At 37.7% G+C, this 72,089-nt stretch overlaps 2 protein-coding genes and 1 pseudogene across 2 annotated transcripts; all 3 read left to right on the top strand.

The window, feature by feature from the left end:
* The first annotated feature begins 6,557 nt into the window (after positions 1-6,557).
* LOC122124072 (vomeronasal type-2 receptor 116-like) lies at positions 6,558-26,665 on the top strand. Its single transcript, XM_042698723.1, has 7 exons — positions 6,558-7,255; positions 16,762-16,908; positions 19,999-20,287; positions 20,645-21,454; positions 22,708-22,935; positions 23,773-23,896; positions 25,743-26,665. Exons 1-7 carry the CDS (start codon positions 6,558-6,560, stop codon positions 26,663-26,665), a joined length of 3,219 nt encoding a protein of 1,072 aa, XP_042554657.1.
* On the top strand, positions 24,221-24,319 carry LOC122124323 (annotated as a pseudogene).
* A 12,648-nt stretch (positions 26,666-39,313) lies between the features above and the next one.
* LOC122124065 (vomeronasal type-2 receptor 116-like) lies at positions 39,314-68,443 on the top strand. Its single transcript, XM_042698712.1, has 6 exons — positions 39,314-40,245; positions 62,266-62,554; positions 62,912-63,721; positions 64,935-65,162; positions 66,206-66,329; positions 67,521-68,443. Exons 1-6 carry the CDS (start codon positions 39,314-39,316, stop codon positions 68,441-68,443), a joined length of 3,306 nt encoding a protein of 1,101 aa, XP_042554646.1.
* Positions 68,444-72,089: the final 3,646 nt, after the last annotated feature.

Below are 72,089 nucleotides of genomic sequence, written 5' to 3'. Positions count from 1 at the left end.
GTCTCTTATTGCTGTTTCTATTTCAGTGCTTGATATGGGCCTGTTATGATGGTTTAACTCATCTTGGTTTAGTTTCGGCATGTCAATATTTGCTAGGAAGAGGTCCATTTCTGCCAAGTTCTCAAACTTATTAGCATAAAGTTTTGAGAAGTATTCCCTTATAATGTTCTGAATCTTGGTTGATTCTGTGTTGATGTTCCATTCTCATCTCTGAGTTTATTTATTTGGGCATGTTGTCTTTTTTCTGATAAGATTTGCTAAGTGTCTGTCAATTTTGTTAATTTTTTCGAAGAACCAACTCTTTGTTTTGTTGATTCTTTCTATTTTTTTTGGATTCTAATTTGTTTAAATCTGATTTAATTTTAATTCTTTCTTTCAGTCTACTGGATTAGGGTTTATCTTGCTGCTCTTTTTCAAGGAAGCTCAGATATTTGATTAAATTGTTGATTGCAGATCTCACCAATTTATTGATTTAGGAACTCAGAGCTATAAACTTGTCCCTGAGTACTGCCTTTACTGTGTCCCAGAGGAGCTGGTAATTTGTGTGTGCATTTTTGTTGAATATCATGAACATTTGAATTTCCTTTCAAATCTCTTCCATGACCCACTCATGATTCAGCAGTGTGTTGTTCAGCCTCCATGTGTTACATGTGTTTCTTTGATGGCTTTTGGTGTTGAGTTCTAATTTTATTTCCTTGTCGTCTGAGAGAATGCAAGATATAACTTCAATGTTTCTGAATTTGGACAAGTTTGCTTTGTGGCCTAAAATGTGGTCTATTTTGGAAAATGTTCCATGTGCTGCTGAGAAAAACGTGTATTCTGATGCCATTGAGTGAAATATTCTGTAGATGTCTGTTAAATCCAGTTGATCTATGCAGTTGTTTAGATCTGCTGTTTCTCTGTTGAGTGTTTGCCAAGTTGTCTATCTAGTGGGGAAAGTGGTGTGTTAAAATCCCCAACAATTAATGTCTTTGGATCTATGTGGGATTTGAGGGAAAGAAGTGTTTCTTGGATAAATCTGGGTGCTCTGTTGTTTGGCACATAGATATTTAGAATTGTAATATCCTCCTGAAAGAGAGATCCCTTAATTAGTATGTAGCAACCTTCTTTATCTCTTCTCACTCATTTTAATTTGAAGTCTATTTTATCTCATATTAAGATTGCAACTCCTGCCTGTTTATGGGGGCCATTTGCTTGGTAGATTTTGTTCCAGCCTTTAACATTGAAAATGTGTTTGTTTTTATGGGCAAGATGTGACTGCTGAAGGCAGCAGATAGAAGGATCTTGCTTTTTAATCCAACTAGACAGTCTAGGTTGCTTAATTGGAGAGTTCAGTCCATTCATGTTGAGAGAGAGGACTGAGAGGTATTTGGGAGTTTCTGTCATTTTATCCACCTTCTTGGGGGCTGCGGCAACTGGGTTCTTCCTATGGTTCTTGGATTCTCAGTTTGGGTGCAGTTCCTTGGCCTTTATACTGGTCTTGTTGGTTTTCTCTGTATAGGACTTCTTTAAGACTCTTTTGTAGGGCTGGTTTGGTGGAGATATATTGTTTAAATTTTTCTTTGCTATGGAAGGTTTTTATTTGACCTTCAGTTATGAATGAGTGTTTAGCTGGGTACAGTATTCTTGGTTGATAGTTGTATGTCTCTAGCGTATGGCATACATCATTCTAGGTTAATCTTGCTTTGATTGCTTCTGCTGAGAAATCTGAGGTGATTCCAATTGATTTCCCTTTATAAGTGATTGATCTTTTCTCCTTGACAGCTTTAAGGATCTTTTCCTTGGTCTGAATTGATCCTGTTTGGATTATAATGTGATGGTGTGATGTCCTGTTCTGGTCTTGTCTATTTGGAGTTCTAAAAGCTTCTTGTATCTGAATAGGCCTATTTTTTGCATGTTTGGGAAGTTCTCTGCTAGGATCCTGTTAAACAAATTTCCTAGACCATTAACTTCTGTCTCTAGATGCTCCTCTATACCTATTATCCTCAGATTAGGCCTTCTGATGGTGTCTTCCAAGTGTTGAATGGATCTATCATATTTCTTGGATTTGTCTTGGATGGTTGTATGTTCTTTCTCTATAACATCTAGGCTGTCTTCAATCCCCGAGATTTGATCTTCTGCATTGTCTAACCTATTATCAAGACTTTCTACTTTGTTTTTTATTTCTTTTCCTTCTAGTTGGTTGGCTTTGATGGTTTCAAATTCTTTGTTGGAGCTTTGTTTTAGCTCTTGTATGAAGTTCTTTACTTCCTTAATTTGGTGTGCAGTGTTCATTCTCAAATCACTTAGTTGATTGGTTATGGTTTCCTTGGACTCCCATTCCTTCTGTTGGGTTCCATTCAGCATTCCCTTTGTGGTCTCCCTGACTCCTTTTAGCTCTCTGTTTGTGGGTTCCATGAATGCCTCTAGTGATCTTTGTCTATTCTCATCCTGCTCTCTCAATTCTTGTGTTACTCTTTGATTAGATTCCTCATGTTCACACAATTCCTGTAGTTCTCTTTGAGTGTTCTCAGCCTGCTCACGCCATGCCAGACTTTGTCTTTTTTTGTTTTTGGCCAGGTTACGCAATTCCTGTCTATCTCTTTGACTGATCTCAACCTGCTCATGCCATTCCTTTTTTTCTCTTTGAGTGTTCTCAATCTGCTCACACAGATTGAGAGTTGAGAAATCCAGACTTGCCATTTTTCTTGTGTTTTTCTGGCTTGTTCTGCCCATTTAGGATGAAAGTAACACCAGTTTTGTGCTAGAACACTATCTTAAGGCAAGCATCAACCAAAGTCTGTAGTTGCACAGTCAAAAGTCTTCAAATACAATCTAGTTTACCAGATATATCTATTCAATATCAAACAATTATGTATTAATGGGCTATGAACAGCAAAGAAGAATTTGGCAAACCAGAAATTATTAAGGTTTGGGGAGAGATGTGGGTAAAAATAAGAATAGAGGGATGTGGAAAGGTAAAGGGAGAGTTAAATTAACTAAGTCCTAATCTCAAAGAGGGAAATAGATAGTAGAGAGAGAAAAAAAAGAAGAATAGAAAAAAAGAGAAAAGAAAAAAATAGAAAAACAAAAATTAAAAAGTAAAAAAATAGAACACTTAAAAATTATGCAAATTTAAAAATGTAATATTCAGAGAAGAAGGAGGATAGGATGAGAGAAGGGGAGGGATAGAAAGGAGATGTGAAAAATTCAAAAATAAAAATGCTTAAAATATTATATAGGTATAAAGAAGTAGTACTGCTATTAAGGAATTTAAGTCTAAGAGGTTTTGAATTGAGTAATAAATTTCTGGATTAAATATGTGCAAAATGGGGAATAAAGGCTAATAATCAACTACGGGTATATCTGAGGATGAGCAGAAGAGCAATTAAGTTACACAAAGAAGAGCAAAGGAGGAGAAAAAGTAAAAAGAATGAGAAAGAAAGAAAAAGAATGAAAAGGTCAGTAGAGCTAAAAAGAAAAAAGAAAGAAAAAAAGAAAAAGTACACATACATATACCCCTAAAATAAAAATTATAAGAGAAAGAAAAAAGTTAATAGAAAATAATTTTTTTAATTAAAACTTAAAAAAGTTTAAAAAATATTTTTGGTTTAAGTCAATTTGAGCAGGCAGAAAAATGCTCTGCTTTACCCAGGATTTTGTGATCCTCCTCCCAGCCTAGTTCAATGGGAGGGAGATCTGCTTTGAGTAACATAAAAGAGAGAGATGGCTGTTTCCTCTAGTTTGGAGATGCTGTACTGAGGCTGGGTTTTGGGTAGAGTTGAGGCCTTTCAGCAAACAGTAGCTTTTCCCTGAGGGGCTAGCTTCTGAGACATTCACAGAACCCAGCCTGGAGCCATTCTCAGGGTTTATGTTTACTGAATTTCCATTGATTGTCAAGGCTTCTGTAGGGAGGGGCAGCCTCTGGCTCTGTTTACCCAGTGTAGAAAGCCACTCCTGGGGCTGGCACAGCTTGCTCAGCCCGGGCTGGGTGACATTTCCCTGGGTGGAGCTGAGCCTGGCAGGTCAGGTTAGGTTCCTGTGACCTGCTAAATGACTTGTTTGTTTTCTTCCAAGGCCTGAGTTGGAGCTAGCTGCTCAGCCAGGCTTTTGTCAGTATCAAAGATGGAGATCTGCGGTAGTGGGGAGGGAGGGTGGCCTTCCCTCCTCTGTTCCCTGAGAAGGAGTGAGGATGTCAGGCTTCTACTCATGCTGGAGTCTTGGTTCCTGGGTCATCTCTGGTCTGCGATCTGCAGGATGAAGATGTCTGCTCCTTGTCAGTTTTTGTTGCTGTTGAGTAGAATCTGCTCGCCCACTGCATCTGGCACCTTTGACCTAGATGTGTTAGGGTTGGAGGCTATCGCCGCCACTGGCGCTGTGGCTGCTGGCAAGTGCTCAGATCTGTCTCCTTGCCTGGATTTTCCCTCTCTGGCCTAACTCTCTGTACTGTGATGGCACACTTGGTGTGAATCTCTGGCTTAGGACTGTTCACTGGAGCACTGAAACTGCTTTCTATGTGAGAGCTTGTTTTGCCTCCAGCTTCTCCTCTGCCACCTTCCCGAAACTCCTCATTATTTTATGGTTCAAACATCAATTGGCCAGTTGTAAGATTTTTTAGATGATTTCCCATGTTAATAAGAGTGGCTACTTAACAGTTCCTACGTTTCCCATTAAGAAGGTCAGAAGAAGGATTTAATGCACTCTTCTTTGAGTATGATATAATACCTGAAATAATATCATCCAATTAAATATGTACATATATATTACTTGTAACTATACAGAAATTTTTATTCTGAATTATCAAATTGCCTACAATACTAGAATTTGAGTGCATTAACAATAACTGACCTGTCTGTCATCAGCACTACTCTGCTTTTTTCAGACTCCACAGTCTGTCTGCAATGAGATTTGTGGTCCTGGATTCAGAAAATCCCTTCAGAAGGGAAAGTCTGTCTGTTGCTTTGATTGTATCCCTTGCTCTGAGAATGAAATTTCTAACAGGAAAGGTAAGTGAGTATTGGAGACATTCTCCACATCTCTTTAGTGTTTCTTAATCAATGGTAGACAATAGAAATGATCCATCATAGGTAGATAGCATACAGACACTAAAGCCTTCCTTTTATTAGGTAGGAATTTACATGTTAGAAAAAGATAAAATTACTGCCAGAAAATCACAACACCTGCAGATGTATAAAAGATTTGGTTAAGTTTTGTAGACCAGTTTCCACGTATATGATATCCATTCCACCGAATAACATGTTAAACCATTATCTGCAATATAGAAAACTATATTTTGTAGCAAAAAATTAAACTAAAGAGGACCGCTTTAGCTAAACTCTATGCTACAATCTGGGAAAATGCAGCATTGGGGATATCGGATATTGAAAGAGCACATTGATTTGAATGGAAGGTATATCCTAATTATTTTTATTGTTATAGGAACTTTCTAGACTTTTTTTGTCAGTTGTGGGGCTTGAACTCTGGGCTTGGGCACTGTCCCTCAGCTCTTTAGCTCAAGGCGAGTGCTCTACCACTTAAGCCACAGTGCCAATTCTGGTTTTCTAGTGGTTTATTGGAGCTAAAGAGTCTCACAGACTTTCCTGCCAGGGCTGGCTCTGAACCATGATCCTCAGATCTCAGCCTCCTGAGTAGATAGGATTACAGGCGTGAGCCAACGTGCCCACCTCAGACACTTTTGAATATATATTTCAATTTCTAAAGAATGTGAAGAGTGTATGGTTCAGAAATGATTTATTTGTACCATGAAATCATAAATCATTAGTGTATTTTTAGAAACATTATTTAGTACCTGATAAGCTATGAAATATTAAGAGAAAATTATTGTTGTGATAGACTTTAGATATTGAAGAAACTGAAGTAAAAAATTAAAAAAGATAGAAATGAGTAAATATGAAGCCTATATTGGATGAGAAGACTCATAATTTAAAATGAGACTGTTACCAAAATTGGGGTAATGAATTAATGAAATATCCATCAAACTCAACCATGTTTACTTTGAAAAGTTCAATGGGTGATTGAGGTTGGGATACCGAGGGAAGATAATGAGGATTATTGATTATTTTTGTTTCTCTAGAATTTACATAGTCATGCACAAAATCAAATGTGTACATTTCTTATGAAGGATGTGGTTTCTGAAGGCATTGCACAGATTATTACATGTCATGTGTTAATTAGGTAAAGTAGATTTATCTTACCACATTTTTTTTCATCGGTTGTGGAGGCTGAACTCTGGGCTTGGGTGCTGTCCTTCAGCTTTTCAGCTCAAGTCTAGCGCCCTACCACTTAAGCCACAGCACCACTTCTGGCTTTTTTCTGCTTCTGCAGTACTGAGGAATCGAACCCAGGACCTCATGCATGCAAGACAGGCACTCTGCCACTGAACCAACTTCCCAGGCCCTTTTCCACATTTTGTAATGGAAAAATGCTTTCAAGAAAATACTAAAAAGTAAGAAAACATATGAGGATAAAATGATCAGGACTCACATTGAATTGTATGCTTCATAGGATTTGTACTTTGGTTTCGAAATCAACACCAAACAGTGGGTTAAGCTTAACAAATGAACCTCTTTGGGGGAAGGGCAGAGAAGCAAGGTAACTATTGCACAAGTGACAGTAATTCCCACTCCTTGCCAGATTGGGAGCAGTGTGTGAGGTGCCCAGATCATCAGTATGCCAACACAGAGAAAAACCTCTGCCTGCTGAAATCTGAGAGGTTCCTAGACTCTAAGGACCCTCTGGGGATGACTCTAGTCTGCTTAGCTCTCTGCCTCTCTGCACTTACCACTGCTGTTATAGGGATTTTTGCAAAGCACAACAACACTCCCATTGTCAAGGCCAACAACAGGGCTCTCAGCTACATCTTGCTCATCTCCCTCAACTGCTGCTTTCTTTGCTCCTTGCTCTTCATTGGACATCCCAACACAGCCACGTGTGTCCTCCAGCAGACCACATTTGGAGTTGTGTTCACTGTGGCTGTTTCCACTGTCTTGGCCAAAACTGTTACTGTGGTTCTGGCCTTCTCTGTCACTTCTTCAGGGAGAAGGATGCGGTGGTTGCTGGTGTCAGGAATGCCTAACTTCATCATTCCCATCTACACGCTAATTCAGCTCATTCTGTCTGGAATCTGGTTGGGCACTTCTCCTCCATTTGTTGACACCGATGCACACTCAGAACATGGCCACATTATCATCCTGTGCAACAAGGCTCAGCCACTGCCTTCTGTTGTGTCCTGGGATACCTGGGCTCCCTGGTCCTGGCAAGCTTCATTATGGCTTTCTTGGCCAGGAACCTGCCTGACACCTTTAATGAGGTCAAGTTCCTGACCTTCAGTACATTGGTGTTCTGTAGTGTGTGGGTCACCTTCCTGCCTGTCTACCACAGCACCAAGAGAAAAACCATGGTGGCTGTGGAGGTCTTCTCTATCTTGGCTTCCAGTGCTGGCCTGTTAGGCTGCATCTTTGTCCCTAAGTGCTACATCATCTTGTTGAGGCCAGATAAAAATTATCTGCATGGTATATGGGGCAAAACACATTCTTGGAGAAAAAATCCATCCTAATGTTAAATATAAGTCCTTCTAAAATCATAGAGCCTCTGTAGCACGTCTCTACTAATTTTATCCCTCAGAACCTAGTTTAGGTTTGGGAAACTACTTTAAATGATGATAGTATTTTTTTACTCATTCTCCCAGTTCTATGATGTTCATTGTAAGTTAACTATTTTTTATGAATATTGAATCATTCTTGTTATTCCAATTACCCTGAATATATTCCAAAATATTCTGGACTTATTTTTTCCTATCTTCTCTATTTTAACTGTTTTATTATCTTGAAGTAATTGTACAAAGGAGTTGCCAGATTCAAAGCAGTTCTGAATGCAATGCATTTTGATTAATATGACCCCTTTCCACCCTTCTTGTTTACTTTTGAGTGTATTATTTAGTCTTCTTTTACTTGTTTCTTTTTTCCTTCACTGTGTCAAATCATTTTTGAGAATTTTATGTATCACCAATCCTTAATAGTCTAATCATTATGTATTTCAGTTTCCTGTAATAGATATATTTCACTATTTGAAAATCTTGTTGGCTTTAAATGTTTTATTTTTAATTTATATATATATATATATATATATATATATATATATCTTATTTACTTGTGTTTTTTCTATTTTCCCCTAGCTCTTACAAGCTTCCTCCATTTAGTTTTCACCCTTTCTCTATCATAAGTCATTGGAAATTAGATATAGTTATGCTCCAGGCACACAGCTCAACTTCATGTGGAAGTTGTTGACTTCATGAGATAATATTTAATGGAAGTTGGTCAGTGGACAAAGGATTCACATCCTTCTAGACATAATTGTTTAATCCCCACTTGCTAACATGAATGAGGAGAAGGAATTTCACCTATTATTGCTTAGTCAGGTAGACAAGTTACATTTGTAGCTATTGTGAAGGCCCTCTAGTCAACACAGGTGCACTGTTCTATTTTCAGTGTGCTGATTTCATTTATATTGAATACAGGGCAATGTGGATAAAAGAATAAATCTCTTTATATTCCATGCTATTATCCACAAGTGAGGTTCTAATTTACATTCTCACGTACCTACAGTCTATAACATAAACTATCTTATGAGTGGTTTGCCTTACAAATGATTTCAACATTCCTATAGATAAACTCGCAGTATTATTACTTCATTCTTTCTATGTGAATTACATATCTCATAGGCTAAACATATGATCTGAAGACTGTTTATATACTTAAAATAAATGATATTATTAATTCCAATATAGTTATAAGTTATTAATCCTTTTGCATACCTATGTGAAAGATGCATGCAAAAAAATTCCTCTGTGGTTAGCTGTGTCTACAAAATTGAAATATGTTTGATTTGTGTTTATTTGAGTTGAAGACACCAGTGTTTTCATTTCAAGGGGACTGTAGATATCTGTATTAAGCAGCAAACATTGTATGCTACTTACCTGTTATGTTCCACTTATTGTAATTCATTAGGCTTTTGTGTTATATCTGGATCCTGAAGCAGGGATGAAATGCCATGAGGAATACTGATAATGCAGATTTTTGTGTCTCAACATTGAGACTCACTTCACTCATTTTACCTGCATCCCTTTCCGAAGAAAGTTTATTTTAATACCACTGTTGGAGATAAGCTAATTTTTGATGAGAAAAGGAAATTGGAGGCAGATTATGACAATGTGACACTGAATAGATGTACAATATTCAGAAATAATTTCTTCTATATTGAAACCATAAGTCATCAGAGAGTGTATTTCTTAAATTATTACATCTGAAATAACAAAATGCTTAGAAGAAAAATGCTTAGAAGTAGAATGATTGTTACAAAAGATGGTATTGGGAGACAACAAAAATTGTATAACAGGAAAGACAGGAATATGTACATTTAAAGTATGTTTTCAGGCCAGGTGCTGGTGGCTCACGCCTGTAATCCTAGGTACTCAGGAGGCTGAGCTCTGACAAATGCAGTTCAAAAGTCAGCCTGAGCAGGAAAGCCCTTGAGACTCTTATCTCCAATAAACCACTAGAAAACCAGAAGTGGAGTTGTGGCTCAAACACTAGAGCGTTCGCCTTGAGCTGAAGAGTGCAGAGACAGCGACCAGGCCCACAGTTCAAGCCCCACGACCAACTTTAAAAAATAGTATGTTTTCATCTGTAAACAGCTGCATTAAGATATTAGTTATTCATATAGTTATTAACTGTACTTATCAGTGTAGATCATTCAATCCCAGAATTTTTCTTTCTTTCTTCAGTCATGGGGCTTGAACTCTGGGCCTGGGCGCTGTCCCTGAGCTCTTCAGTTCAAGACAAGCACTCTACCAATTGAGCCATAGCGCTACTTCTGATTTTCTACTGGATTATTGGATATAAGAGTCTAACAGACTTTCCTGGCCAGGCTGGCTTTGAACCAAATCTCAGCCACCTGATAGCTAGGATTCCAAGTGTGAGCCATTGGCACCTGCAGTTATTTGTATTTCTTTTTTTAGTTTTTTGTGCCCTTTTTCTTGTATATAAGTTTTTTATGATTCATAGAGGAGAAAGGGAATCACAAAATAACATGACAAAATATGAAATACAAAAATGATACTCCCTTGACACTGTGGTGGAAATGAACTATACAACTTGTGGGGGAGTTGGGAGGGATGAGTAACTGGGAGAGAATGAAAGAGGAGGTAACAGTGTTTAAAACGAAATGAAATGTACTCATTACCTTATTTATGTAACTGTAACTCCCATTCATCACTTTTTCAATAAAGATATAAAATCTTTCTTGTTGAAATTTCTTGGAGTTTATGGGCATAAGAATAATTTTATATGCTCATATGCACAAACAATTGAATCTTTGAGATCATCTAAGAATGTCCTCCTTTGGTCTCATGTGTGACTATTTAGAGTCCCATTTAATTTTTGTAACATCTTATCATGTCCAGCTATAATATTTCATCTTTTTCTACTACAGCATTTGGTTGTAGATTTATAGGCACATCCTAATCATTACAAATGAGGGAAACTATGCAAGCTATATGACTTTGGTCTGCTTTCAATTCATATAATTTTTTCCTAATCTTTCCAAATGAAGCTATACCATTCTTTCTGATGGAAGTATAGAATTCCATTGTGTACATATACCACGTTTTCCTCATCCATTCTTCCACTGAGGGGAATCTGGGTCGACTCTCTATCTTGGATATAGTAAACAATGCTATAAGGAACATGGTGGTGATGGTAGCTTTAGTGAGGCCTGGTTTGTGGTCAATTGCATAAATGCCCAGGAGTGGGAATGCTGGGTAGCAAAGGTATTTACTAAGGTAGTATATGAAGGGAGAAACTGCAATAGTGTAGCCCTGCAAAACAACTAACTGTCTAATGATAATCCCAGAAAACATAAACAGTTTTCAATAGCAATGATTTAAGAAATATTTATGTTTGCTCATCTTGCGTTTTATTTACAAATGAATTTTTGTTCCAGTCTGTGTCATCCCTCTGTCCATTAGAGTCCAGTGTGTGTGACTCCTGGCTGTATTCTTTTTTGTTTTATTTTTTAATTTTTTTAGGGTTCAGGCGTGGGGCCTGAACTCTGGGCCTGGGCACTGTCCCTCAGCTCTTCAGCTCAAGACTAGCGCTCTACCACTTGAGCCACAGCACCACTTCAGGCTTTTTTCTTTTTTGCTTATGTGGTGCCAAGGTATCGAACTCAGGGCCTCATGCATGCAAGCGCTCTACCACTGAGCCACCTTCCCAGCCCTCTTTTTTTTTTTTTTTTTTTGGAAACTCCATTTATTTTTATTTTCTGGTATAATCATTAATGAATTTTCAGTTGCTCAAAATATGGCCCAATTTGTAAGGTAAACTTTTCTTTTTAATTTTTTATTTTATTGTTAAGATGTTGTATGGAGGGACTACAGTTACATGAGTAAGGCAATGAGTTACATTACTTGTCGATCATTGTTACCCCTTCTATGAGTTCTATAAGCTTTGCAATACAGTTATTTCTTCCACATTGGGTGATATGTACATTTCTTTTGTTATGCATATCATCAGTTTTTCCCTCTTTCCCAATTGTTCCCTCCCTCCCGTCGCTGCCATTGTGGGAATTTTTTCAGTTTAATTTCCCTCCTATTAGAAGGGTAGCATGTCATTTGGAACACTGCTTGTTTGCAGCCCTTTTTATATGTGGAAAGACAACCTTTGGCTTTGCTATCTGCTCAGATTTGGGAGCACAGATGGCAATGTTAGGAGTTACAACCTCTTTCATGTCTTAGATGATGCCTGTTCCGTTCTCATGTTATTCTTAGACATTTACTTATCTTTTTATTACTAACATTTGCATATCTCTTTTATTAACAACTTTTTCTAGGTTTATTTTCCCACAACTATACATACTGTATACATACTGTGTTTTTGTTCATATGCTTTTGTAACACTTTGAGGAATGTCGTTGGTGCTAGCAACAGTTTCTTTGTTCCTTCCAGATGTGGAAGATTTGAGTGTAGTTATGAGATATCTGGTCTGACTCTCCTTAGAAATCAAGAAAGAAGAAAACTATGTCTGGTACTTGTTAAACTTTGTCAGTGACATTTTCCCATCAAGGCTCTCTCAGATACATTTGGACAAGTATGATGAGAAAAGTTGGGCTCAGCCTTGAGGATAGCCTGGCCCCAACAAAGTTACAGTCAAGGATGGAAAATTTCTAAGAAGAAACCTGTGGCTGTCAGAAGATTCTACAGAGACTGTGTGATTAGTATTCTTGTTCAATGCAGGTTGTGTGATCAAACATCTTTTCTGGCTTGTACATGATGAATCTTGAATGATAAATAGCTGTACAGATTGGAGAACCCCTGCGGAAGCTCTAGAAACTACAGTGTTTTCCTGCTGTAGGAGATAATCTACGTCTTTTTCACATGCCATCCCTAGACCTTTTTATTAACACTTACTTTATTAACACTTCTTATGTTATTAACACATATCTTCTTATTAATACTTTCCTGTTTCCTTTTCCATGAAAATCCAAGTGGTATTTGGCTATTTTGTAGATGTGTTTATATATTCTCCTTGATGTCTGTGGTTGCTGGTGGTGGTTCTTTCTTAGCTATTATCAGATATGCAGGCTTTGTGAGTGGGTGCCATGGAAATCTGACTCAACTCTCCTCAGACTCCCTGTAGTAAAATTCTTACCTGGTAGGTCCTGAAGTTTATCAGTACCACTTTCCCCATGAAGGCTTTCTCATAGATATTTGTGAAGAGGTTTGGCAGTAGATGAAAAGATTGTACTCTACCTTGAACATGTTCAAAATAAATTGTATTAAATGCTCAGGAGAGGATCTGTGAAACAGAAAAATTTACTGAGATGATATTGTGAGTCTCAAAGCACTCTGGCTAAATTGATTTAATCGTGATCATATTCAATTTGTATATGTGTGATCTAACATAATAGATTAATGATCATATACCAGAGGTGTTTGAAGTATGTATTGAGTAGATAAGACAAGAGTGACAGGACTGACAGAGATTTCATGGGATATTCAGGTTAGCTCAGGATGCAGTCTTTTCCAGATGTGATGGGAGCTTTGCCTCACATGGTCTTCATCCTAGCAGAGTCTGTACTCTGAGAGCTTCCTAGAAGCAAGGTGAGGCTGCTGGAAGAGCTCTTGTGCTCTGTTATCCATGAGATGGCTCAGGAAGTGGCCCTGGACAGACCCTTGTACTCACAGCCCTGTCTGCCTCTGACAAAAATACACTTGTTGTTACCTGAGATTTTTATATCTATACCAATTCATTCACTAGACAGATGTCAGGGGCTCAGTGGAATGTCTTGATTCATGATCAGATCCATAGGTGCAGAAAGTAACAGTAGGGTTTCAGAATGTATTGCTATACAATACATTAATCTTTGAGTCATATTTTGCTTTTTTTTTTAACATCAGTGGTCCATTGGGTCAGATAATTTATACACAGCACGGGTCCACAAATTTATATCAATATCCTTCTCATATGCTGTACATTATTGTTTACAATACACTTTAAGAGAAATTATTCTCTATCTCACCTTTGGGACTTTTCACCCTTTGGAGGAACCATGGCCAGTTTATGTCTGTCTATCCAAGAGCCCCTAAAGACATATCTCTAGCCTTTCACACAGTTTTCTTGATGGTTGACTTCAGCTGGAGCTTGGTGGGTCTGGTGATCTCAGAAGGTGAGAATGGTTTGTGGATTTGTTCACAATATAATTATTATAACTATGAACTAGTATGTGTGTATGTACTATAAAAGGGTATCATTGCAATCTCTCCAGACATTGATATAATGAACTCTGACCCAATTCAAATATCTATATATATTCTTCTTTATTTCCTCTCTGATTTTACTTTTTCAAACAGTATTTGTTGGGATACGTTTTTTGTATTTGTATGTGTACCTTACATACATGTATACGTTGTTCAAGTGTGTGTATTTACTATACACATACCCATTCCTAATACAATTTACTAAGACATACAGAAAAAGATCAGAGGTCTCTCATCCTGGACTTACAGCAAATTGTTGGATGTAGTCATGTGTTTTTTGTTTGATTATGCTGGCAGCATTTCATGTGCATTCTATGCTCTACGATACAGTAGGCATTGAGAACACTAATGGACAGGGATTAGCAAACCTACCTGTGTGATAGAACGTATGGTTAGTTTAAACACTAATTCAATGGCAGGATCCAAACAACTAATGTAGCAGGAATCTACAATAAATCTATTGCCTATGTGCTGAGTGTATGCGGTTCTCTTGGTTGAGTGTAAATTCTATATAGATGAGAATTTTATGTCATAATTTGCCTTGTGTGGGTGTCTCATATCTATACTCAAAGAACTCAGAATGCTGAAATCTATGTATACCATAAGTAATGAAGACAATGGAGAGACAATCTTAAATGCAGGGATATTATTTGTATTTGCCTTCAAATAAGGCATGTTACTGGAAACAATACTGAACTATGCTTAAAGCTAAACAGACAGAGGATGAGGCTCCAGCAATACTGCATGGGCATGTGCATCAGCATGTCATTTGGAAGTTTCAGAGCAGGCCAATTGAACAAGGTGAATAATGGCACAAAGTGGGATTTCTCAATCAGAGGAGGACAGTTCAAAGCCATTGTGCTTTGTGACAAGAAATTCATATAGAAATCCTCTCTATTAAACAGTCCCTCTCTCTTTCTCTGTCTCCCTCCTTCACTTACTTCTCTTTACCTCTCACTTTTCTTTTCTCTTCCCTCTACCTGTAGCTCTACCTTTAAAATACTCAATAATGTTGAAGGGGCAGAGGCTGCCCGAGAGAAGGAATGTTTATCTCAATACAAGTAATTTCTCTCCTTAGGCTGCAGTTAAGGTTAGAGAAAACTTGAGCCAAAAATGCACAATTCAATTGGAAACACTCTCAAAACCCAAATCAGCTTCTTGTATTGGCAAAATACAAGAGCCAGCTTCAATATCTCATCATGTAGGAAAGGCATTACTTAAATCATGATTCCCATTGTCACTTGCATATGGTAAAATGATGGGCAACCATACAACCGCAAGTTCCCAAGAGAACAGCATCGCTTAAAAGTGCTTCACTGCTCTGAAAAGTTTCTATGCCTCCATCAGAAAGAATGACATTGCCCCATTTGTTGGGAAATGGGAAGACTTGGGAAAAATTATATTAAGTGAAGTAAGCCAGGCTCAAAGAAACATAGGTCCCATGGTTTCCCTTATTTGCAATAACTAGTATATGTCTCAGACAAGCAGAAACAGTCAGATAAGTAGATGGTAGGCAAAATGAACCCCAAGATAAGGACTCAAATGCTTTTTCTTTCTTGCTATTGTTTCTAATATATTTATAAGATATTTCTTTGTTGCTTTGTATACCCATCTCCCAGGGTATAATCCAGGGTTTTTGATGTTGGTATAATTAATGGAGGGGAAGGGAAAAAAACAAATTGTTTAAATAGGGATACAAGTGGACCCATTGCAACAATGAGAGCTACAAATCGCTATGTCGAAAAAAGAACTTTACAACTTTGGCCCGGGGGGGGGGGGGGGGGGGGGGTGGGGGGGGGGGTGGTACATGTGTGGTGGGGCCCAGAAGGGAAGGGATGGGAAGGGGAAACAAAGGGGGAGGAAACAATGTTTGATAAGAAATTTAGTCATTACCTTGCTAATGTACTTGGAAACCCTCTGTACGGATTTTCACAAAAAAAATCTCTATGTTCTTTGTGCATAGAGTCTTCTGATGGCTCATGTGTGTGCAAACTATTTAGAGTGGTAGGAGGTAGAGTTTCTTTTGTACTATTTTCTTTGTTTGGGGCACAGAGAAGGATTATTGCACAAACTCATATTCAAATGGGTACGGATACCTGTATGGCTCATACCAGCAATGTTCTCTCACTGGCTTTAGCCATGGGTGTGGGAGGTTCTCCCCATCTTTGATTGTGGTCAATGACTTGCATAGGGCCTTTATTTGAATAACACTTTCTGTCCACTTTCTCTTTTTTTTTTTTTGGTCTGGTCGTGGGGCCTGTACTCTCAGCCTGGGCGCTGTCCCTCAGCTCTTCAGCTCAAGGCTAGTGCTCTACCACTTGAGCCACAGCGCCACTTCTGGATTTTTTCTTTTTGCTTATGTGGTGTTGAGGAATCGAACCCAGGGCCTCGAGCATGTAAGGTAAGCGCTCTACCACTGAGCCACCTTCCCAGCCCCTCTGTCCACTTTCTCTTGCACCTCACATTACAACTTTGATTCAGAACTTTTACATGATCCCATGAGGCTTTATTTGCAAAGTTTCTCACTACTACCTCAGGGCCAATTCCAACTAATTGGCATCCATCTCTGGAGTCTTAGACCCTTCGGTCTTGATGAAATTATAACACCTGAGAGTGGAGAAGGGAACCATCAAAATATTTTGCATCTCATGTTTTGACCTGGAGATAGGACCTCAGGTGCAGAGCCTGAGGGGTGAAAGAACACAGCATTTGTCTGGGGAAAGAGAGCAGGTTATGGTGAAAGAAATGGGGGTGGGCCAGAGTGGACATCCTAGGCAATAAAATCACACTCAAACATATTCTTATACATTCTTATATTCATGATATATTTAGTTACTTGCTGGTTATCAAGAGATCCACATATGTTCATAAATAGGTCTTACATGCCATTCTATGATGTTTCATTTGCTTTTTACATCAGCTGTACTACAACTTCCATTTCTTGTCAGTTCCCTCGGTGAAGAGGAATGCTTACTCAACAAGAAGGATACTGCATATGTGAGTGGAGATGTGTCCATTACTGGGTTTTTCCCCCTCTCCTATGTAACAGTACAACGTCGTCCTCCCAAAGCAGAGAGGTATACTGAGGAGGTGAGGTAAGTGACTTTGAATTTTATACTTATTCTCTATTTGATTTTCAGTCTGAGCAGACCATTGGTCAATTAATGCACTCTATAATCTCTACCATTTGCTACGGTGTAACTTTTAACTAGAGATAGCTCCATATTTCTTTTTTTGAAGTGCTATTGAAAAGACGATGTACAGAGGGCTTACCATTTCCTACTAAGTGAGGTAATGTGTACATTTCTTGGCATGCTTCCAGAAACTTTCAAATGTTTACAATGAGCATACAACCATTTTATAGCAATGAATACATGTTTTCCTTTTTGCTATTGAGAAAAGTTTATTTTTATGTGTGCTAATCCATAACTTTGAAAATGAATAGGTAACAGTCCAAACCTACCACATCCCTCTCTCCAAAATGTCAGGTGTATGTATTGTTCCCATGTTATGGAATCCTAGGCAGAAAGTCATTACCTGTGCCTGCTTCCTGAAAGATTTCTCGTCTGTGCTTCTCTACTGTTTCCAAATTTTCTATTCTCCTATTAAGATCTGTAAACAATGTTGAATAAATCCTTTCTTTGGTAAAAGAGTGCAGTGAGATTTCAGTGTTTTGCAGGTGGATGTCTGTATTTTCAGAGGAACCACATGTCATAGAGGCCATTTTTCAGTAACAGAAGCTGTGTTCAATATTCACTTTTGCAACTATGTGGTTTTTTATTGGACTTTTTATTGTCTTTTGCTGTTTGTTCTGCCTATGACATGACACATTTTAATTTTCATAGTTTTTAGATGAAATAGTCATGAAATTATTTTCTGCCAAGGCTATATTTCTGAGTCACACTTCTCATAGTTCAGTGTCTTCTGTTGTTAGGAGTCTAGGCCTGAGCAAGACACATATGTGCATGACTTCTACTAGTCTATTTTAAAATTGTACTAGGAGTCAATGGTAAAGTTAAGATTGGGCATTGCCAAACATTGTATTACTACTTGTTTATTCCACATAGCTGTGGTCATTCAAGGATTTTTTTAGTTACAAGTTTTTCATTGTTTTTCTACTCCCTTATTAAATGATCCCAGCATTTTGGCATGGTCTTCGTAAATATGTAGATAATTTTCACTACTGTGAATATTTTAACAATATTCATTTTTCCAATCTATTTATTGAGAGATATGTTCAGGGACTTCACTTTTGATATTCATTTTACTTTTTGATTTAAGAAATGGTTGTTCTTTCATTTCCATTTTTTTAAGTTAGAATCTCATTGAGTTGGTAAGTTGAAGAAGCTTAATTCTTCTCTTTCTTCTGTTCATCTACTAAGATGTAGTCTTTTCTGGGTCCAACTTATTGTGATTTCTTCATCATCTTTGGTTAGGACTCCTAAAAACCTCTTCTGCGGTGAAGAATAAAAGGATCATCCATAGAATTTTTCATGTTTCTGAAGGTCTGTCTTTCACCATTAATATTTAAAAATGATGTGACTGCATAAAATCCACATGTTTACAAATATGAAGCCAAAAAAGAAATACAGCACTTTATGGAGCTTTTATGTTTTCTCTTTAAGGGATTACCATAGATCAAATTAACTTGCTGATGTACGATAATATATTAGAAAATTGAATTCTTCCCTAGAATTTTTTTCATTTTCTTAATTTTCCTTAATATGATTTAGAAAAGACATATTTTCCAATGCAAATCTTTCCTGCTGATTGTAACACCTTTAGTTTGGTTAATTTTTCTAAAGTCAGTGGTACTGGAAAAGGGTTATGAGAAATAACACTGAATTATTTTCATGCCTTCCTCCTCAGGAAATTGACTGCAAATTCTCATGTTCTATTCACCATTGCCAAGGATTTAAGGAGATACTTTGGAATCCTCTAGCCTACTAACAATTTAGGCACTCATTCTAATGTCATTTGTCTGGCAGAAGTAACATGGGGCATTTCCAAATACGGACAGCTCCAAGTTTGGCTTGTATCCTGGCTTGTACTCAAAGGCCTGGATTTAATTCTCTTTCTATATCATAAGTAGGGGAACATAAATTTGGATGCAGAATAAAGGGAAGTTAGTTCCTTTTCTATTTGTCAATGCATCTAATTTTCCATTGTTTCAGTAAGTAAGAATTTAGTTCTGCTGCCTACAACTTTTGCTACTGTTCTCGAAGGTGTTTTCTGATTAATTTGCATTTTCTGAGAAGGGGATTATTCTCATGTGTGCTCTTGCTTTCCATGATTCTCTCTCACACAAAGTAAGACATTAATTGAGTAAGGTTATCCTCCAACAGAAGGAAAGAATAACGACTTTAGCATGATAATAGGATTTACTTTGCTACTTGTACTATTTACAAGAGCAACCTTCAGACATGGACTGATTGGTTATTCATGAGAAAATGTCTCATGTTTCAAGAACAAGTTACTTGACAAAGGGGAAATGCAAGTTCTCTTTGTTCTCTTATGAGTATAAATCTAATTCATGAGAAACATTTTCATGATCCACTCAAAATGAATTATCTACCTAAAACTCATATTGTGCCAGGTGCCAGTGTCTCACACCTGCAATCCTAGCTACTCAGGAGGCTGAGATAAGAGATTGCCGTTCAAAGCCAGTCCTGGCAGGAATGCCCATGAAACTCTTATCTCCAAATAAACACCAGACAACCAGAAGTGGCTCTGTGGATCAAGTGGTAGAGCACTTGCCCTCAACTGAAGAGCTCATGGACAGGGCCTAGGTCAGAATACAAGCCACAAAGCTGACAAAAAAATCCCAAAACAGTCATATCCTAATTCAACATGTTAGGGATAACTTTTAAATATATGCATGTTCTTTTCTTTTTTTTTTTTTTTTGGGTCCGGTCGTGGGGCCTGAACTCTGGGCCTGGGCGCTATCCCTCGGCTCTACAACTCAAGGCTAGTGCTCTACCACTTGAGCCCCAGTGCCACTTCTGGCTTTTTTTCTTTTTGCTTATATGGTGCTGAGGAATCGAACCCAGGGCCTCATGCATGCAAGGCAAGCACTCTACCACTGAGCCACCTTCCTAGCCCTATGTATGTTCTTTTCTAAACAAACATTTATTCCCTCAAGTCAATGCTTAAGATTGAAGATACTTCCTGTGCCCTCTCTACAGCTATAACTTCAACAACTACCAGTTTATTCTAGCTTTGGCTTTTGCTGTTGAAGAGATCAACAAAAATCCTCATCTTTTGCCTAACATCACTATGGGATTTTCTGCCCATTCACATGGAATAAGATACTATGTGCTGTATAGAAGTCTTGTCTTAAGCCTCTCTGGGAAAGATTTTATCCTGAATTATGACTGTAAGAGAGAAAGTCAGACTGTAGTAACACTGACTGGACCAGCAGGCCAAATCTCTTCCCAGTATGCAACAGTGTTGGACCTCTACAGATTTCCACAGGTGAGAACAGGAGGGCTGCTGAGGGATGAAAGCATGACTACTTGAGGCCATTCTCAGGTTTTTGATGCATTTAGAAGAAGAATGTTGAATTAGAAATGCTCCAAATGAACTACCTTTGGTGAGATGTCCGTATGGGCCTGCTTTAGTGTAAGAACAGCCTATAGCAGACCACAGGAATACCTCCATCTCTTACCTGGTTCTTTCATTTTCTACATAGGCATCAGGAGCGGAAGCACTACTAAACATGGGATAAACAAGCCTTTTTATAATTTCAGGTGTTGCTTAATGCACATCAGGACTAAGGATGTGGTTTATTTCAATCCAATTGCTCACTTTCACATTTTCTTTTCCTTCTAGCTGAACTTTGGGCGGTTTGATCCTGTCCTGAGTGACCATCGCCTGTTTCCTTCTGTCTATCAGATAGCCCCCAAGGATACATCTCTAGCTTTTGCCATGGTTTCCTTGATGGTTCATTTCTGCTGGAAGTGGGTGGGTCTGTTGATCTCAGAAGATGAGAATGGTTTGTGGATGCTGCCCCAATTGAGAGAAGAGATGAACAAGCACAAAGTCTGTACAGCTTTTGAACACATACTACCACTTTCTTTCTTTCGTGAAGTATCCGATCATGTATCTTTTCATCAGAAAATTAGAAATTCATTCGCAAATGTGGTTGTCATTTACGGAGACAATGAATTCATGTTCAATTTGTTAAACACTTATTTCACAACATATTTAAGTCTAGGAAACGTCTGGGTCATAAACTCCCTTAGTACATTTCTGTTTGTGATGAAATATTTTTTGTTACATTCACTCCATGCACCTCTCATTTTCTCACATCACCATGGAGAGATTTCTGGTTTCAACAATTTTATCAAAACTGCTAACCCATCCAAATACCCAAAAGACTATTACCTTGCTTTGGTGTGGATTCGCTTTTTTAAGTGCACATTTTCTGAGTCTAGCTGTGTCACTTGGAAGAACTGTCCAGCCAATGCGTCCTTGGAATGGTTGCCTAGGTACCTTTTTGACATGGACATGATGGAAGAGAGTTACTATTTATATAATGCTGTGTATGCTGTGGCTCAGGCCCTTCATGAGATGCTTATTGGTCAAGCAGAAGCACAGCCAGTGGGAAATGGAAGAAAACTTCAGTTTTCCCCTTCTCAGGTGAAGAATTTGCACTGGCAAGTAAATGCTATCAGCAAACTGACATTGTAAGAAGGATTCACTCAAACCAAACTAGGTAGATGTGACAGATTTTTTTTAACAGACAAAGTGAAGCCTGGTGCCAGTCCCTCACACTGGTAATCCTAACTACTCAGGACACTGAGATATGAGGATGGAGATTCAAATCCAGCCCTAGCAGGAAAGTCCTTGAGACTCTTATCTCCAATAAACTACTCAGAAAACCTGGGAGTGGAACTGTGGCTCAAGTGGTAAAGCTCTAGCCTTGAGATGAAAAGCTCAAGGAGAACACCCAGGCCCAGATTTCCAGGCCCATGACCAACAACAACAACAAATAAAATAAAATAAAATAATATAAAATAAAGGAGAGAGAGAGAAAGTGAAAAGCTTACTCAGCTTAGCTGTCTCTGATGGTTTTGGTTTTTGATTTTTTTGTGCCATCCCTTAGGCTTGAACTCAGGGCCTCGGCTTCTTTTGCTCAATGTGAGTAGTTGACCATTTAAGCAAACACTCTATTTCTTGTTTTTCTCGGTAGGTAATTGGAGATAAGTGTCTCATGGTTGTTCATGTCCAGGCTGGCTTCAAACTGGGATCCTCAGATCTCTGCCTCCTAAGTAGTTTGCATTACAGTTGTGAGCCACCATCATCCAGTCTGCTTTTGAAACAGTTTTAAAACATGTAGAATTTTGCCTGATAAAACAGATTGGCAAGAGTGAATTTTTAATGAATTCGTTACTTATTGTTTTCATTCGATCTATCTGTAACACGTCAGTACTCACACTTTGGATTTTGTACTTATTGATTTTGTATTTGAATTTGTAACAGGCAAGCAATAATTAAAATTTTTTGCATAATTGTTCGTATTTAATATACGAAATACTTTATTTCTAATTGAGGTAGTTTTATAACTTTTTCATTGAATTACACAGTTGAGTTACTCATTAGAAAATCTCGGCCTGTGTAGCCAGGCAGTGGAATGTGAATGATTTGTGATTATTTCAGTGAAGTACTAGATTTTTTATCTTGAAATGTTTTGTTGAACAGTTACTTGAGTCTTAGGATTTATCAGCATTATTTTATATTATTCATCCATAGACCTTCAGTTGTTCTGCTTCATTACTCTGTTATATATGGATTCTGAAACAGAAATGAAAGTCAATGGATCCATACTCTTTCTTCCCATTTTCTGTGTGAACTTTTGACTAACTTCAGCCTGGTCGATGTATATCTTCTAGCTCCACCCCTTTCTGAAGAACATCCATTTCAACAATCCTGCTGGTGACCAAGTGATTTTGGATGAGACAAAGAAATTGGTGGCAGAGTATGACATTGTGAACCTTTGCAATTTTCCAGAAGGTCTTAGACAAGTGATGAAAGTGGGAAACTTTTCTCCATATGCACCACATGGGCATCAACTATCTCTATCCAATGATAACATAGAATGGCCCATCTCATTTACGGAGGTATATTGAATCAAACAATGATGATCTAAAGTAGGACTAAATGAACAAAATATCTTGCTAGAATTTATTCCTCTTGTCTTCATCAATAATGCAAGAATGTAAATTACCAACTTCCCATATAGAAATGTTTTTATGAAGTAATTGATTAATGGGTTGATATGGAGCATATTTATTTGCCAAGTTATTTCTTAATATTTTTTCTTATGTATTCCAAATATAAATATGATGTTACAAATCTCCATATCACTGTAACACAGTAACTTTGAAAGTTAATTTATAATGTAGAATGTTTAATTTTATTCATTGTTTTATGTTTCAATTAATAGTCAATTGACCAGTTGTTTCTTATTTTAGATGATTTCCCATCTTAAAAAGAATGGTGGGCTGGGAAGGTGGCTAGGTGATAGAGTGCTTGCCTTGCATGCATGAGCCCCTGGGTTCAATTCCTCAACACCACATAAGCAGAAAAAGGTGGAAGTGGTGTTTTGGCTTAAGAGTGCTAGCCTTGAGCTGAAGAGCAGAGGGACAGTGCCAAGGCCCATTTTTCAGGCCCCCTGACCGACCAATAAATACAAAATCAAAAAAGAAGAAAAATGGCTACTTGAAAGTTCCTGCTTTTTCCATTAAGAAGGGCATAGGAAGAAGTTAAAACACTTTTCTTTGACTATGATATAATACCTGAAATAATATCATCCAATTGTTTATGTATAAACATATTTATACATGCATCTTTATAGAAATTTTGATTCTGAATGATCAAATATCTATCATACTAGAATTTGAGGATATTAAGAATAATTAACTTGTTTGTCATCAACACTAATTTCCTTTTTATAGACTCCGCAGTCTGTCTGCAGTGAGAGTTGTGGTCCTGGATTCAGAAAATCCCCTCAGGAGGGAAAGTCTGTCTGTTGCTTTGATTGTATCCCTTGCCCTGAGAATGAGATTTCTAATGGTACAGGTAAGAGTGTAAGTATTGGAGACATTCTCCATATCTCCGTAGTGTTTCTCAATCAATAGTAGACAATAGGAGCAATCCACAATAGATAGCATATAGAGACAAAAGCCTTCCTATTATTAGGTAGGAATTTGCATGTTATAAAAGATAAAATCCTGCCAGAAAAGTCACAACACCTGCAGAGTGATAAAAGATTTAGATAAGTTTTGTGGACCAGTATCCATGTACATGCTATCCTTTCCACCACAAAACATGTTAAATCATTATCTGTAATATGGCAAAATGTATTATTATGTAGCAAAATTTAAACTCAAAAGGACCATTTGAGTGCTCGCTTTGGCAGCACATATACTAAAGATACAGAGAGGATTAGCATGGCTCCTGTACAAGGATGACATGCAAATTCATAAAGTGTTCCATATTTTTTTGGCGAAGGGGGCATTCGGTTGTGGGGCCTGAACTCTGGCCCTGGGTGCTGTCCATCAGCTCTTCAGCTCAAGGCTAGCACTCTGCTATTTGAGCCACAACACCACTTCCAGCTTTTTTCTTTTTGCTTATGTGGTGCTGGGGAATCTAACCCAGGGCCTCAGGCATGCAACGCAAGCACTCTACCACTGAGCCACCTTCCCAGCCCAAGGGTTCCATATCTTTTAACCCATGCTTTTACTGTATTTGATGTTGGTATAATTTGTGGAGGGGAAGGGAAAAAACAAGTTGTTTAACTGGTGATGCAGGTGGACCCACTGCAACAATGAGATGTACAACTTCTTATGTCAAAAAACCAACTTTATAACATTGATGTGGGGGAGGGGCGGTGCTGGGAGTGTGGGGGGGACCGGGTAGGGGAGGGGGAGATAGGGAAACAAAGAGGAGGCAACAATGCTTGATAAGAAATGGACTCGTTATCTTGCCCATGTAATTGTAACTCCTCTGTATGGTATTCTCACAATAAAAAAATAAAACTAAAACTAAAAGAAAAAAGAGGACCACTTGAACTAAACTCTACGCTAAAGTCCAGAAAAATGCAGCGTTTTGGGTGAAGCATACTGAAAGAACACATTAATTTATAAGAAAGGTATATGATTATAGTTTTTATTGTTATTAGAACATTCTGGACATATTTGAATCTATATTTCAATTTCTAGAGAATGAAGAGTGTAAGGTTCAGAAATGATTTAATTCTACTTTGAAATCATGTCATAAGTGTATTTTTTAGAAATGTGATTAGTACTTGATAAATGATAAAATAATAAGAGAAAATTATTGTTGATATAGACTTTAGATACAGTAGAACATAAGGTAAAAAATTCGGAGAGGACAGAAATAGGAGTAAATATGAAGCCTATATTGGATGAGCAGACTCACAAGTAGGGTACTGAGTCAGGAAAATATCCATCAAACTCCACCATGTTTGCTTTGAAAAGTTCAATGTGTAATTGAGGTGGGGAAATCTAGGGAAGATTATGAGGATTATTGATTATATCTAATTCTCTGGAATTTACATATTCAGGTCCAAACCATAATGTGTACATTTCTCATGAATTATCTGGTTTCTGAAGGAATAGGACAGATTATTACATATGGTATGTTAATTAGGTGGAAGAGATTTTTATTTCCATATTTGGATAATTGGAAATGCTTTCAAGAAAATGCTGAAATGTAGGAAAACTTATGAGGAAAACATGATTAGGACTCACATTGAATTGTATGCTTCTTAGAATTTGTACTTTAGTTTAGAAAGCAACAACACAGAACAATGGATTAAGCTCAACTAATTAACTTCTTGGGGCAAGGGCAGAGAAGCAAGGTAACTACTGACATACTGATGGTAACTCCCACTCCTTGCCAGATTTGGAGCAGTGTGTGAGGTGCCCAGATCATCAGTATGCCAACACAGAGAAAAACCTCTGCCTGCTGAAATCTGAGAGTTTCCTGAACTCTAGGGACCCTCTGGGGATGACTCTAGTCTGCTTAGCTCTCTGCCTCTCTGCACTTACCACTGCTGTTATAGGGATTTTTGCAAAGCACAACAACACTCCCATTGTCAAGGCCAACAACAGGGCTCTCAGTTACATCTTGCTCATCTCCCTCAACTGCTGCTTTCTTTGCTCCTTGCTCTTCATTGGACATCCCAACACAGCCACGTGTGTCCTCCAGCAGACTACATTTGGAGTTGTGTTCACTGTGGCTGTTTCCACTGTCTTGGCCAAAACTGTTACTGTGGTTCTGGCCTTCTCTGTCACTTCTTCAGGGAGAAGAGTGCGGTGGTTGCTGGTGTCAGGAATGCCTAACTTCATCATTCCCAGCTGCACGCTGATCCAGCTCATTCTGTCTGGAATCTGGTTGGGCACTTCTCCTCCATTTGTTGACACCGATGCACACTCAGAACATGGCCACATCATCATCCTGTGCAACAAAGGCTCAGCCACTGCCTTCTATTGTGTCCTTGGATACCTGGGCTCCCTGGCCCTGGCAAGCTTCACTGTGGCTTTCTTGGCTAGAAACCTACCTGACACCTTCAATGAGGCCAAGTTCCTGACCTTCAGTATGTTGGTGTTCTGTAGTGTATGGGTCACCTTCTTGCCTGTCTACCACAGCACCAAGGGGAAAACCATGGTGGCCGTGGAGGTCTTCTCCATCTTAGCTTCCAGTGCTGGCCTGTCAGGCTGCATCTTTGTCCCTAAGTGCTACATCATCTTGTTGAGGCCAGAGAGAAATTCTCTGCATGGTATACGGGGCAAAACATATGCTGAGAGAAATAATCCATTTTAATATTAAATGTATGTCTTTCTATAAATCACAGAGCCTCTATTCCATGTCTATACTAGTTTTCTCACTCAAATTTTGTTGTATTTGAAAAAATATCTTAAAAAGCAACTGGGATTTACTCATTTTCTTACTTTTATTATGATTATTGCAAGTTGACTCTGTGAGTGTCAACATTAAAGAATTGTCATTCCTTGATTTTCTCTGAATGTATTCCATGTAACTCCGTACTTATTTCTTTCCTATCTACTCTTTTTTAATTGTTTTATTATCTTTTTAGTATATGGTTTTTATTGTGAAGATACTATACAGAAAGTTTACAGTTACATGAGTAAGGTTATGGATACATTTCCTGTCCAACATTGTTACCACTTCCTTTGTTTTTCCTCTACTCTCCCTTCGCTCCCCACCATCCCCTCTCCTCCCTCCCTCCCACCAAGTTCTAAAGTTCATTTTGAACATAGTGTCTTGTACATCCCATTGTTATAATGGGATAACCTGTATACTTATTTCAGTATTTTGTTATTTTCCTGCCCATCACCAAATTAGAAAAATGTATATACAAGATGTAGGCACTGAAATCAAGTACAGTAAAAGCAGGTGTTTTACCATGGGGGAAGAACATACAAAAGAAAACGAAAAAAATCACATGGTACATTGTAAATACATTGGAAACAACAATGAGAAAGATAAAACCTCTTGTGTCCCTACCTTGAGGTTGATTTTGCTTAACATCAACTTATATGGTCATATGTACATAGATTTTGACCTATACTATTGCAAATAAGGGAAACCATAGGACCTATGTTTCTTTGGGCCTGGCTTACTTCATTTAATAGAAAATTTTCTAAGGCTTTCCATTTCCTAACAAATGGGGCAGACAACCCTGAGATACCACGTTACCCCAGTCAGAATGTCCCACATCCACAAATCAGCCAACGAGAAATGCTGGAGGGGATGTGGAGAAAGAGGAACCCTATTACACTGCTGGTGGGAATGTACACTTATACAACCACTTTGGAAAGCAGTCTGGAGGGTCCTTAGAAAGCTAAAGATTGACCTCCCTTACGACCCAGTCATACCACTTCTAGGCATCTACCCTGAACAACAGGAATCAATACACAAGGACACGTGCACCTCCATGTTTATTGCAGCACTGTTCACAATAGCTAGGATATGGAAACAACCTAGATGCCCCACCACAGATGAATGGATCCAAAAATTGTGGTATATATACACAATGGAATATTATGCAGCCATTAGAAATGACAAAATAATGGCATTTGCAGGGAAATGGATGGAGCTAGAAGGAATCATGTTGAGCGAGGTTAGCCAAGAACGAAGAGACAAATGGTACATGGTCTCCCCGTTAAGTGGATGCTAAATCCAAAATGTTAGGTGATATGACAAAAGTAACAGGACTTAAGAAACAAAGAACTCCCACTCATCTGGTTGAACCACTACTAAATATCCCCATGCTGCTGATCACATATATGGTATATAACATGTGAACACCGTTATATATTACAGACTGTGATAGACAATTTGTGACTTTAAATGAGCATCATTATTCCACAATACTGTGAATTTCCGGAAATTATGTAATCACTTAATCACAATCAAAAAAAAAAAAAACCTCGGGGAAGGGAGCGAGGGAGGGGATGGTAGGGGGAAAACAATGGAGGGGGTAACAATGTTCAAGAGGAAGTGTACTCATTACCTCACTCATGTAACTGTAACCCTCTGTATAGTATCTTTACAATAAAAAACAAAAACAAAACAAAAAAAATAAACTTTATAACGTTGGTGTGGGGGGCTGGTGCTGGGAGTGTGGGGGAGACTGGTTGGGGGAAGGGGGGGAGGGAAAACAAAGAGGAGGCAACAATGCTTGATAAGAAATGGACTCCTTATCTTGCCCATGTAATTGTAAATCCTCTGTAAGGTATTCTCACAATAAAAAACTAAAACTAAAACTAAAAAAGAAAAGAGGACCACTTGAACTAAACTCTACCCTAAAGTCCAGAAAAATGCAGCATTTTGGGTGAAGCATACTGAGAGAACACATTAATTTGTAAGAAAGGTACATGATTATAATTTTTATTGTTATTAGAACATTCTGAACATATTTGAATATATATTTCAATTTCTAGAGAATGAAGAGTGTAAGGTTCAGAAATGATTTAATTCTACTTTGAAATCATGTCATAAGTGTATTTTTTAGAAATGTGATTAGTACTTGATAAATGATAAAATAAGAGAAAATTATTGTTGATATAGACTTTAGATACAGTAGAACATAAGGTAAAAAATTCGGAGAGGACAGAAATAGGAGTAAATATGAAGCCTATATTGGATGAGCAGACTCACAAGTAGGGTACTGAGTCAGGAAAATATCCATCAAACTCCACCATGTTTGCTTTGAAAAGTTCAATGTGTAATTGAGGTGGGGAAATCTAGGGAAGATTATGAGGATTATTTTTTTTAATTTAATTTTATTTTATTTGTGAACATACTGTACAGAGGGGTTACAATTACATGGGCAGGATAATGCATACATTTCTTACCAAGCATTGCAGCCTCCTCCTTTGGTTTACCCTTCACATCCCTTTCCAGCCTCCCCCCTCACCCCCAATCCCAATCCTTCTCCTTCCCCCCTGAGGATTTCAGAGTGAGCCTGGGCAGGAAAGTCCATGAGACACTTATCTCCAATAAACCATCAGAAAAACAGAAGGGGCACTTTGGTTCAAGCAGTAGAGCATTCCCCTTGAACTGAAGAGCTGAGGGACAGCACCCAGGCCCAGAGTTCAAGCCCCACGACTGACAAGAAAACAATTCTCTAAGTATAAAGAAATAATACTACAATTAAAGGAGTTAAGGCTGAGAATTTCTGAAATGAGTAATCGATATCTGAATTAAGGATTCACGCAATGAAAGATAAGGTCTAATAATTGAAGATGAGTATATATCTGGGATTGAACAGAACAGCAATTAAGTGACACGAAAAGCAAAATATTGAAACCAAAAGGAGAGGGGGGAGCAAGATGCCTATGGGACAGCAGGGAAACACCACAGCTCTCACCAACCAAAAAGAGTTCAATTTCCATCAGTTAAATTCCCCCAACAGACAGACAACAACAAAAAGACGAACACCCAGAGAAAACAGGAGGTGAAACCATTTTTTTTAAAAATCTACTTCTTGATTTTTTTCAGTAGGTAATTGGCGATGTCTCATGGTTGTTCTTGTCCAGGCTGGCTTCAAACTGTGATCCTCTGATCTCTGCCTCCTATGTAGTTTGGATTACAGTTGTAAGCCACCATCACCCATTTTGTTTTTGCAATAGTTTTTAAACCATGTAGAATTTTACTTGAAAAAGCAGTGGCAAGAATAAATTTTTAAATAAATCTGTATTGATTCTTTTCATTCCTGCTATCTCTAACATCTCAGTGCTCAAGCTTTCAATTTTGCACTTAGTGGTTTTCTATTTGAACAGGCCAGCAATAAAGAAAAATTTATTCACCTCAATATTTTGTGCAAGTTGTTCATATTTCATAAGTGAAATAATTTATTCAGGTACTTTTTTTTATAACAATTCAACTGAATTACAGAGTGGAATTACTCATAAAAGAATTCTCTCTGTCTGTTTAGCCAGGCAGTGGAATGTGTAAGATTTGTGATTATTTCAGTGAACCTAGTAGATTTTTAATCTTGAGGTGTTATCTTAATTACTTGCATCTTAGGACTTGTGAGCATTATTTTATATTAGTTCTCCATAGACTTTCAGTTCTGCTACATTATTCTGTTACAGATGGATTTTAAAACAGAAATGAAAATCGATGACATACATACTCTTTCTTCCAGTTTTCTGTGTGAACTTTTGACTAACTTCAGCCTGGTCGATGTATATCTTTTAGCTCCACCCCTTAGTGAAGAAATCCATTACAACAATCCTGCTGGTGAACAAGTGATTTTGGATGAGACAAAGAAATTGGTGGCAGAGTATGACATTGTGAACCTTTGCAATTTTTCCAGAAGGTCTTTGGCAATTGATTAAAGTGGAAAACTTTTCTCCATATGCACCACATGCTCATCAATTATCTCTATCCAAAGATATGATAAAATGGCCCATGGCATTTACAGAGGTTCGTGGAATCAAACAATGGTGATCTGAAATAAGAATAAATGAACATATGTCTTGCTAGAATTTCTTCCTCTTCTCTTCATTAATAATACAGTAAAGTAAGCAATCAACTTCCTATTTAGAACATTTTTTTTTCAGTCGTGGGGTTGGAACTCTGGGCCTGGGCGCTGTCCCTCAGCTTTTCAGCTCAAGGCTATCGCTCTACCATTTGAGCCACTTGCACATCTGGTTTTCTTGTGGTTTATTGGAGATAAGAATCTCACAGAATTTCTCACTCCCTCTGGCTTTAAAAGCCATGATCCTCATATTTCTACCTCCTGATTAGCTAGGATTACAGGAATAAGCCATAGGCACTCACCATTTAGAACATTTTTTTATGAAGTAATTGATTAATGTGTTCATATGGAGTACATTTACTTGTCAATTGTTTCTTAATATTTTTATGTTTCCCAAATATAAATATCATCTATGTTGCAAAGCTCTGTATCACTGTAACACAATAACTTTGAAAGTCATTTTATAATGAAGAATGTTTAATTTTATTCATTGTTCTATGTTTCAATCAATAATCAATTGTCCAGTTGTTTGTTATTTTAGGTGATTATCCATCTTCAGAGAGTGGTTACTTAACAGTTCCTACTTTTTCCATTAAGAAGGGCAGAGCAATGCCTTAAAACACTTACATTTCAGTATGTTATAACACCTAAAATAATATCGTCCAGATGAATATATATTATTATACATGCATTTATACAGAAATTTTGATTGTGAAAGATCAAACTGCTTACAATACTCGAATTTGAGTGTATTAAATATAACTAACCTGTGTCTCATCAACACTAATCTGCCTGTTTTAGACCCCAAAGTCTGTCCGCAGTGAGAATTGTGGTCCTGGATTCAGAAAATCTATTCAGGAGGGAAAAATATAAGAGTAAATAGGAAGCCTATATTGGATGAGAAGACTCATAATTTAAAATGTCACTGTTACCAAAATTGGTGAGTGAGTCAATGAAATATCCATCAAATTCCACCATGCTTGCTTCTTTTTTTAATTGTGAAAATACCATACAGAGGGGTTATAATTACATGAGCAAGGTAATGAATACATGTCTTATCAAGCCTTGTTGCCTCCTCCTTTGTTTCCCCTTCCAACCCTTCCCATCTCCCCGACCCCACCCCGCCGCCAAAGTTGTAAAGCTCGTTTTTCGACATAACCACTTGTACATCTCATTGTTGCAATGGGTCCACCTGTATCCCTATTTAAATGGTTTGTTTTTGCCCTTCCCCTCCACAAATTATACCAACATCAAATACAATGAAAGCAGGGGATATACAGTGGGGGATGGACATACAAAGCAACAAAGAAAGCATCTTATAAATATGTTAGAAACAATTGCATGAAAGAAAATACATTTGAGTACTTATGTCGGGTTCATTTCACCTAACATCAACTTATCTGACCTTGGATTCTTAGTTTTTCCAGAACCTTCATCATAAAGGGGTGTTGGATCTTGTCAAATGCCTTTTCTGCATCTATTGAGATAACCATGTGGTTCTTATCCTTGCTCTTGTTGATGTGATGAATTATATTAATTGATTTGTGTATATTAAACCAGCTTTGCATCCCTGAAATAAATCCTGTTTGATCCTGGTGTATGATTTTTTGGATGAATTGTTGAGGTCAATTGGCCAAAATTTTGTTGAGAAGTTTTGCATCAATATTCATCAAAGAAATGGGTCTCTAGTTCTCTTTCTTTGATGAGTCCTTGCCTGGTTTGGAGATGAGGGTTATGATGGTTTCATAGAATGAGTTCGGTAGTGAACTTTCTCTTTCAATTTCATTGAAGACTTGGAGGAGTATTGGTGTGAGCTCTGCTTTGAAGGCCTTGTAGAATTCCGCTGTAAAACCGTCTCGTCCTGGGCTTTTCTCAGTTGGGAGGTCTCTTATTGCTGTTTCTATTTCAGTGCTTGATATGGGCCTGTTATGATGGTTTAACTCATCTTGGTTTAGTTTCGGCATGTCAATATTTGCTAGGAAGAGGTCCATTTCTGCCAAGTTCTCAAACTTATTAGCATAAAGTTTTGAGAAGTATTCCCTTATAATGTTCTGAATCTTGGTTGATTCTGTGTTGATGTTCCATTCTCATCTCTGAGTTTATTTATTTGGGCATGTTGTCTTTTTTCTGATAAGATTTGCTAAGTGTCTGTCAATTTTGTTAATTTTTTCGAAGAACCAACTCTTTGTTTTGTTGATTCTTTCTATTTTTTTTGGATTCTAATTTGTTTAAATCTGATTTAATTTTAATGCTTTCTTTCAGTCTACTGGATTAGGGTTTATCTTGCTGCTCTTTTTCAAGGAAGCTCAGATATTTGATTAAATTGTTGATTGCAGATCTCACCAATTTATTGATTTAGGAACTCAGAGCTATAAACTTGTCCCTGAGTACTGCCTTTACTGTGTCCCAGAGGAGCTGGTAATTTGTGTGTGCATTTTTGTTGAATATCATGAACATTTGAATTTCCTTTCAAATCTCTTCCATGACCCACTCATGATTCAGCAGTGTGTTGTTCAGCCTCCATGTGTTACATGTGTTTCTTTGATGGCTTTTGGTGTTGAGTTCTAATTTTATTTCCTTGTCGTCTGAGAGAATGCAAGATATAACTTCAATGTTTCTGAATTTGGACAAGTTTGCTTTGTGGCCTAAAATGTGGTCTATTTTGGAAAATGTTCTATGTGCTGCTGAGAAAAACGTGTATTCTGATGCCATTGAGTGAAATATTCTGTAGATGTGTGTTAAATCCAGTTGATCTATGCAGTTGTTTAAATCTGCTGTTTCTCTGTTGAGTGTTTGCCGAGTTGTCTATCTAGTGGGGAAAGTGGTGTGTTAAAATCCCCAACAATTAATGTCTTTGGATCTATGTGGGATTTGAGGGAAAGAAGTGTTTCTTGGATAAATCTGGGTGCTCTGTTGTTTGGCATATAGATATTTAGAATTGTAATATCCTCCTGAAAGAGAGATCCCTTAATTAGTATGTAGCAACCTTCTTTATCTCTTCTCACTCATTTTAATTTGAAGTCTATTTTATCTCATATTAAGATTGCAACTCCTGCCTGTTTATGGGGGCCATTTGCTTGGTAGATTTTGTTCCAGCCTTTAACATTGAAAATGTGTTTGTTTTTATGGGCAAGATGTGACTGCTGAAGGCAGCAGATAGAAGGATCTTGCTTTTTAATCCAACTAGACAGTCTAGGTTGCTTAATTGGAGAGTTCAGTCCATTCATGTTGAGAGAGAGGACTGAGAGGTATTTGGGAGTTTCTGTCATTTTATCCACCTTCTTGGGGGCTGCGGCAACTGGGTTCTTCCTATGGTTCTTGGATTCTCAGTTTGGGTGCAGTTCCTTGGCCTTTATACTGGTCTTGTTGGTTTTCTCTGTATAGGACTTCTTTAAGACTCTTTTGTAGGGCTGGTTTGGTGGAGATATATTGTTTCAATTTTTCTTTGCTATGGAAGGTTTTTATTTGACCTTCAGTTATGAATGAGTGTTTAGCTGGGTACAGTATTCTTGGTTGATAGTTGTATGTCTCTAGCGTATGGCATACATCATTCTAGGTTAATCTTGCTTTGATTGCTTCTGCTGAGAAATCTGAGGTGATTCCAATTGATTTCCCTTTATAAGTGATTGATCTTTTCTCCTTGACAGCTTTAAGGATCTTTTCCTTGGTCTGAATTGATCCTGTTTGGATTATAATGTGATGGTGTGATGTCCTGTTCTGGTCTTGTCTATTTGGAGTTCTAAAAGCTTCTTGTATCTGAATAGGCCTATTTTTTGCATGTTTGGGAAGTTCTCTGCTAGGATCCTGTTAAACAAATTTCCTAGACCATTAACTTCTGTCTCTAGATGCTCCTCTATACCTATTATCCTCAGATTAGGCCTTCTGATGGTGTCTTCCAAGTGTTGAATGGATCTATCATATTTCTTGGATTTGTCTTGGATGGTTGTATGTTCTTTCTCTATAACATCTAGGCTGTCTTCAATCCCCGAGATTTGATCTTCTGCATTGTCTAACCTATTATCAAGACTTTCTACTTTGTTTTTTATTTCTTTTCCTTCTAGTTGGTTGGCTTTGATGGTTTCAAATTCTTTGTTGGAGCTTTGTTTTAGCTCTTGTATGAAGTTCTTTACTTCCTTAATTTGGTGTGCAGTGTTCATTCTCAAATCACTTAGTTGATTGGTTATGGTTTCCTTGGACTCCCATTTCTTCTGTTGGGTTCCACTCAGCATTCCCTTTGTGGTCTCCCTGACTCCTTTTAGCTCTCTGTTTGTGGGTTCCATGAATGCCTCTAGTGATCTTTGTCTATTCTCATCCTGCTCTCTCAATTCTTGTGTTACTCTTTGATTAGATTCCTCATGTTCACACAATTCCTGTAGTTCTCTTTGAGTGTTCTCAGCCTGCTCACGCCATGCCAGACTTTGTCTTTTTTTGGTTTTGGCCAGGTTACGCAATTCCTGTCTATCTCTTTGACTGATCTCAACCTGCTCATGCCATTCCTTTTTTTCTCTTTGAATGTTCTCAATCTGCTCACACAGATTGAGAGTTGAGAAATCCAGACTTGCCATTTTTCTTGTGTTTTTCTGGCTTGTTCTGCCCATTTGGGATGAAAGTAACACCAGTTTTGTGCTAGAACACTAGCACAAAACACTAGCAAGCATCAACCAAAGTCTGTAGTTGCACAGTCAAAAGTCTTCAAATACAATCTAGTTTACCAGATATATCTATTCAATATCAAACAATTATGTATTAATGGGCTATGAACAGCAAAGAAGAATTTGGCAAACCAGAAATTATTAAGGTTTGGGGAGAGATGTGGGTAAAAATAAGAATAGAGGGATGTGGAAAGGTAAAGGGAGAGTTAAATTAACTAAGTCCTAATCTCAAAGAGGGAAATAGATAGTAGAGAGAGAAAAAAAAGAAGAATAGAAAAAAAGAGAAAAGAAAAAAATAGAAAAACAAAAATTAAAAAGTAAAAAAATAGAACACTTAAAAATTATGCAAATTTAAAAATGTAATATTCAGAGAAGAAGGAGGATAGGATGAGAGAAGGGGAGGGATAGAAAGGAGATGTGAAAAATTCAAAAATAAAAATGCTTAAAATATTATATAGGTATAAAGAAGTAGTACTGCTATTAAGGAATTTAAGTCTAAGAGGTTTTGAATTGAGTAATAAATTTCTGGATTAAATATGTGCAAAATGGGGAATAAAGGCTAATAATCAACTACGGGTATATCTGAGGATGAGCAGAAGAGCAATTAAGTTACACAAAGAAGAGCAAAGGAGGAGAAAAAGTAAAAAGAATGAGAAAGAAAGAAAAAAAAAGAATGAAAAGGTCAGTAGAGCTAAAAAGAAAAAAGAAAGAAAAAAAGAAAAAGTACACATACATATACCCCTAAAATAAAAATTATAAGAGAAAGAAAAAAGTTAATAGAAAATAATTTTTTTAATTAAAACTTAAAACTTAAAAAAGTTTAAAAAATATTTTTGGTTTAAGTCAATTTGAGCAGGCAGAAAAATGCTCTGCTTTACCCAGGATTTTGTGATCCTCCTCCCAGCCTAGTTCAATGGGAGGGAGATCTGCTTTGAGTAACATAAAAGAGAGAGATGGTTGTTTCCTCTAGTTTGGAGATGCTGTACTGAGGCTGGGTTTTGGGTAGAGTTAAGGCCTTTCAGCAAGCAGTACCTTTTCCCTGAGGGGCTAGCTTCTGAGACATTCACAGAACCCAGCCTGGAGCCATTCTCAGGGTTTATGTTTACTGAATTTCCATTGATTGTCAAGGCTTCTGTAGGGAGGGGCAGCCTCTGGCTCTGTTTACCCAGTGTAGAAAACCACTCCTGGGGCTGGCACAGCTTGCTCAGCCCGGGCTGGGTGACATTTCCCTGGGTGGAGCTGAGCCTGGCAGGTCAGGTTAGGTTCCTGTGACCTGCTAAATGACTTGTTTGTTTTCTTCCAAGGCCTGAGTTGGAGCTAGCTGCTCAGCCAGGCTTTTGTCAGTATCAAAGATGGAGATCTGCGGTAGTGGGGAGGGAGGGTGGCCTTCCCTCCTCTGCTCCCTGAGAAGGAGTGAGGATGTCAGGCTTCTACTCATGCTGGAGTCTTGGTTCCTGGGTCATCTCTGGTCTGCGATCTGCAGGATGAAGATGTCTGCTCCTTGTCAGTTTTTGTTGCTGTTGAGTAGAATCTGCTCGCCCACTGCATCTGGCACCTTTGACCTAGATGTGTTAGGGTTGGAGGCTATCGCCGCCACTGGCGCTGTGGCTGCTGGCAAGTGCTCAGATCTGTCTCCTTGCCTGGATTTTCCCTCTCTGGCCTAACTCTCTGTACTGTGATGGCACACTTGGTGTGAATCTCTGGCTTAGGACTGTTCACTGGAGCACTAAAACTGCTTTCTATGTGAGAGTTTGTTTTGCCTCCAGCTTCTCCTCTGCCATCTTCCCGAAACTCCTCATTATTTTATGGTTCAAACATCAATTGGCCAGTTGTAAGATTTTTTAGATGATTTCCCATGTTAATAAGAGTGGCTACTTAACAGTTCCTACGTTTCCCATTAAGAAGGTCAGAAGAAGGATTTAATGCACTCTTCTTTGAGTATGATATAATACCTGAAATAATACCATCCAATTAAATATGTACATATATATTACTTGCAACTATACAGAAATTTTTATTCTGAATTATCAAATTGCCTACAATACTAGAATTTGAGTGCATTAACAATAACTGACCTGTCTGTCATCAGCACTACTCTGCTTTTTTCAGACTCCACAGTCTGTCTGCAATGAGATTTGTGGTCCTGGATTCAGAAAATCCCTTCAGAAGGGAAAGTCTGTCTGTTGCTTTGATTGTATCCCTTGCTCTGAGAATGAAATTTCTAACAGGAAAGGTAAGTGAGTATTGGAGACATTCTCCACATCTCTTTAGTGTTTCTTAATCAATGGTAGACAATAGAAATGATCCATCATAGGTAGATAGCATACAGACACTAAAGCCTTCCTTTTATTAGGTAGGAATTTACATGTTAGAAAAAGATAAAATTACTGCCAGAAAATCACAACACCTGCAGATGTATAAAAGATTTGGTTAAGTTTTGTAGACCAGTTTCCACGTATATGATATCCATTCCACCGAATAACATGTTAAACCATTATCTGCAATATAGAAAACTATATTTTGTAGCAAAAAATTAAACTAAAGAGGACCGCTTTAGCTAAACTCTATGCTACAATCTGGGAAAATGCAGCATTTGGGATATCGGATATTGAAAGAGCACATTGATTTGAATGGAAGGTATATCCTAATTATTTTTATTGTTATAGGAACATTCTAGACTTTTTTTGTCGGTTGTGGGGCTTGAACTCTGGGCTTGGGCGCTGTCCCTCAGCTCTTTAGCTCAAGGCCAGTGCTCTACCACTTAAGCCACAGTGCCAATTCTGGTTTTCTATTGGTTTATTGGAGCTAAAGAGTCTCACAGACTTTCCTGCCAGGGCTGGCTCTGAACCATGATCCTCAGATCTCAGCCTCCTGAGTAGATAGGATTACAGGCGTGAGCCAACGTGCCCACCTCAGACATTTTTGAATATATATTTCAATTTCTAAAGAATGTGAAGAGTGTATGGTTCAGAAATGATTTATTTGTACCATGAAATCATAAATCATTAGTGTATTTTTAGAAACATTATTTAGTACCTGATAAGCTATGAAATATTAAGAGAAAATTATTGTTGTGATAGACTTTAGATATTGAAGAAACTGAAGTAAAAAATTAAAAAAGATAGAAATGAGTAAATATGAAGCCTATATTGGATGAGAAGACTCATAATTTAAAATGAGACTGTTAGCAAAATTGAGGTAATGAATTAATGAAATATCCATCAAACTCAACCATGTTTACTTTGAAAAGTTCAATGGGTGATTGAGGTTGGGATACCGAGGGAAGATAATGAGGATTACTGATTATTTTTTTTTCTCTAGAATTTACATAGTCATGCACAAAATCAAATGTGTACATTTCTTATGAAGGATGTGGTTTCTGAAGGCATTACACAGATTATTACATGTCATGTGTTAATTAGGTAAAGTAGATTTATCTTACCACATTTTTTTTCATCGGTTGTGGAGGCTGAACTCTGGGTCTGGGTGCTGTCCTTCAGCTTTTCAGCTCAAGTCTAGCGCCCTACCACTTAAGCCACAGCACCACTTCTGGCTTTTTTCTGCTTCTGCAGTACTGAGGAATCGAACCCAGGACCTCATGCATGCAAGACAGGCACTCTACCACTGAACCAACTTCCCAGCCCCTTTTCCACATTTTGTAATGGAAAATGCTTTCAAGAAAATACTAAAAAGTAAGAAAACATATGAGGATAAAATGATCAGGACTCACATTGAATTGTATGCTTCATAGGATTTGTACTTTGGTTTAGAAATCAACAACACCACACAGTGGGTTAAGCTTAACAAATGAACCTCTTTGGGGGAAGGGCACAGAAGCAAGGTAACTATTGCACAAGTGACAGTAATTCCCACTCCTTGCCAGATTGGGAGCAGTGTGTGAGGTGCCCAGATCATCAGTATGCCAACACAGAGAAAAACCTCTGCCTGCTGAAATCTGAGAGCTTCCTGGACTCTAGGGACCCTCTGGGGATGACTCTAGTCTGCTTGGCTCTCTGCCTCTCTGCACTTACCACTGCTGTTACTGGGATTTTTGCAAAGCACAACAACATTCCCATTGTCAAGGCCAACAACAGGGCTCTCAGCTACATCTTGCTCATCTCCCTCAACTGCTGTTTTCTTTGCTCCTTGCTCTTCATTGGACATCCCAACACAGCCACGTGTGTCCTCCAGCAGACCACATTTGGAGTTGTGTTCACTGTGGCTGTTTCCACTGTCTTGGCCAAAACCGTAACTGTGGTTCTGGCCTTCTCTGTCACTTCTTCAGGGAGAAGGATGCGGTGGTTGCTGGTGTCAGGAATGCCTAACTTCATCATTCCCATCTTCAAGCTGATCCAGCTCATTCTGTCTGGAATCTGGTTGGGCACTTCTCCTCCATTTGTTGACACCGATGCACACTCAGAACATGGCCACATCATCATCCTGTGCAACAAAGGCTCAGCCACTGCCTTCTATTGTGTCCTGGGCTCCCTGGGCTCCCTGGCCCTGGCAAGCTTCACTGTGGCTTTCTTGGCTAGAAACCTGCCTGACACCTTCAATGAGGCCAAGTTCCTGACCTTCAGTATGTTGGTGTTCTGTAGTGTATGGGTCACCTTCTTGCCTGTCTACCACAGCACCAAGGGGAAAACCATGGTGGCCGTGGAGGTCTTCTCCGTCTTAGCTTCCAGTGCTGGCCTGTTAGGCTGCATCTTTGTCCCTAAGTGCTACATCATCTTGTTGAGGCCAGAGAGAAATTATCTGCATGGTATATGTGGCAAAACAGGTTCTTGGAGAAAAAACCCATCCTAATGTTAAATATAAGTCCTTCTAAAATCATAGAGCCTCTGTAGCACGTCTCTACTAATTTTATCCCTCAGAACCTAGTTTAGGTTTGGGAAAATACTTTAAATAATGATAGTATTTTTTTACTCATTCTCCATGTTCTATGATGTTCATTATAAGTTGACTATTTTTTATGAATATTGAATTATTCTTGTTATTCCAATTACCCTGAATGTATTCCAATGATTCTGGACTTATTTTTCCCTATCTTCTCTATTTTAACTGTTTTATTATCTTGAAGTAATTGTACAAAGGAGTTGCCAGATTCAAAGCAGTTCTGAATACAATGCATTTTGATTAATGTGACCCCTTTCCACCCTTCTTATTTACTTTTGAGTGTATTATTTAGTCTTCTTTTACTTCAGTTTTTTTTCCTTCACTGTCTCAAATCATTTTTGAGAATTTTATGTATCATCAATCCTCAATACTGTAATCATTATATATTTGAGTTTTCCTATAATAGATATATTTCACTATTTGAAAATCTTGTTGGCTTTAAATGTCTTATTTGTAGATTTTATATATATCTCATTTACTTGTGTTTTTCCTATTTTCCCCTAGCTCTTACAAGCTTTCTCCATTTATTTTTCACCATTTCTTTATCCTAAATCATTGAAAATTAGATATAGGTATACTCCAGGCACATAGCTCAACTTCATGTGGAAGTTGTTGACTTCATGAATAATATTTAATGGAAGTTGGTTGGTGGACAATAAGTTTCACATCCTTCTAGACACAATTGATTAATCACCACTTACTAACGTGAATGAGGAGAAAGAATTCTTTTAGACTGTTGATGAGAATATAACCTAGTGCAACCCTATAGAAGGCAGTTTGAAGATTACTCAAGAAAATCAAGCCAGAACTCCCTTATTATTTTGCAATACAAGTTTTGGGCAGTGTTACACAGTGTACATATCTGGATACGGTAAGGTACAACAGTATTGGTTGCTGCACTATTCCCCATAGAAACGTCATGGAAACAGACCAGAGAAACATATTGTAGTTTTACACATCAATGCAAAAAGATGGTATTATGTCATTTGTAGAGAAATGAAAGGCTCTTGGAAAGTTGTCCTTAAGTGAATAAGTCATGGTCAGAGATTACAAAGATCATGTTTCCTCTGATATGTGGAAGTTAGATTCTAATTATGAATGCATATGTAAATCTACATATGTTAATTTGCATATAGCTATAAACCTCGTATTGAAAGCATGGTATACACAGGAGCAATATTAGTGGCATAATTCCTTTGAAAAGATAATGCTAAAGTGTTGGAACTGGGTTCTCATATCTCAGTCTCTTGAGTAGCTAGGATTACAAAAGTAAGCCACTAACTCCCATTTGAGATATATGAAATTTAGACACAGTCATACTATATACATATTTATGCATGTATGTATATTGTTTCACGCTTCTTCGGTATTTCTTACAAAAATACACAAATTTAGGTACTGTGAATGTGTTACAATAAGCATGTTGCATTGTTTTTTCATTGTGCTGATTTTATTTACTTTGGTTATATGCCAATGTAAATAGAAGGGAAATTTTCTTTTTGCTCTTTTAGCATCCCATGCTGTGATCCACAGGGGAACTCTAATTTGCATTTACCACAATGGCATTTACACTGACCTAGACTTTGCATATTCACAAACAAATTTTTGTGAGACTCTCTTTATTAATAGATTAAATTCCATTGTGATAAACAAGTCGTGTCAAAATTGTGAGTTCATAAAATCTTCAAATTATTTCATTGTTGACCTTTAAGGCCTTCCTTTGCCCATCGAGAAACACCAGAAGTTGTCAATATTCTAATGTATTCTTCTATATATATATATATTTTTTTTTTATTTTTTATTTTTTTGTCGGTCGTGGGGCTTGAACTCTGGGCCTGGGCGCTGTCCCTCAGCTCTTCAGCTCAAGGCGAGCGCTCTACCACTTGAGCTACAGCGCCACTTCCTTCTTCTATATTTTTATTCAAGACTTTATAGTTTTCCTTTTAAGGTCTTTTAGCTCTTGATTCAGCTTATCCCACAGTGATCTACATAATTTATATAATAGTAATAAACCAATTGTAACAATTCTAGCACAGTAATGCAATATGTCAGTACTAGGAAAACTGTCAGGCACATAATGGTTCATGTGCTCTTTGGGGTCACACATTTATATTTACAAAAATAAGACAGGAATAGATGCAATAAGATTTAATATAATGTATATTACACAAATCACATGATATTTAAATTGAAGGAATAATTGTTTAATTCTCCATAATTGATGCATGTATGCTAGCATTATTATCCTCATTTATTTTCATTATATGATGAGATGAAATATATATTCACCGTGATTCAAAGTTGATGTTGTTTATGTATGTATGGTTAGTCTTCAGTAAAGGTGTGTCCTAACTCTCAAATGGAGCAACTCCAGATGTTAAAATTTTTCTCAACAGCATCAAATGTAGTTTATTTTTAGGGTCCCTTTACATCCAAGCTTATCATGGTACTTCCCATAAGCTAACTTTTTCAAACAGCAATGATGTTCTTCTATATATGTATGGGAAACAGACGTATATTGTACAAAATGGAGTTTTATTCGACCATGAATATGATGGAAAACAAGGAGGCAATGTGACAAGGAAAACTTGGACAGTATTCACTTTAAAATGTATGCTGCATAGAATTGGTTTCTTCGGTGTATAAAACAATAAGATGCCATAATGGACTAAACTGAACAAATGGATTCTTCTAGTGGAACAGAAGAAGAGAAATGAAATTGCTATATAACTGATGGTAATTCCTACTCTTGGCCAGATATGGAGTATGTGTGAGGTGGCTAGCTCATCAGGATTCCAACACAGAGAAAAGTCTCTGCCTACTGAACTCTGAGAGCTTTCCGGAGTATAAAGACCCTTTGGGTCTTTGGGGATTATTCTAGTCTGTTTAGATCTTTACCTCTCTGCTCTTAGTTTTTTTAAAGCACAACAACACTCCCATTGTCAAGGCCAACAACTGAGCTCTCAGCTCATCTTCCTCAAGTGCTGCTTTCTTTGCTCCTTGCTCTTCATTGGATGTCCCAACACAGCAATCTTTTCCTATCTACTCTTTTTTTTTTTTTTTTTGGGTCCGGTTGTGGGGCCTGAACTCTGGGCCTGGGCCCTGTCCCTCAGCTCTTCAGCTCAAGGCTAGTGCTCTACCACTTGAGCCACAGCGCCACTTCCGGCTTTTTTCTTTTTGCTTATGTGGTGCTGAGGAATCAAACCCAGGGCCTCAGGCATGCAAGGCAAGTGCTCTACCACTGAGCCACCTTCCCAGCCCTCCTATCTACTCTTGAGTATATTATTAGCCTTTCTTTTTTGTCTCTCCTTCATTTTATAAGCTCTTTTTCAGAATTTTATATACCGTAAATCCTTAATTACATCATCCTTATATATTTGTTTCCTCTAGTAGGAATGTGTAATATTTTTCTTCTTTAAAGTATCTATAAACTATACAATTTGTGGGGAGAGGGATGGGCCATAAATTCTGAGAGTAATGGGGGATGGGAAGACACTGATCAAAGAAATGCACTCATTCCCTGATTTATGTAACTGTAACCCCTCTGTACATCACCTTTACAATAACCATTTTTAAGAAGTTTGTTTTTTTGTTTTTCTATCCCTCTATAGCTCTTACAAACTTTCCTGTTTATTTTTTATGTTAAATATACTTTTTTATTGTAAAGATACTGTACAGAGGGGTTACAGTTACATGAGCAAGGTAATGGGTCCATTTTCTATTTAGCATTGTGGTAGAGCGCTTGCCTTGCATGCCTGAGGCCCTGGGTTCGATTCCTCAGCACCATATAAGCAAAAAAAGAAAAAAGCCGGAAGTGGCACTGTGGCTCAAGTGGTAGAGCGCTAGCCTTGAGCTGAAGAGCTGAGGGACAGCGCCCAGGCCCAGAGTTCAGACCCCATTACCGGACCAAAAAAAAAAATCTATTTAGCATTGTTACCCCCTCCTTTGATTTTCCCCTAACAATCCTTTCCTCTCTACCTCCTTGTCTCCTCCTCCCCCCACCCCCACAAAGTTGTAAAGTTCGTTTGCAACATAATTTCTTGTACATCTCATTGTTACAATGGGTCAATTTTATCCTTATTTCGGCATTTTGTTATTTCCCTTCCCCTCCCCAAATTAGAAAAATGTATATACAAGATGCAGGATCTTTTTAATGTACTATGTGATTGTTTTTTGTTTCTTTGTATACTCTTCCCTGATGGTACAACCCCTGTTGTCACTGTATTTGATTCCTTGGTCTGTTTTTGCAGGTATCTCCCTCAGAAATCATTAAGAGCAAGATGAGAACTCGTCAACTTTAGGTGGCAAGTTGTTGGATATACAAAATAATATTTTAGGAGAGTTAGTAGGTAGACGTAGGTTTCACCTTCATGACCAATTTTGTCTTTTTATGTACAATTGTTTAATCTCACTCATTAAGGTGAGTGAGGAAAAGAAATGCTTTTACACTATTGGTGTGAATGTAATGTGGTGAAACCACTTTAGAAGGGAGCTTGGAGATTCCTCAAGAAACTAAACATAGAATTCTCCTATTATTTAGCAATAGAACTCTTGCAAATTTTCCCAAAGATTAGAAATCCAAATCCAATAAGGCTGCTCTCATAGTTCATTGTTGAGCTATTCACCATGTCAAAATTATGCAATTATGTATATACAGGAGTTTTACTCATCCACTAGAAAACATACTGTAAAAACTCCCATGCTCTTGGATTGGAAAGATCAACATTGTGAAAATGGCAATACTTCCCAAGGCTAACTACAAATTCAATGTGATACCTATCATATTCCAACCTCATTCTTCAGGGAAATGGAAGAGGCAATCCAAAAATTCATATGGAACAACAAAAGACCCCAAATAGCAAAATGATCCCCAACAGAAAGAACAGTGCTGGAGGGATATCAATACCAAATTTCAAACTCCACTACAAAGCCATAGTAATCAAAACAGCTTGGTACTGGCACAAGAACAAACCTCAGGACGAATGGAATAGAATTGAAAACCCAGAAATGAACCTACAGACCTATAGCCATCTAATCTTCGATAAGGGAGCTAAAACAATAGAATGGAAGAAAGACAGCCTCTTCAGTAAATGGTGCTGGCAAAATTGGTTAATCACCTGTAGAAAACTAAAGCTAGATCCTTATATATCACCCTGCACCAGAATCAACTCCAAATGGATCAAAGACCTCGGAGTCAAAGCAGACACTCTGAAAACATTACAAGATGGAATAGGAGAAACCCTAGGTCTCCTTGGCACAGGCCGAAATTTTCTTAATAGAGATCCAGAAACACAACAAATCAAAGAAAGGTTGGACAAATGGGATTGCATGAAATTGCAGAGCTTCTGCATGGCAAAGGACATAGCTAGCAAGATTAATAGAAAACCCAGGGATTGGGAGATGTTCACTAGCCATACAATAGACAATGGTCTCATACCTAAAATATACCTGGAACTCAAAAAATTAAATCCAACAACAACAAATCTTCAAAGAAACAACTGCCCAATAAATAAGTGGGCTAAAGACTTAAAGAGAAACTTCTCTGAAGAGGAAAGAAGGATGACCGATAGACACATGAAGAAATGCTAAACCTCTCTAGCCATAAAAGAAATGCAAATCAAAACAACATTGAGATACCACCTCACCCCAGTTAGAATGGATATAATCAAGAACTCTAATAACAACAGATGCTGGAGGGGATGTGGACAGAAGGGAACCTTACTGCATTGTTGATGGGAGTGTAAACTTGTTCAACCACTTTGGAAAGCAGTATGGAGGTTCCTCAAAAGACTCCACATAGAGCTCCCCTGTGACCCAGCAATCCCACTTTTGGGCATTTACCCAAATGTTCACAAACAAGACCACACTAAAGCTACCAGCACGACTATATTTATTGCAGCCTTATTTACCATAGCTAAGATATGGAACCAACCCAGATGCCCCTCAGTAGATGAATGGATCAAGAAAATGTGGTATATATACACAATGGAATTCTATGCCTCCATCAGAAAGAATGACATTGCCCCATTTGTTAGGAATTGGAAAGAGTTGGAAAAAAATTATAATAAGTGAAGTAAGCCAGGCCCAAAGAAACATAGGTCCCATGGTTTCCCTTATGTGCAATAACTAGTATATGTCTGAGTCAAGCAGAAAAGGTCAGATAAGGTGATGTTAGGGAAATGAACCCTAAGATATGTATTCAAATTTTTTTTCTTTCATGCCATTGTTTCTAACACATTTATAAGATGATTTCTTTTTTGCTTTGTATGTCCCTCCCCCACAGTATAACCCCTGCTTTCACTGTATTTGAGGTTGGTATAATTTGTGGAGGGGAAGGGGAAAAACAAATCGTTTAAATAGGGATACAGGTGGATCCATTGCAACAATGAGACGTACACGTTGTATGTTGAAAACGAACTTTACAACTTTGGTGGTGGGAGGGGGGGGCGAGGGGAGGATGGGATGGGAAGGGGAAACAAAGGAGGAGGATACAATGCTTGATAAGAAATGTACTCATTATCTTGCCTATGTAATTGTAACCCCTCTGTACAGTATTTTCACAATAAAAAAATAACTGCATTTAAAAAAAGAAAACATACTGTATCATTGTAGAGAAATGGATGGACCAGGAAAAATGATATTAAGTGAAGTATGCTGTGCTTATAGAGCAAGAGATGCATGTTTTCTCTCTTTTGTGGAAGTTAGAACTAGTTGTAAATATATGTGTAAACCTATACAACATCATTTTGAATATATAGATACCTGTTAACTAAACTATGGTATGTGCAGAGGAGGAGGATTCCAGTGGTGTAACTCGTTCAGATAACGAAGTTACAGTTTAACAAAATTAATACCAAGGACCTGGAATTTGGGGTCTCTGTAGTGGGTGATGTCACTGTGAGAGGGCAGAAGAAAAGATAAAGCAAAGGAGGGTGAAATGAGTCATACTTGTACAGTCCATTTGTATGTGAAAATGGAATGTAGAACATTGAAGAAATATGTCAAGTGGAAAGAAATAATGAATTACAAAAGTGGTGACATTGGTCAAGATGCATTGTACTCATAACTAGACATTGTGAATTGAAAATTGTTTGTACCAATCCCAATAGATATTATAAGGGTTAAAAACAAGCTTTGTGTTTACAAATTATACATTATTTTCTAAATTTATAAGACTTATTAATAAGTTTCAGTACTTCATCTTTTAGATTGAAATATCTTCACCTTTTCTTAGAAAAATATTTCTTCTTGCAAGAAAGTATTTTCTTTATTCCCATGCTATTTATAGGACAATCACTTGAATTTGTGAGCCATATGACTTCCCAATGGAAGTCCATTTTCCTCTCTTTTGTTGTGCATTGATAGTTTTAGGAGAAGTTAAATTTAACCTATATTTCATTTGAGAATATTATTTTTGTCTTCCAATTCTCCTCTCAAATTCTTTACTGAATTCCTCAGTCCTAAGGTTGACTATTCACTCCAGTTCTTTACTTCCTACATATGTTTACCTTACTTCTCTTTGAGGTGATCGATTATTATTTACTCTAGTATTCTAAATTATTTGACCAACATTTTAATAATTTTAATGGATTTGCTTCTTGAGATTTTTGAATTATTTTCTTTTGTCAGTCCTGAGGCTTGAACTCAGGCCTGGGCACTATCCCTGAGCTCGTGAACAAAGTGCTAGGGTCCAACTACTTGAGCCCAGCTCCACTTCTGACATTTTGTAGAGAAGGATTTCATGACTTGTCTGCTTAGGCTTTCTTTGAACCATTATGCTCAGATATCCTACTTTTGAGTACCTAGGATTGCAGGAGTGAGATACCAGCTCCGGCTAAAGAATATTTCGTAGTTATATTTATGTATTTTGCTCGATGCTTTCACCTATTTTTGCTTAGTCAGGTAGACAAGTTACATTTGTAGCTATTGTGAAGGCCCTCTAGTCAACACAGGTGCACTGTTCTATTTTCAGTGTGCTGATTTCATTTATATTGAATACAGGGCAATGTGGATAGAAGAATAAATCTCTTTATATTCCATGCTATTATCCACAAGTGGGGTTCTAATTTACATTCTCACCTACAGTTTATAACATAAACTATCTTATGAGTGGTTTGCGTTACAAATGATTTCAACATTCCTATAGATAAACTTGCAGTGTTATTACTTCATTCTTTCTATGTGAATTACATATCTCATAGGCTAAACATACGATCTGAAGACTGTTTTTATACTTAAAATAAATGATATTATTAATTCCAATATAGTTATAAGTTATTAATACTTTTGCATACCTATGTGAAAGATGCATGCAAAAAAAAACCTCTGTGGTTAGCTCTGTCTACAAAATTGAAATATGTTTGATTTGTGTTTATTTGAGTTGAAGATACCAGTGTTTTCATTTCAAGGGGACTGTAGATATCTGTATTAAGCAGCAAACATTGTATGCTACTTACCTGTTATGTTCCACTTATTGTAATTCATTAGGCTTTTGTGTTATATCTGGATCCTGAAGCAGGGATGAAATGCCATGAAGAATACTGATGATGCAGATTTTTGTGTTTCAACATTGAGACTCACTTCACCAAAAGATTATGCACTCATTTTACCTGCATCCCTTTCCGAAGAAAGTTTATTTTAATAACACTGGTGGAGATTAGCTAATTTTTGATGAGAAAAGGAAATTGGAGGCAGATTATGACATTGTGACACTGAATAGAAGTACAATATTCAGAAATAATTTCTTCTATATTGAAACCATAAGTCATCAGAGAGTGTATTTCTTTTTTTTCTTTTTTTTTTGGGGGGGGAGGTCCAGTTGTGGGGCCTGAACTCTGGGCCTGGGCGCTGTCCCTCAGCTCTTCAGCTCAAGGCTAGCGCTCTACCACTTGAGCCACAGCGCCACTTCTGGCTTTTTTCTTTTAGCTTATGTGGTGCTGAGGAATTGAACCCAGGGCCTCAGGCATGCAAGGCAAGCGCTCTACCACTGAGCCACCTTCCCAGCCCCCCAGAGAGTGTATTTCTTAAACTATTTCTATTTCTTACATCTGAAATAACAAAATGCTTAGAAGAAGAAAAATGCTTAGAAGTAGAATGATTGTTACAAAAGATGGTATTGGGAGAAACAAAAAATAATGTAACAGGAAAGACAGGAATATGTACATTTAAAGTATGTTTTCAGGCCAGGTGCTGGTGGCTCACGCTTGTAATCCTAACTACTGAGGAGGCTGATATCTGACAAATACAGTTCAAAGCCAGCCCAAGCAGGAAAGTCTGTGAGACTCTTATCTCCAATAAACCACTAGAAAACCAGAAGTGGCGCTGTGGCTCAAGCAGTAGAGCGCTCGCCTTGAGCTGAAGAGTGCAAGGACAGCACCAGGGATCCAGGTGGACCCATTACAACAATGAGATGTACAAGTCGCTGTGTCGAAAAAAGAACTTTACAACTTTGGCTCGGAGAGGTGGGGACAGGCGGGGCAGGGGCCAGATAGAGAGGGATGGGAAGGGGAAACAAAGGAGGAGGCAACAATGCTTGATAAGGAATGTACTCATTACATTGCTCATGTAATTGTAACCCCTCTGTAGGGTATTTTCACAAGAGTGAAAAAGTGAGCCTAAAAACTCCAATGAGAGTAACCAGGTGAATTCCCAGACTGAAGTCCTGGTTAAGTTTAGTGCCTGTGCAATCAGGGTGATGTCTAGCCAAGTGTCCCTGATGATGTTCACAGCCTGGTGTGGCCTACATGAGAAGCATTCAAGTAGACAGTATATTGTCCTTATAGGAGGAAGGAAAGAGTTCAGGATATAGCAAGAAGAGTCATTTGTGTGTATATGTCTGTGTGTGTGTGTGTGTGTGTTTGTGTGTGTGTGTGTGTGTGTGTGTGTGTGTTTTCCTACGGAACATGCTTCACAAAAGACTGATCACTACTGTATTTCCAAACTTGGATCCTGATTAGTTTTCTAGCCATCATTTGCCAAGTTGACTCATTTTCAATCATACATGTCCAATTTTGCACATGTGTCATACAAAAAAGCATGTTAAGATTTAATTTCAGTCATGAGACTTGAACTCTGGGCCTGAGTGCTGTTCCTGAGCTCTTCAACACAAGGCCAGTGGCTCTATCACTTTGAGCCAAAGCACCACTTCCAGTTTTCGGGTGGTTAATTGGAGATGAGAGTCTCATGGACTTTCTTGCCCAGGCTAGCTTTGAATCGTGATCATCTGCCATCTGAGGAGCTAGGATTACAGGCAGAAGCCACTAAAGAATGATCGTACTTGCTAGTAACATTTAGAACATTGTATGTCTTTTTGAGTCAAGGTTTTGAAGGCTAGATTGGCAAGATAGATGATCTTGATGCCTCCAAAATAAATAGCAGCTTCAATTATAAACTTCTTTCCTAGGACAGTTTCCAACTATGAGCATGCACCCACAGATATGCATGTGTACACACACACACACACACACACACACACACACACACACACACCCATCCTGGTCTATAAGTCATAAATCTAAAAGATGTAGATACTCTGGGAAGGTGTGTGTCTCCAGTGATATGACAGGAAATGGAGAAAAAAAACTATGTTACAAAAACCAGTAATATCTGAATCGAATCTGTGTGTTTTTTAAGTCTAGAATGTTTCATTATCAGAGCCTCTTAGATTTAAAAGAAAGTTGATCAGAAAGGACCCAACTAACAGTTTAACAAATTGAATACCAGGAAGCTAGAAAAGGTGTTGGGGTGAGAGGGGTGAGGAGGGAAGATAACTCACAAAAGAGAGGCGCAGGCAAATACATTTCTAATTGTCAGTGTGTATGTGTAAAAATGAAACTAAATAAATTGAAAGGATTGGAAGTGTTCATAGAAATGGGTAAAATGATGAGAGAGATGACATTGGCCAATGTGTATCATAGTTTAAAACTAGCATATTTAATTGTAAAGCCTTCTGTACCACTCTCTATGGATAATAAAATATAAGTAAAGAACATTAATAGATAAAACATCCTGAAATTTGCTGTGACCACCTCACGTAGTCTTACCTCCCTGTTACTGTTTCACATAAGTTCTGAGACTGCATTTCAGGTCAGGGGGGCTGCCTGTATTAGAGAACTTTCCATCAACTCAGGAGAAGGGCTGCATCATAGGAGATGTTGATGTATCTGTCTCATTCTGCTTTACTTGCACAGATGTCCTTGGGCTTCTCTATTCTTCACAGGAATTCTTCAACAGTGTGTTCAATTCATAAACTTTTAAACAAATATTCAGGGAATTTTTTTCCAATTTTTATAGTGATTAAGTGGCTACATAATTTCCCCAAATTTCACAGTATTGTGGGATAGTTAAAGTCACAAACACATTCTAATTTTCATGGAGCAACTTGTCTATACATGATCTATAACATTTATGAATTCTATGAGCTTTGCAATACAGTTATTTCTTCCACATTGGGTGATATGTACATTTCTTTTGTTATGCATATCATCAGTTTTTCCCTCTTTCCCAATTGTTCCCTGCCTCCCATCACTGCCATTGTGGGAATTTTTTCAGTTTAATTTCCCTCCTATTAGAAGGGTAGCATGTCATTTGGAACACTGCTTGCTTGCATCCCTTTTTATGTGTGGTAAGACAACCTTTGGCTTTGCTATCTGCTCAGATTTGGGAGCAGAGATGGCAATGTTAGGAGTTACAACCTCTTTCATGTCTTAGATGATGCCTGTTCCGTTCTCCAATGTTATTCCTAGACATTTACTTATCTTTTTATTACTAACATTTGCAGATCTCTTTTATTACCAACCTTTTCTAGGTTTATTTTCCCATAACTATACACAGTGTATTTGAGTGTTTTTGTTCATATGGTTTTGTAACACTTTGAGGAATGTCGTTGGTGCTAGCAACAGTTTCTTTGTTCCTTCCAGATGTGGAAGATTTGAGTGTAGTTATGAGATATCTTGTCCGTCTCTCCTTAGAAATCAAGAAAGAAGAAAAGTATGTCTGGTACTTGTTAAAGTTTGTCAGTGACATTTTCCCATCAAGGCTCTCTCAGATACATTTGGACAAGTATGATGAGAAAAGTTGGGCTCAGCCTTGGGGATAGCCTGGCCCCAACAAAGTTACAGTCAAGGATGGAAATTTCCAAGAAGAAACCTGTGGCTGTCAGAAGATTCTACAGAGACTGTGTGATTAGTATTCTTGTTCAATGCAGGTTGTGTGATCAAACATCTTTTCTGGCTTGTACAGGATGAATCTTGAATGATAAATAGCTGTACAGATTGGAGAACCCCTGCGGAAGCTCTAGAAACTACGGTGTTTTCCTGTAGGAGATAATCTACGTCTTTTTCACATGCCATCCCTAGACCTTTTTATTAACACTTACTTTATTAACACTTCTTATGTTATTAACACGTATCTTCTTATTAATACTTTCCTGTTTCCTTTTCCATGAAAATCCAAGTGGTATTTGGCTATTTTGTAGATGTGTTTATATATTCTCCTTGATGTCTGTGGTTGCTGGTGGTGGTTCTTTCTTAGCTATTACCAGATATGCAGGCTTTGTGAGTGGGTGCCATGGAAATCTGACCCAACTCTCCTCAGACTCTCTGTAGTAAAATTTATACCTGGTAGGTCCTGACGTTTATCAGTACCATTTTCCCCATGAAGGCTTTCTCATAGATCTTTGTGAAGAGGTTTGGGAGTAGATGAAAAGATTGTACTCTACCTTGAACATGTTCTAAATAAATTGTATTAAATGCTCAGGAGAGGATCTGTGAAACAGAAAAAATTACTGAGATGACATTGTGAGTCTCACTAAATTGATTTAATCGTGATCATATTCAATTTGTATATGTGTGATCTAACATCATAGATTAATGATCACATACCAGAGGTGTTTGAAGTATGTATTGAATAGATAAGACAAGAGTGACAGGACTGACAGAGATTTCATGGGATATTCAGGTTAGCTTAGGATGCAGTCTTTGCCAGATGTGATGGGAGCTTTGCCTCACATGGTCTTCATCCTAGCAGAGTCTGTACTCTGAGAGCTTCCTAGAAGCAAGCTGAGGCTGCTGGAAGAGCTCTTGTGCTCTGTTATCCATGAGATGGCTCAGGAAGTGGCCCTGTACAGACCCTTGTACTCACAGCCCTGTCTGCCTCTGACAAAAATAAACTTGTTGTTACCTGAGATTTTTATATCCATGCCAATTCATTCACTAGACAGATGTTAGGGGCTCAGTGGAATGTCTTGATTCATGATCAGATCCATAGGTGCAGAAAGTAACAGTAGGATTTCAGAGTGTATTGCTATATATTAATCTTTTAGTCATAGTTTGCTTTCTTTAACATCAGTGGTCTATTGGGTCAGATAATTTATACACAGCACGGGTCCACAAATTTATATCAATATCCTTCTCATATGCTGTACATTATTGTTTACAATACACTTTAAGAGAAATTATTCTCTATCTCACCTTTGGGATTTTTGATCCTTTGGAGTCACCATGGCCAGTTTATATCTGTCTATCCAAGAGCCCCTAAAGAAATATCTCTAGCCTTTCACACAGTTTTCTTGATGGTTGACTTCAGCTGGAGCTTGGTGGGTCTGGTGATCTCAGAAGGTGAGAATGGTTTGTGGATTTGTTCACAATATAATTATTATAACTATGAACTAGTATGTGTGTATGTACTATAAAAGGGTATCATTGTGATCTCTCCAGACATTGATATAATGAACTCTGACCCAATTCAAATATCTTTATATGTTCTTCTTTATTTCCTCTCTGATTTTACTTTTTCAAACAGTATTTGTTGGGATACTTTTTTTTGTATGTGTTTGTGTACCTTACATACATGTATACGTTGTTCAAGTGTGTGTATTTACTATACACATACCCATTCCAAATACAATTTACTAAGACATATAGAAAAAACCATAGATCTCTCATCCTGGACTTACAGCAAATTGTTGGATGTACTCATGTGCTTTTTGTTTGATTATGCTGGCAGCATTTCATGTGCATTCTATGCTCCACGATACAGCAGGCATTGAGAACACTAATGGAAAGGGATTAGCAAACCTACTTGTATGATAGAACCTATGATTAGTTTAAACACTAGTACAATGGCAGGATCCAAACAACTAATGTAGCAGGAATCTACAATAAATCTATTGCCTATATGCTAAGTGTATGCTGTTCTCTTGGTTGAGTGTAAATTCTATGTAGATGAAATTTTTATGTCATAATTTGCCTTGTGTGGGTGTCTCATATCCATACTCAAAGAACTCAGCATGCTGAAATCTATGTATACCATAAGTAAGGGAGACAATGGAGAGGCGATCTTTAATGGAGGGATATTATTTGTACTTGCCCTCAAATAAGGCATGTTACAGGAAACAATACTGAACTACGCTTAAAGCTAAACAGACAGAGGATGAGGCTCCAGCAATACTACATGGGCATGTGCATCAGCATGTTATTTGGAAGTTTCAGAGCAGGCCAATTGAACAAGTTGCATAACGGCACAAAGTGAGATTTCTCAATCAGAGGAGGACAGTTCAAAGCCATTGTGCTTTGTGACTAGAAATTCATATAGAAATCCTCTCTATTAAACAGTCCCTCTCTCTTTCTCTGTCTCCCTCCTTCACTTACTTCTCTTTACCTCTCACTTTTCTTTTCTCTTCCCTCTACCTGTAGCTCTACCTTTAAAATACTCAATAATGTTGGAGGGGCAGAGGCTGCCCGAGAGAAGGAATGTTTATCTCAATACAAATAGTTTCTCTTCTTAGGCTGCAGTTAAGTTTAGCGAAAACTTGAGCCAAAAGTGCACAATTCAATTGGAAACACTCTCAAAACCCAAATCAGTTTCTTGTATTAGCAAGATACAAGAGCCAGCTTCAATATCTCATTATGTAGGAAAGGCATTACTTAAATCATGATTCCCATTGTCACTTGCATATGGTAAAATGATGGGCAACCATACAACAGCAAGTTCCCAAAAGAACATCATTACGTAAAAGTGCTTCACTGCTTTGAAAAGTTTCTATGCCTCCATCAGAAAGAATGACATTGCCCCATTTGTTGGGAAATGGAAAGACTTGGAAAAAATTATATTAAGTGAAGTAAGCCAGGCTCAAAGAAACATAGGTCCCATGGTTTCCCTTATTTGCAATAACTAGTATATGTCTCAGACAAGCAGAAACTGTCAGATAAGTAGATGGTAGGCAAAATGAACCCCAAGATAAGGACTCAAATGCGTTTTCTTTCTTGCTATGGTTTCTAACATATTTGTAAGATATTTCTTTGTTGCTTTGTATGTCCATCCCCCATGGTATAACCCTGTTTTCCCTGTATTTTATGTTGGTATAATTAATGGAAGGGAAGGGAAAAAAACAAATTGTTTAAATAGGGATACAGGTGGACCCATTACAACAATGAGATGTACAAATCGCTATGTCGAAAAAAGAACTTTACAACTTTGGCACAGAGAGGGGGAGACAGGTGGGGTGGGGGCCAGATGGGAAGGGATGGGAAGGGGAAACAAAGGAGGAGGCAAAAATGCTTGAGAAGAAATGTACTCATTACCTTGCTCATGTAATTGGAAACCCACCTGTAAGGTATTTTCACAATGAAAAAAAATCCCTATGTTCTTTGTGCATAGAGTCTTCTGATGGCTCATGTATATGCAAACTATTTAGAGTGGTAGGAGGTAGAGTTTCTTTTGTACTATTTTCTTTGTTTGAGGCTCAGAGAAGGATTATTACACAAACTCATATGCAAATGGGTACGGATACCTGTATGGCTCATACCAGCAATGTTCCCTCACTGGCTTTAGCCATGGGTGTGGGAGGTTCTCCCCATTTTTGATTGTGGAGTGTGATGGTCAATGACTTGGATAGAGCCTTTATTTGAATAACACTTTCTCTTGCACCTTTACAACTTTGATTCAGAACTTTTACATGATCTCATGAGGCTTTATTTGCAAAGTTTCTCACTACTACCTCAGAACCAATTCCAACAAATTTCCATCCATCTCTGGAGTCTTACACCCTTCGGTCTTGATGAAATTATAGCACCTGGGAGTGGAGAAGGGAACCATCAAAATATTTTGCATCTCATGTTTTGACTTGAAGATAGGATCTCAGATGCAGAGCCCCAGGGGTGAAAGAACACAGTATTTGTCTGGGGAAAGAGAGCAGGTTATCGTGAAAGAAATGGGGGTGGGCCAGAGTGGAAATCCTAGGCAATAAAATCACATTCAAACATATTCTTATACATTCTTATATTCATGGCATATTTACTTATTTGCTGGTTGCCATAAGATCCACATATGTTCATAAACAGGTCTTACATGCTATTCTATGATGTTTCCTTTGCTTTTTACATCAGCTGTACTGCAACTTCCATTTCTTGTCAGTTCCCTCAGTGAAGAGGAATGCTTACTCAACAAGAAGGGGACTGCATATATGAGTGGAGATATGTCCATTACTGGGTTTTTCCCCCTCTCCTATGTAACAGCAAAGCGTCCTCATCCCAGAGCAGAGAGGTATCCTGAGGAGGTGAGGTAAGTGACTTTTGAATTTTATACTTATTCTCTATTTGATTTTCAGTCTGAGCAGACCATTGGTCAATTAATGCTCTCTATAATCTCTATCATTTGCTACTATGCAACTTTTAACTAGAAATAGCCCTATATTTCTTTTTTGAAGTGCTATTAAAATGATGATATACGGAGGGCTTACCATTTTTTAAGTCAGGTTATGTGTACATTTCTTTTTATACAGTGTTAGCTCTAATTTTCTTGGACTTAGCTTTCCTTTCCAGGATTGAAAACTCACCTCACTGTAATGCCTCTACCTTGTCTGTCATTGTGTCATTGCAATTCAAACAATGCTACTTGAAAAAGCCATTAGCATGAGTTTAACTAAAAAGGTACAGGAACATTTACATCACCATAATCAAGAAGCAGATACCTTCTTACATAATTATGATTTCTGTTTTATCTGTTGGTCAGCATATTGATGCTCATCGGTATGAGAAATAATTCTTATTGGAAGGATGCAGCTACTCTTTCAAATACATTCTGGGTCAGAACTTCACATCAGTGGTGCTTCATGTAGCAGAGGACATTCTGTCAAACCTGAAGAAGGGAGGCATTGCTTAGAGTTTACACTTAATACTTTGAATCTGGTTTAATTGTAGATATATATTCTCAGTACTTATTAATCTACACGAATTGTACCGCAGGAGATTACCCCTACAAGTCCACATGGCAGAATTTAGCAGAAATTAGCATTCTAATTTCAGTCCTATTAGAATGTAAAATATGACTTGGAACATCTATTGTCTGCATCCTTTTCTCAGTGTGAGAAGTCAAGCTTTATTTGCGGTATCTGCTCATGCTCCAGAACAGAGATGACCTCTTATCTGCTTTAGAGCATGACTGAACTTTTCTAATGTATTACACATAACTTTTTTGATATAGTTCTTTGGACCAACAGAACCGTGTTTACCCATTTCCCAATGAATTAATAGTAAATATTTATATGCCTGTTTTACATTTATATTTGTGTAATGTCATTGATGTTGTTTCTTCTGCTGATGGATGTTTCATTGCTACTTTGAGATGTACAAGTTCTCTGTGTGGATGTTACTGGAGTCTGGTCTGACAATCAGGTATCCTGCAGTAAAAACTTTTGTCTGGTAGTGGCTAAAATTTATCTTTTCTCCATGAAGGTTTTCCCATAACTATTTAGATGAATGTGATGAGGGTTAGCATGAATAAAATACATGTTTCTAAATTTTTAGCACAGCATGGACAAAAGGAACTTGAATTAAGATTTCAGAATACCAGTTAATGGATGGAAAGTTACTGGAAGAAAATGATGTTTGTCAGATATTGGCCAAAACATTTAATAGAGTTCATATTCCAGGCACATACTGTCATCTAATGTCACTCAACATTAACACAGAATGAGCACTGTAGGATATCAAATATTATCATTTATTCAATTTATCACAGCCCAGAAATGGTCTTCTAATACAGCAACAGAGAGATGCAGAATTGACAGTGATCTTCCAGTACAATCAGGTGAGCTATGGCAGCATTCTTTTCCAGTGAAGGAGGTAGCTTCCACTCATATGTGATGGTAGCCTATGAAATCCTGTATTCTGAGGGCTTAGAGAAGCCAGGTGAAGCCAGGCGCGGGTGGCTCACACCTGTAATTCTAGCTACTCAGGAGGCTGAGATCTGAGGATCACGGTTCAAAGCCAGTCCAGGCAGGAAAGTCCGTGAGACTCTTATCTCCAATAAACAACTAGAAAACTGGCAGTGGTGTTGTGGCTCAAGCGGTAGAGCACTCACCTTGAGCTGAAGAGTGCAGGGAAAGTGCCCAAGCCCAGAGTTCAAGCCCCATGACTGACAAAAAGAAAAAGAAGAAGAAGCCAGGTGAGGCTGCTGGCCTTGGCTTTGTGCTGTCTTTTATAAATTTCTCTATTCACAGGGAACATTGGAGGCCTGAGAGGTGGCTCTGTACATAGTTTGGCTTGGGAAATCCTACTTTTACCTGACACAATACAATCGTAGTACCTCAGATTTTTTCCTGTTTGCTAATTCATCCATTAGACAATGTTAGGAACTCGTCTGAACATTTATGTGCACAAATCCAATCAACAGCTTTAACAAACAACTTCATGACTTGGGAGTGTGCTTCCCCAAACACTTAGAATATTTCTTTCTCTAGAAAACCTTCTGAACCCTTTCCCATTTTAATGGTCCATTGAGCATGTGACTTCATAGATACCTCAGGCCACAAATGTATGTCAATGTCCCTATCCTATATGCTATTTTATCACTGACAAGTAGAAATGTTTTGTAAGAGAAATTATTTGAGCCTGTCTTTTGTAAATATATTTTATTATCAGATATTTATAAAATATTTATCTTAACTGGCTTTATGTTTTATTACATGACTTCTCTTTAATAACTGCTCAATTTCTTCTCAGGTTCCCTACAATATCTGAAATATACCTGCTGATCTTACCTTTATGTTTTTTCAGAAATTATTTGGCTTGCATTTTTCCTCCAAATAAATATAAAATAGGACTTCATATTGTAAAGTAGATTACGTTCTTGGAAATTGAATAATTCATTCTGTCTACACAATTTTCAAAAGCAACCATCTGATGGATACAACTTTCAGATAGGAACCAAAGTTTTTGTTCATTTTTTATTATATCATAACTGTGTATCTATGGATTCTGCTGTCATTTTACTCAATCCAAGTATTTTACATAGTTATGTTTTTCCCTTATCACTATGAATTATTTTCCTAACATTGGCATGCTTCCAGAAACTTTCAAATGTTTAAATGAGCATACAAACCATTTTATAGAAATGCATATATTGTTCCCATGTTATGGAATCCTAGGCAGAAAGTCATTACCTGTGCCTACTTCCTGAAAGATTTCTCGTCTGTGCTTCTCTACTGTTTTCAAATTTTCAAGTCTCCTATTAAGATCTGTAAACAATGTTGAATAAATCTTTTATTTGGTGAAAGAGTGCCATGAGATTTCAGTGTTTTGCAGGTGGATGTCTGTATTTTCAGAGGAACCACAGGTTATAGAGGCCATTTTTCAGTAACAGAAGCTGTGTTCAATATTCACTTTTGCAACTATGTGGGTTTTATTGGACCCTCTATTGTATTTTGCTGTTTGTTCTGCCTATGACATGACTCATTTTAATTTTAGTAGTTTTTAGATAATATAGTCATGAAATTATTTTCTGCCAAGGCTATACATCTGAGTCACACTTCTTATAGTTCAGCATCTTCAGTTGTTTGGAGTCTAGGCCTGAGCAAGACGCATAACTCCATGACTTCTACTAGTCTAGTTTAAAATTGTACTAGGAGTCAATGGTAAAGTTAAGATCGCGTATTGCCAAATATTGTATTACTACTTGTTTATTCCACATAGCTGTGGTCATTCAAGGATTTTTTTAGTTACAAGCTTTTCATTGTTTTTCTACTCCTTTATTAAATGACCCCAGCATTTAGGTATAGACTCCATAAATATGTCGATAATTTTCACTACTGCGAATATTTTAACAATATTCATTTTCCAGTCTATTTATGGAGAGATATGTTCAGGGATTTCAGTTTTGCTGTCGATTTTACTCTTTGATTTAGGAAATGATTGTTCTTTCATTTCCATTTCCTTTAAGTTAGAGTCTTATTGAGTTGGTAAGTTGAACAAGCTTAATTCTTCTCTTTCTTCTCTTCATCTACTAAGATGTAGTCTTTTCTGGGTCCAACTTATTGTGATTTCTTCATCATCTTTGGTTAGGACTCCTAAAAACCTCTTCTGCGGTGAAGAATAAAAGGATCATCAATAGAATTTTTCATGTTTTTGAAGGTCTGTCTTCACCATTAATATTTCTAAATGATGTGATTACATAAATTTCACATGTTTACAAATATGAAGCCAAAACAGAAACATAGCACCTTATGGAGCTGTTATGCTTTCTCTTTAAGGGATTACCATAAATCAAATTAACTTGCTGATGTATGATAGTATATTAGAAAATTGAATTCTTCTTTAGAATTTTTTTCATTTTTCTTAATTTTCCTTAATATGATTTTAGAAAAGATGTATTTTTCAATGCAAATCTTTCCTGCTGTTTATAACACCTTTAGTTGGTTAATTTTTCTAAAGTTAGTGGTCCTGGAAAAGTGTTTTGAGAAATAACAGTGAATTACTTTTCATGTCTTCCTCCTCAGGAAATTGACTGCCAATCCTCATATTCTATTCACCATCACCAAGGGTTTAAGGAGATACTTTGGAATACTCTAGCTTACTAGCAATTTAGACATTCATTCTAATGGTATTTGTCTGGCAGAAGTAACATGGGGCATTTTCAAAAACGGATAGCTTCAAGGTTGCTTTATATCTTCCCTTGTAGTCAAAGGTCTGGATTTAATTCTCTTTCTATATCATAAATAGGGGAACATAAATTTGGATGCAGAATAAAGGGAAATTAGTTCTTTTTCTATTTGTCAATGCATCTAATTTTCCATCGTTTCAGTAAGAATTTAGTTCTCCTGCCTACAACTTTTGCTACTGTTCTGGGAGGTGTTTTTTTCATTAATTTACTTTTTCTGAGAAGAGGATTATTCTCATGTGTGCTCTTGCTTTCAATGATTCTCTCTCTCACAGCGTAAGACATTAACTGAGTAAGGTTATCCTGCAACAGAAAGAAAGAATATCAACTTTAGCATGATAATAGGATTTACTTTGCTTCTTGTAGCATTTACAAGAGCAACCTTCAGACATGGACTGGTTGGTTATTTATGAGAAAATGTCTCATGTTTCAAGACCAAGTTATTTGACAAAGGGGAAATGCAAGTTCTCTTTGTTCTCTTATGAGAGTATAAATCTAATTCATGAGAAACACTTTCATGATCTCACTCAGAATGAATTATCTACCTAAAACTCATATTGTGCCAGGTGCTGGTGACTCACACCTGCAATCCTAGCTACTCAGGAGGCTGAGATAAGAGATTGCCGTTCAAAGCCAGCCCTGGAAGGAATGCCCATGAAACTCTTATCTCCAAATAAACACCAGACAAGCAGAAGTGGCTCTGTGATTCAAGTGGTAGAGCACTTACCCTCAGCTGAAGAGCTCAGGGACAGTGCCCAGGCTCAGAATGCAAGCCACAAAGCTGACAAAAAAAAATCCCCAAAACCTCATGTACTAATTCAACATGTTAGGGGCAAAGTTTCAATATATGCATGTTCTTTTCTAAACAAACATTTATTCCCTCACGTCAATACTTAAGATTGAAGATACTTCCTGTGCCCTCTCTACAGCTATAACTTCAACAACTACCAGTTTATTCTAGCTTTGGCTTTTGCTGTTGAAGAGATCAACAAAAATCCTCATCTTTTGCCTAACATCACTATGGGATTTTCTGCCCATTCACATGGAATAAGATACTATGTGCTGTATAGAAGTCTTGTCTTAAGCCTCTCTGGGAAAGATTTTATCCTGAATTATGACTGTAAGAGAGAAAGTCAGACTGTAGTAACACTGACTGGACCAGCAGGCCAAATCTCTTCCCAGTATGCAACAGTGTTGGACCTCTACAGATTTCCACAGGTGAGAACAGGAGGGCTGCTGAGGGATGAAAGCATGACTAGTTGATGCCATTCTCAGGTTTTTGATGCATTTAGAAGAAGAATGTTGAATTAGAAATGCTCCAAATGGATTACCTTTGGTGAGATGTCCGTATGGGCTTGCTTTAGTGTAAGAACAGCCTATAGCAGACCACAGGAATACCTCCATCTCTTACCTGGTTCTTTCATTTTCTACATAGGCCTCAGGAACGGAAGCACTACTAAACCTGGGATAAACAAGCCTTTTTATCATTTCAGGTGTTGCTTAATGCACATCAGGACTAAGGATGTGGTTTATGTCAATCCAATTGCTCACTTTCACATTTTCTTTTCCTTCTAGCTGAACTTTGGGAGGTTTGATCCTGTCCTGAGTGACCATCGCCTGTTTCCTTCTGTCTATCAGATAGCCCCCAAGGATACATCTCTAGCTTTTGCCATGGTTTCCTTGATGGTTCATTTCAGCTGGAAGTGGGTGGGTCTGTTGATCTCAGAAGATGAGAATGGTTTGTGGATGCTGCCCCAATTGAGACAAGAGATGAACAAGCAAAAAATCTGTACAGCTTTTGAATACATACTACCACTTTCTTTCTTTCGTGAAGTAACCGATTATGTATCCTTTCATCAGAAAATTAGAAATTCATTCACAAATGTGGTTGTCATTTACGGAGACAATGAATTCATGTTCAATTTGTTATACACTTATTTCACAACATATTTAAGTCTAGGAAACGTCTGGGTCATAAACTCCCTTAGTACATTTCTGTCTGTGATGAAACATTTTTTGTTACATTCACTCCATGCACCTCTCATTTTCTCACACCACCATGGAGAGATTTCTGGTTTCAACAATTTTATCAAAACTGCTAACCCATCCAAATACCCAAAAGACTATTTCCTTGCTTTGGTGTGGATTCGCTCTTTTAATTGCACATTTTCTGAGTCTAGCTGTGTCACTTGGAAGAACTGTCCAGCCAATGCGTCCTTGGAATGGTTGCCTAGGTACCTTTTTGACATGGGCATGATGGAAGAGAGTTACTATATATATAATGCTGTGTATGCTGTGGCTCAGGCCCTTCATGAGATGCTTATTGGTCAAGCAGAAGCACAGCCAGTGGGAAATGGAAGAAAACTTCAGTTTTCCCCTTTCCAGGTGAAGGATTTGCACTGGCAAGTAAATGCTATCAGCAAACTGACATTGTAAGAGGGATTCATTCAAACCAAACTAGGTAGTCAAGACAGATTTTGTAAAGGACCCAGTGAAGCCTGGCGCCAATGGCTCACACCTAGAATCTTATCTACTCAGGAGACTGGCTGGTGGTTCAAAGCCAGCCCAGGCAGGAAAGTCCTTCAGAATGTTATCTCCAATAAATCACTCAGAAAACTGGGAGTGGAACTGTGGCTCAAGTGGTAAATCTCTAGCCTTGAGATGAAAAGCTCAGGGACAGCACCCAGGCCCACATTTCAAGCTCCGGTACCAACAAAGAAAAAAATAAGGAGAGAGAGAGAGAAAGTGAGGTTATTCAGCTTAGCTATCTGTGATGGTTTTTGCTTTTGATTTTTTTGTGCCATCCCTTAGGCTTGAACTCAGGGCCTCGGCTTCTTTTGCTCAATGTGAGTAGTTGACTATTTAAGCAAATACTCTACTTCTTGTTTTTCTTGGTAGGTAATTGGAGATAAGTGTCTCATGGTTGTTCATGTCCAGGCTGGCTTCAAACTAGGATCCTCAGATTTCTGCCTCCTAAGTAGTTTGCATTACAGTTGTGAGCCACCATCACCCAGTCTGCTTTTAAATAGTTTTAAAACTGTGTAGAATTTTACCTGAAAAAACACATTGGCAAGAGTAAATTTTTAATGAATTCGTTACTTATTGTTTTCATTCCAGCTATCTGTAACACATCAGTTCTCACGCTTTCAATTTTGTACTTATTGATTTTGTATTTGAATTTGTAACAGGCAAGCAATAATTAAAATTTTTTGCATAATTGTTCGTATTTAATATAAGAAATACTTTATTTCTAATTGAGGTAGTTTTATAACTTTTTCATTGAATTACACAGTTGAGTTACTCATTAGAAAATCTCTGCCTGTGTAGCCAGGCAGTGGAATGTGTATGATTTGTGATTATTTCAGTGAAGTACTAGATTTTTTATCTTGAAATGTTTTGTTGAACAGTTACTTGAGTCTTAGGATTTATCAGCATTATTTTATATTATTCATCCATAGACCTTCAGTTGTTCTGCTTCATTACTCTGTTATAAATGGATTCTGAAACAGAAATGAACGTCAATGGATCCATACTCTTTCTTCCCATTTTCTGTGTGAACTTTTGACTAACTTCACCCTGGTCGATGTATATCTTCTAGCTCCACCCCTTTCTGAAGAACATCCATTTCAACAATCCTGCTGGTGACCAAGTGATTTTGGATGAGACAAAGAAATTGGTGGCAGAGTATGACATTGTGAACCTTTGCAATTTTCCAGAAGGTCTTAGGCAAGTGATGAAAGTGGGAAACTTTTCTCCATATGCACCACATGGGCATCAACTATCTCTATCCAATGATAACATAGAATGGCCCATCTCATTTACGGAGGTGTGTTGAATCAAACAATGATGATCTAAAGTAGGACTAAATGAACAAAATATCTTGCTAGAATTTATTCCTCTTGTCTTCATCAATAATGCAAGAATGTAAATTACCAACTTCCCATATAGAAATGTTTTTATGAAGCAATTGATTAATGGGTCGATATGGAGCATATTTATTTGCCAAGTTATTTCTTAATATTTTTTCTTATGTATTCCAAATATAAATATGATGTTACAAATCTCCATATCACTGTAACACAGTAACTTTGAAAGTTAATTTATAATGTAGAATGTTTAATTTTATTCATTGTTTTATGTTTCAATTAACAGTCAATTGACCAGTTGTTTCTTATTTTAGATGATTTCCCACCTTAAGAAGAATGGTGGGCTGGGAAGATGGCTCAGTGGTAGAGCGCTTGCCTTGCATGCATGAGGCCCTGGGTTCAATTCCTCAGCACCACATAAGAAAAAAGAAAAAAGTCAGAAGTGGCGCTGTGGCTCAAGTGGTAGAGCGCTAGCCTTGAGCTGAAGAGCTGAGGGACAGAGCCAAGGCCCAGAGTTCAGGCCCCATGACCGGACCCCCAAAAAAAAAAGAATGGTAGTCTGGGAAGGTGGTTCAGTGGTAGAGTGCTTGTCTTGCATGCATGAGGCCCTGGGTTCAATTTCTCAGCACTACATAAGCAGAAAAAACTAGAAGTGGTGTTGTGGCTTAAGAGCGCTAGCCTTGAGCTGAAGAGCGGAGGGACAGTGCCCTGGCCCATTTTTTAAGCCCCCTGACCAACCCCCTCCCAAAAAAGAAGAAGAATGGTTACTTAACAGTTCCTACTTTTTCCATTAAGAAGGACATAGGAAGGATTTAAAACACTTTTCTTTGATTATGATATAATATCTGAAATATCATCCTATTGTTTGTGTATATACATATTTATACAAGCATCTATATAGAAATTTTGATTCTGAGTGATCAAAATACCTACCATAGTAGAATTTGAGGATATTATGTATAAGTAACCTGTCTGTCATCAATAGTAATCTGCTTTTTTTTAGACTCCTCAGTCTGTCTGCAGTGAGAGTTGTGGTCCTGGATTCAGAAAATCCCCTCAGGAGAGAAAGTCTGTCTGTTGCTTTGATTGTATCCCTTGCCCTGAGAATGAGATTTCTAATGATACAGGTAAGTGTGTAAGCATTGGAGACATTCTCCATATCTCCTTAGTGTTTCTCAATCAATAGTAGACAATAGGAACAATCCACAATAGATAGCATATAGAGACAAAAGCCTTCCTTTTATTAGGTAGGAATTTGCATGTTATAAAAGATAAAATCCTGCCAGAAAAGTCACGACACCTGCAGAGTGATAAAAGATTTGGATAAGTTTTGTGGACCAATTTCCATGTACCTGATATCCATTCCAACAGAAAACATGTTAGAACATTATCTGTAATATGGCAAAATGTATTATGTAGCAAATGTTAAACTCAAGCGGACCACTTGAAATAAATTCTATGCTAAAGTCTAGAAAAATGCAGCATTTTGGGTGAAGCATACTGAAAGAACACATTAATTTGTAAGAAAGGTATATGATCATAGTTTTATTGTTATTAGAACACTCTAGACATATTTGAATACATATTTCAATTTCTAGAGAATGAAGAGTGTAAGGTTCAGAAATTATTTATTTCTACTTTGAAATCATAAGTCATAAGTGTATTTTTTAGAAATGTTATTTAGTACCTATTAAATGATAAAATCATAAGAGAAAATTATTGTTGTGATAGACTTTAGATATTGTCGAACATGAGGTAAAAATTTGGAGAGGACAAAAATAAGAAGTCTATATTGGATGAGAAGACTCACATTATAAAATGTCACTGTTAGCAAAATTAGGGTAGTGAGTCAGGAAAATATCCATCAAATTCCACCATGTTTGCTTTGAAAAGTTCAATGTGTAATTGAGGTGGGGAAATATAGGGAAGATAATGAGGATTATCAATTATATCTGATTCTCTGGAATTTACATATTCAGGTCCAAAATATAATGTATACATTTCTCAGGAAGTATGTGGTTTCTGAAGGAATAGCACAGATTATTACAGATGGTATGTTAATTAGGTGGAGTAGATTGTTCCTTCCATATTTAGATAATGGGAAATGCTTTCAAGAAAATGCTGAAATGTAAGAAAACTTATGAGGATAAAATGATCAGTACTCACATTGAATTGTATGCTTCATAGAATTTGTACTTTGGTTTAGAAAGCAACAACACAGAACACTGGGTTAAGCTCAGCAAATTAATCTCTTGGGAGAAGGATAGAGAAGCAAGGTAACTACTGACATACTGATAGTAATTCCTACTTGTTTACAGATTTGGAGCAGTGTGTGAGGTGCCCAGATCATCAGTATGCCAACACAGAGAAAAATCTCTGCCTGCTGAAATCTGAGAGCTTCCTGGACTCTGGGGACCCTCTGGGGATGACTCTAGTCTGCTTAGCTCTCTGCCTTTCTGCACTTACCACTGCTGTTATTGGGATTTTTACCAAGCACAACAACACTCCCATTGTCAAGGCCAACAACAGGGCTCTCAGCTACATCTTGCTCATCTCTCTCAACTGCTGCTTTCTTTGCTCCTTGCTCTTCATTGGACATCCCAACACAGCCACGTGTGTCCTCCAGCAGACCACATTTGGAGTTGTGTTCACTGTGGCTGTTTCCACTGTCTTGGCCAAAACTGTTACTGTGGTTCTGGCCTTCTCTGTCACTTCTTCAGGGAGAAGGATGCGGTGGTTGCTGGTGTCAGGAATGCCTAACTTCATCATTCCCATCTGTACGCTGATCCAGCTCATTCTGTCTGGAATCTGGTTGGGCATTTCTCCTCCATTTGTTGACACTGATGCACACTCAGAACATGGCCACATCATCATCCTGTGCAACAAAGGCTCAGCCACTGCCTTCTATTGTGTCCTGGGATACCTGGGCTCCCTGGCCCTAGCAAGCTTCACTGTGGCTTTCTTGGCTAGAAACCTGCCTGACACCTTCAATGAGGCCAAGTTTCTGACCTTCAGTATGATGGTGTTCTGTAGTGTGTGGGTCACCTTCCTGCCTGTCTACCACAGCACCAAGGGGAAAACCATGGTGGCCGTGGAGGTCTTCTCTATCTTGACTTCCAGTGCTGGCCTGTTAGGTTGCATCTTTCTCCCTAAGTGCTACGTCATCTTGGTGAGACCAGATAGAAATTCTCTGCAGGGTATACGGGCCAAAACTCGTTCTAAGAGAAAAAATCCATCCTAACATTAAATGTATGTCTTTGTAAAAATCTATTGCATGTCTATACTAGATTTCTCACTCAAATTTTTTTTATATTTGGGAAAATATCTTTAAAAGTAACAGGGATGTACTCATTTTCCTACTTTTATGATGATTATTGCAAGTTGACTCTGTGAGGGTCAACATGAAAGAATTGTCATTATTCAGTTTTCTCTGAATGTATCCTATGTGACTTTGTATATACTTCTTTCCTACCTACTCTTTTTCAATTTTTTATAATCTTTTTAGCATATATTTTTATTGTAAAGATACTGTACAAAGAGTTTACAGTTACATGAGTAAGGTAATGGATACATTTCCTGTGGAACATTGTTACTTCCTCCTTTGTTTTTCCTCTACTATCCCTTCCCTCTCCACCTTCCCATATCCTCCCTCCCTCCCCCCAAGTTCTAAAGTTCATCCCATTGTTATAATGGGATAGTCTATATCCTTATTTCAGTATTTTGTTATTTCCCTTCCCATCACCAAATTAGAAAGATGTATATACAAGATGTAGGCACCAAAATCAAATACAGTAAAAACAGGTGTTGTACCATGGGGAAGAACATACAAAAGAAACAAAAAAAGATCACATGGTACATTGTAAATACATTGGAAACAACAGCAAGAAAGATAAAACCTCTTGTGTCCCTATCTTGAGGTTGATTTTGCTTAACATCAACTTATATGGTCATATGTACATGGTTTTTGATCTTTTCTGCTTGACCTAGACATATATTATTGCAAATAAGGGAAACCGTAGGACCTATGTTTCTTTGGGCCTGACTTACTTCATTTAATAGAAAATTTTCTAAGTCTTTCCATTTCCTAACAAATGGGGCAGTGTCATTCTTTCTGATGGAAGCATAAAATTCCATTGTGTGTGTATATGTATGTATATATATATATATATATATATATATATATATATATATATATCTCACATTTTCTTGATCCCTTCATCTACTGAGGGGCATCTGGGTTGGTTCCATATCTTAGCTATGGTTAATAATGCTGTGATAAACATAGTTGTGCTGGTAGCTTTAGTATGGCCTTGTTTGTGATCATTTGGGTAAATGCCCAAAAGTGGGATTGCTGGGTCATAGGGGAGCTCTATGTTTAGTCTTGTGAGGAACCTCCATTCTGCTTTCCAAGTGGTTGAACACGTTTACACTCCCACTAACAATGAAGTAGGGTTCTATTTTGTCCACATCCCCTCCAACATCTGTTGTTATTAGATTTGTTGTTTATAGCTATTCTAATTTCTTTGCTTTTCTTTTATGACTAGAGAAGTTGAGCATTTCTTCATGTGTCTTTTGGCCATTCTTAGTTCCTCTTCAGAGAAGTATCTCCTTAAGTCTTTAGCCCACTTATTATTCAGGCAGTTGTTTCTTTGAGGATTTGTTGTTGGGGAATTTAAATTTTTGAGTTCCAAGTATATTTTAGATATGAGACCCTTGTCCATTGTATGGCTAGTGAAGATTGTCTCCCAATCCATGGGCTTTCTATTGATCTTGCTAGCTATGTCCTTTACCGTTCAGAAGCTCTGCAGCTTCATGCAATCCCAATTGTCCAGCCGTTTTTTGATTGTTGTGTTTCTGGGTCTTTATTAAGGAAATTCTGCCCTGTGCCAAGGAGACCTAGGGTTTCTCTTATTTCTTCCTGTAATGTTTTCAGGGTATCTGCTTTGACTTTGGGGTCTTTTATCCATTTGGAGTTGATTCTGGTGGAGTGGGAATATAGAAGCCTCTAGCTTTAGTTTTCTACAGGTGTTTAACCAATTTTGCCAACACCATTTATTGAAGAGGCTGTCTTTCTTCCATTCTATTTTTTTTAACTCCCTTATCAAAGATTAGGTGGCTATAGGTCTGTGGGCTCATTTCTGGGTCTTCTATTCTATTCCATTGGTCCTCAGGTCTATTCTTGTGCCAGAACCAAGCTGTTTTGATTACTATGGCTTTGTAGTAGAGTTTGAAATTTGGTATTGATATTCTTCCAGCACTGTTCTTTCTGTTAGGGATTATTTTTGCTACTCCGGGTCTTTGATTGTTCCATAGAATTTTTGGATTGCTTCTTCTATTTCATTGAAGAATGAGGTTGGGATATTGATAGGTATCGCATTGAATTTGTAGATTGCCTTTGGCAGTATTGCCATTTTCGTGATGTTGATCCTTCCAATCCAGGAGCATGCGAGGTTTTTCCACTTACTAAGTTCTGCTTTGATTTCCTTTTTAAGTTTTCATCGTAGAGGTCCTTCACTTCTTCAGTTAACTCCTAGGTATTTTATTTTGGGTGGGGCTATTACAAAAGGAGTTGCTTTCCTGATTTCAGCCGTGCTCTTCTAATTGTTGGCATATAGAAAAATCATTGATATTTGAGGGTTAATTTTATACCCTGCTACGTTGCCAAAGTTTCGGTTCAGCTTGTGTAATTTGGGAGTGGAGTCCGTGGGATTCTTTCAATACAAGATCATGTCATCTGCAAAGAGGGAGAATTTTACTTCATCATTCCCTATTTGGATCCCTTTATATTTATATCTTATTGTTGTGGCTAGGCATTCTAATACTAAATTGAAGAGAATGGAAGAGAGTGGACATCTTTATCTCATTCCTGTATTTAGAGGAAATTGTTTTAGCTTTCACCATTAAGGATAATGCTGGCTGTAGATTTGTCATACACAGCCTTTATTATATTGAGGAATGTTGCATGGATTCCTAGATTTTCCAAAGCTTTCATCATAAAAGGGTGTTGGATCTTGTCAAATGCTTTTTCTGCATCTATTGAGATAATCATGCAATTCGTATCCTTGCTCTTGTTGATGTGATGAATTATATTAAATGATTTGCATATATTGAACCAGCTTTGCATCCCTGAAATGAAAGCTGATGATTATGAAGTATGATTTTTGATGAGTTGTTAAAGTCGATTGGCAAAAATATTGTTGAAAAGTTTTGCATTGATGTTCATCAAAGAAATGGATCTATAGTTCTCTTTCTTTGTTGAGCCCCTGCCTGGTTTTGGGATGAAGATTTCAATGGCTTCATAGAGAGAGTCTGGCAGTGAACTTTCAATCTCATTGAAGAGTTGGAGGAGTATTGGTGTGAGTTATGCTTTGAAGGCCCTGTAGAATTCAGCTGTAAATCCATCCGGTCCAGGGCTTTTCTTGGGAGGGAGGTCTCTTATTGCTGTTTCTATTTAAGTGCTTGATATGGGTCTGTTAAGTTGTTTTAAATCATCTTGATTTAGTTTGGGCATGTCAATATTTGCTAGAAATTCGTCCCTTTCTTCCAGATTCTCAACCTTCTAAGCATAAAGGTTTGAGAAGTATTCACTTATAATGTTCTGAATCTTGGTTGTTTCTGAGGTGATGTTTCCATTCTCATCCCTGAGTTTATTTGGGTGTATTCTCTTCTCTTTGCTAATGGTCTGTTAATTTTTACAAAGAACCAACTCTTTGATTTGGTGATTCTTTTTTATGTTTTTTTTTGGACTCTAATTCACTTAATTCTGATTTAATTTAAATTATTTGTTTCCATTGAATGGATTGGGGTTTAGCTTGTTGGTCTTTTTCAAGGAACTTCAGGTACCACGTTAAGTTGTTGGTTTCAGAACACTCCAATTTCCTGATGTA

Source organism: Dipodomys spectabilis, unplaced genomic scaffold (genome assembly GCF_019054845.1).
Source record: "Dipodomys spectabilis isolate Male_0828 unplaced genomic scaffold, ASM1905484v1 ptg000006l, whole genome shotgun sequence".
Lineage (NCBI taxonomy): Eukaryota > Metazoa > Chordata > Mammalia > Rodentia > Heteromyidae > Dipodomys > Dipodomys spectabilis.
This window is presented reverse-complemented; position numbering and strand designations above follow the sequence as displayed.

Bases quoted from the DNA above. Each gene is read 5' to 3' on its own strand.
- LOC122124072 (XM_042698723.1), top strand. From the start codon at position 6,558: ATGAACCTCTTTGGGGGAAGGGCAGAGAAGCAAGGTAACTATTGCACA. The intron at 22,936-23,772 runs GTATATTGAATC...TCCTTTTTATAG, and splicing joins GGCCCATCTCATTTACGGAG to ACTCCGCAGTCTGTCTGCAG. The intron at 23,897-25,742 runs GTAAGAGTGTAA...ACTCCTTGCCAG, and splicing joins TGAGATTTCTAATGGTACAG to ATTTGGAGCAGTGTGTGAGG.
- LOC122124065 (XM_042698712.1), top strand. From the start codon at position 39,314: ATGAACCTCTTTGGGGGAAGGGCACAGAAGCAAGGTAACTATTGCACA. The intron at 62,555-62,911 runs GTGAGAACAGGA...TTTTCCTTCTAG, and splicing joins ACCTCTACAGATTTCCACAG to CTGAACTTTGGGAGGTTTGA. The intron at 66,330-67,520 runs GTAAGTGTGTAA...ACTTGTTTACAG, and splicing joins TGAGATTTCTAATGATACAG to ATTTGGAGCAGTGTGTGAGG.